This window comes from Centroberyx affinis, unplaced genomic scaffold (genome assembly GCF_046629955.1).
Source record: "Centroberyx affinis isolate AG114_WGS23_722 - 3 ecotype Tasmania unplaced genomic scaffold, CSIRO-AGI_Caff_v1 ptg002219l_1, whole genome shotgun sequence".
Classification (NCBI taxonomy): domain Eukaryota; kingdom Metazoa; phylum Chordata; class Actinopteri; order Beryciformes; family Berycidae; genus Centroberyx; species Centroberyx affinis.
In genome coordinates, this window is record NW_027280519.1 from 1 (window position 1) to 71723 (window position 71723).

The 71723-nt window shown below is 42.8% G+C and overlaps 4 protein-coding genes and 1 non-coding gene across 6 annotated transcripts in view; 1 reads left to right on the forward strand and 4 right to left on the reverse strand.

The window, feature by feature from the left end:
* Nucleotides 1–669: 669 nt before the first annotated feature.
* On the reverse strand, nt 670–11663 carry LOC139655240 (5-oxoprolinase-like; the record flags this gene model as incomplete). The annotated part of the gene is made up of 13 exons (XM_071532587.1): nt 11559–11663; nt 10556–10768; nt 9877–10068; nt 7538–7652; nt 6715–6838; nt 5788–5983; nt 4959–5124; nt 3561–3699; nt 3168–3238; nt 1940–2115; nt 1682–1822; nt 1245–1357; nt 670–840 (listed from the first exon to the last, which is right to left on the reverse strand). Coding segments are annotated over exons 2-13 (1775 nt in total), but the record flags the coding sequence as incomplete, so codon positions are not given.
* Nucleotides 11664–26528: 14865 nt separating this feature from the next.
* shrprbck1r (sharpin and rbck1 related) lies at nt 26529–38740 on the reverse strand. Its single transcript, XM_071532588.1, has 14 exons — nt 38071–38740; nt 36927–37101; nt 36005–36088; nt 34759–34900; nt 34448–34538; nt 33993–34314; nt 33452–33567; nt 33114–33284; nt 31119–31279; nt 30440–30551; nt 29997–30176; nt 29331–29429; nt 28528–28671; nt 26529–28064 (listed from the first exon to the last, which is right to left on the reverse strand). Exons 1-14 carry the CDS (start codon nt 38344–38346, stop codon nt 27984–27986), a joined length of 2154 nt encoding a protein of 717 aa, XP_071388689.1. The 5' UTR covers nt 38347–38740; the 3' UTR covers nt 26529–27983.
* Nucleotides 38741–39984: 1244 nt separating this feature from the next.
* Nucleotides 39985–40057, reverse strand: trnar-ccg (transfer RNA arginine (anticodon CCG)). Its single transcript has one exon. It is a non-coding gene; the product is annotated as a tRNA-Arg (tRNA).
* A 3787-nt stretch (nt 40058–43844) lies between these two features.
* Nucleotides 43845–45629, forward strand: prlh2 (prolactin releasing hormone 2). The gene is made up of 2 exons (XM_071532597.1): nt 43845–44004; nt 45418–45629. The coding sequence occupies exons 1-2, from the start codon at nt 43845–43847 to the stop codon at nt 45627–45629; spliced, it is 372 nt and encodes a 123-aa protein (XP_071388698.1).
* A 2945-nt stretch (nt 45630–48574) lies between these two features.
* Nucleotides 48575–71723, reverse strand: part of myripb (myosin VIIA and Rab interacting protein b) — a 105285-nt gene continuing 82136 nt past the window's right edge. The window contains exons 4-17 of one of the 2 annotated variants that reach the window (XM_071532591.1): nt 67496–67576; nt 66430–66527; nt 66035–66115; nt 64864–65025; nt 60073–60241; nt 58797–59329; nt 58491–58640; nt 57324–58130; nt 56917–56979; nt 52104–52295; nt 51322–51483; nt 50980–51075; nt 50227–50287; nt 48575–48618 (exon numbers count right to left, since the gene is read on the reverse strand). In XM_071532591.1, coding sequence (XP_071388692.1) covers nt 48575–48618; nt 50227–50287; nt 50980–51075; nt 51322–51483; nt 52104–52295; nt 56917–56979; nt 57324–58130; nt 58491–58640; nt 58797–59329; nt 60073–60241; nt 64864–65025; nt 66035–66115; nt 66430–66527; nt 67496–67576 — 2699 coding nt within the window. The remainder of the gene's footprint in view (nt 48619–50226; nt 50288–50979; nt 51076–51321; nt 51484–52103; nt 52296–56916; nt 56980–57323; nt 58131–58490; nt 58641–58796; nt 59330–60072; nt 60242–64863; nt 65026–66034; nt 66116–66429; nt 66528–67495; nt 67577–71723) is intronic. The other variant, XM_071532592.1, reaches the window with a different exon arrangement.

Sequence of the window (71723 nt, forward strand, 5' to 3'; positions counted from 1 at the left end):
AATTATATTTTCTGTCACTATTCAAGATCTTTAAATTTGACAATTTTCAAGGATTCAGTATTTGCCCCGGAATTCGTCAGGGTGGAAAAGCCTCTGAAACAAAATTTTAGACCATGGGAAACTAAAACTCCTATAAAACCCCATCCAATAATTCCTTCAGGAGGGTTGGTAACTTGTTAAAGCAGGGTGACCCAACAAACTTATTTAATGGTAGGGGAAACTCTAGAATACATTAGGCATTTAAATGACAAATGAATCTACAAAAGATATTATCGAACAATTAAGTGAATAAGTAAAATGTGCAGAGAAAATAGATTTCATCGCAGGTTTTACAGACTGTTTTTATGTAGCTGTGGTCAGGGAGCAAACTCCATCATATATGTTTACTAAAAGGCCAATGTCGGCCGTGTATATTGGCAAACCGATACATCAGTTTCACCCTAGTTTGCAGTATATACACATGTAAGTGTTGTGAGTGCTTCAATCGGTGAAAAGGTAGAGAACACCAACATACCTAGACAGGCTGTGACGCCACTCAAATGAATTTAGAATCTGTTGTAATGGAGTTTTAGTGTAGCATGAACTGATTTATCCGGTCAAAAGTCAGGGCCAGGGGACACACTAGTGTATATGAATAAAGTGTGTGTGTGCTTGTGTGTCACCCCCGACCTGGTGAAGCCGCGTGCGTGGAGTGTGTGGTGGCAGCGCTGGGACAGCAGCTCCACCCTGCGGTCCAGCTCGCTGAAGGAGCGCTGGTCGTACTGCAGGGAGCACGGCTCCTGCACCTCCTCCACCACATCAGCCAGAGCCAGGCCGTACGCCGACAGCACGCCGCTGTACCTGACACACACACACAGAGGAGTGTTTACTACAGAGAGAGACACAGACACACGACCGGACACACACTTCACTCTAGCGTACAGAACCCAAACATACTGTACATAGACAGCAAGATGCACTCCACACGTTTGCAAGTGCACATCCACTAATACTGCACTGAAGATGGTCACAAATGATGAACAGAAGCAGACAGAAAAGCATTTTGGGCTTCTGTCAAATTATTGAACCAGAGGGATGAATCATCATGTCACTAACACTCAAACATGACAGCATGAGGTCTGACTGCACCCATCAAGCACTGAGCCCCCTTTCATTGTAAGTGATTTTTTATTTTTACACCTGTCTCTCTTTCTCCAAGACTCACCCACACACACACGCACTCACATGCATACTATTGCCCTTACTTATGTATGAAGACAGTCTTCATCCCTAAGGCTCGTGCAATAGCACAGGCGTGTTGACCTCCGGCGCCACCAAAACACGCCAACACATGTTGAGATGTATCATGGCCCTTGGCCTGCAGGGAGGGAGGGAGGGAGAGAGAGAGAAACTCAGAGAGGTTGACTGTATCAAAGTCAAAGTCAACTTTATTGCCATTACAACCAAAGGTTGTTAGGAATTTGTCTTGGTGAGCCCATAAAAAGAGACACAGCTCTGTAAAAGACACATTTCAAACATTCACTACACACACATACATACTTGAACTGAATAACTCAAAATGTAATAAATAGCATAAAATTCTCCCCAAAGAGAGAGGCACAAAGAGGGGAAACACTTTAAGTTATTACTATAAAGCTTATGTTGTAGAATCAAATCAAGTTCCAATCAACACCCAAACTACCTGCGTCAGAGCTCTGATTGGCCTGCACATGGCCTCATTAGCAACACGGATGAATCCCATGGCAACCTCCTCCACACTCATCTCTGATTTGCTGCCTGGGGCTGTGCTGTTGTGTGAGTGGTCAGCCCCGTTGCTGCTAGCCTGCAAATAAACAAAAAGTCATATCATTACTAATCCCTTACGGAATTATTAAGGAAATTATCATTATATCATCTTTAAATAAGCAATGTAACATAATATCTCTGTAAATATTAGCACCAGTGATTGGTTGGAAGACAGGAAGTGGTTGATCTCCTGGGTGAGGTGACGGAAGTGCTTCATGGTCTCCTCCAGGGACAGGGGCTCGTTCTCCCCCGGCCCGAAGATCCGCGGGAAGAAGGAAGGCAACAGTCGGCCCAGGGCCAAGTTAGCATCCGTCACAGTCAGAGGCCCACCTGGGAGAATCACACAGAGACGCACCATCACTAATGCTGTTTTAGGTTCTCTTAAAGACTACAGTGTTTATACTGTAAGTACGCTTTTGTGTCAGATGCTTCACTTCACAGAGCTGCCTTTCAGAGATTAACAAGGTAGAGAGATTGAGATTGAGATTGAGATTACGAAGTTGAAACAGTAGTTTTTTGTATATTATTATAATGCAAATAGTTTACGATTTCATCATCCTGTAACCACCATGTATGTGCCTATAGATGTAAGTGTGCAAGTACAAACAAATCGCCTGATGAAGGCCTGTGTGGGTCATTTGCATCACTAAATGGCTGTTTTATCTGCAAGTAAAGGTGTACTGTTGTACAGAAAATGACAGTCAAAACACTTAACATCACTATTGCTTTTAAACTAACACTATTGCTGTTTTATGTCATATAAATGTCTAAGATGTGTGCAAGTACAACAGGGAAAGGCACGGGTGATAATGTTGGATGAAATAGAACTGACTGCTACAGGAAACTCCTATACTGAAGTCAGGGTGTAGTGCAGTGTATGAAGTACATATTACAGCTACAGTGTGGGAAGCTTGAGTTATGTCATCTGGAATTTCAGCAGGAGCCTGGACTTTTGCCAATGTTCAGCCTTTACGCAGCTAAACCGGATTATCAATCCAAAGATGGGGGAGGGAACGGGACAGCAGAACAAACAAAACCAGCTCTGGCTCTCCAGATGCTACAGGTTCATGGATTTTTGTCTGACAGCATGGAGCGCGGATTAGGTGTATATCTGAGACTGGGTGAAAACAAAGAGGGTGGAAAAGAGAAAATATGGGTGGGAGAAAGAGACAGAAGAGAGAGAGAGAGAGAGAGAGAGAGAGAGAGAGAGAGAGAGAGAGAGAGAGAGAGAGAGAGAGAGACGCAGAGGTAGTAGGAAATGTATAACCAGGATCTAGACAGGAAGAAGCAGACAAAAGCAGTGACAGGAGGGGGGGAAGAGTAATATAGAAATGAAGGGAGAGGGTGATGAAGGGTGGGGGAAAACGTGAGAGATCTGTCACCTTTTCTGTAGCAGGCCGGTCCTGGATGTGCGCCTGCAGACTCCGGCCCGACCACAAACATCCCAGACGTGCTGACAGAGTGGAAGAGGGAAGGAGTGAAAAAAGGAGCAAGAGAGAGAGAGACCATGGGACACAAAAAAGAGCAGGAATTGTATAATTAAGTAAAATAACAGCAACTGGATTCAGTCCTGTTTATGTGGAATTACAATGCGAACCTGACAACTTCCAAATCTGATTTCAAGAGCCATGTGAGCAGAATCTCACTTTTGATGCATCCAGATCTCTCACTTAACATGTCCTGGTGCGACAGGAAAAGTCTTATTGGAACAACAAGTATAACCGCAGCAGGGCCGACATCCCGGCATCGATGTGTCGATTCTGTGAGCGACTGACCTGAAGAAGAGCCTCGACCCTCCGCCTGCAGCCACAGTGTTGATATCCAGCTGAGGTGCTTGCAGCGTGACTCCGGCGGTGGTGGCCTCGAACACGTGCTCATACTGGCCCGCATACCGACTCACATCTGTGGACGTTCCTGCAGGGGAAAGACAGAAAACCAGGAATCAGGAAATAAGGAAAGTGTGTCACCTTTGGGATTTTTGATCTTCACTTGATAGATTTTTTGAAACTAATAATTATCTTTATTCGTATAGCACTTTTCAAAACACAGTTAGAAAGCACTTTACAAAGGAGTGAATAGAAACAGAAACGATAAACTCAACAGTAAATGCAAAAGGCAATGTAACCAAAGCAAGAAACATAAAAGCAAAGAAAGGAACATAAAAAGGTCACTGACACTGATCAGGCCTACGAAATGATACACATGAATTTAAGTATACAGACACCTTGATAAGAATATCTATATTAATATCAGGACTGCAGTGTTAACACGTTCTTAGCGAATCAGAGTCTCGGACAGCTCTTCAACAACACTCCAGTTTCTTCCCAAAAGCTTTGCTACCCCCTCCATCCATTCCCTATCCCCCTTTAACACCTGGATCTCAGTGCCAACTTACTGCTTCCTGCCTCTTTTCCCCTGCTATAATGCTAGTGTCAACATATCTATAACCCCGTCCCTCCTCTTTTTAGGTTGAATTGTCTCATTAGCCTTTTCCACCCCCTTCACTGTGGCCTCCCAGCCCACGCTGGACCAAAACCCCAACCCCCACTTCCTGGCTGAGAAACACAGAAATCTAGTTTCTGGTGGTTGAACAATAACAGGCTGGTTATGTTGTCAGTTGGTTAATCATAGAGTGTTGAGAAGCACTGCTCTGCCATAGTGTATATGAGATGTATGTTAGTTAAGGGTTGTTCAGCTGTAAATGAACATTGAACATCATTTTTAGCTTTCAAACAAAAAAAATCTGGAAAAAAAGGTTAGGAAAAATGCAACTATCAAATGCGACAATTGATGATGAGGATCCTCATCAAACTGTTTCATACATTATCCCTATTCCTCACCCTTAAGTTGTACATAAAAAGAATGTATATGTACAACTATTATAGTACTACTAAAATATTAGGGATGCTTACTCTTTTCATGAAGTACACTGATGAGGTGAAGCCAGGCAAAAGCCATTATGCCTTATTAATTTCCCTTATTAAACTATACAGTCACAAAGGAGGAGATGTAGATAAAGAGAAGCAGACAGGTTAGAGAAGGATTTTTAAGCTTTGAGATGACTGAGATGTGGATTGTGCAAAAGGGGCTGCAACTGAATATGAGGAAGATGTCCCTAATATTTTGTACATGCAGTGTATGTTCCAGCTGCTAACAGTGCATTCCCCCCTCACCGCCCATGTCGAAGCCGATGACGGGTTTCTTCTCCATCTGGCTGTACGAGGTGATGGCGTAACCCACCACGCCCCCCGCCGGGCCGGACAGAACGGCCCGCGAGCCACAGAACTGCTCCATGGGAGTCAGGCCGCCGTCCGACTGCATGAACAGCACATCCACATCCTGAGCAGAGAGGGAGACAGGAGGGGGAAGAGGTCATTTTTTTGGTCTTAGCAGATAAATCAGTAACATTTGAATGGCTCAGTTATATACAGTCTTCGGTGTTTGCCTGTTCTCAAACTTTCTTCCCGCTGACCACCGTACACAGTCTCTGACCGTGAGCCAATCAAATCAAGGCAAAACAATGGCTCTGTATCAGGCTGTTGATTGGCTGCCTGTTACGCTAACTCTATACAAGGCACTAGAAAGTAAACTTCTGCAAAGTTTTCCTCTGTTTCTCCGCTGCTTTTGACAGTTAACTAGCCTAATAACAGTATCATATTGAGAGTCATATTGCGATGAAAAAAGTATATTAATTAATTTGGCCAGTAACATGATTCTTGGATGTAACCATCAATGTTCTACTTTTTAAATGCTTGCTGCATTGCTACTGCACTGTTGCTCCACACCCAAGAAGAAACATCTGGAAAATCCTGCATGTATTCATGCAGGTTGGGGCAACTTTTACGACATCAACAGTGTGAATGTTGAATATAAAATTGAATGGGTGGGCATGAAAGGTGAGCACAAGTGACTAACTGTATTCTACATATGGTAACACAAAAACACAGAAACACACACACACACACACACACACACATCCACGTGAGAACACACAGCACACACCTTCAGGCCGCCCTTGAAGCCAGAGGTGAAGCCTTTCAGATACTGACGGATCTTGGGTGTGAGGTAGGCGTCGGCGCAGACGGTGTAACCCCGAGGCACCGCCCGCACCATGGGCATCACCTCGCTGGACAGAGACACCTGGCTGAAGCCCAGACGACGTGCCAGGGAGCCCACCGCTTTCTCATGCTCACACCATCTGAGAGAGAGGGAGAGAGAGAGGGGGGGGGGGGGGGGGGGGAGGTGGAATGCAAATCAAACATAAAGCTCTTATGCAACTCCACTGCTGCCTTACACAAAGTCCTGTGTATTGTGTTTTGTTATCACTTTAAAAGGCGCCCTCCCTCCTCTCTTTCCTATTGGATGGTATGTGTGTGTGTGTTCTGTCTATCGCACATGGCAGGAGGCAAGAACATCTTGAAGGTCAAGCTCTGGTTCCCTGAAAGTGTCTTTTCAATGTGATTCAATCTAGCTGCTTTGATTACTTTTACAGAGGAATAGGAGTGGATTTCAAGTAAAGACAGTTGGAGGAAAGGGCAGGGAATGATGAACTTCCACCCAGTAAGCCACATGGGTTCCACAGACATCAGAAACCAGGCAATCTGACACCAGATACTTCTGACATACATACTCACCACACCCAGAGAGAGAGAGAGAGAGAGAAAGAGAGAGAGAAAGAGAGGGAGAGAGAGAGATATGAAGAGAAAGACAGAGACGAGACAAAGAGAGCAGGAATTGCATAATTAAGTAACCGAACATCAACATAATTAAGTAGAGAAGATTACAGAAATAGACTCTTTCCCAGACATAGAGTTATTATGTGAGAAGGACAGAGAGAATCAGAGCGACAGACAGAGAGGAGTAGTGAGAACGGGAGGATGATAAAATAACATCTCTCAGCCTGAAAGTACAGATATGGGCTGTAGTTACGTGTATGAATGTAGCAGCAGGACAGCCAGGCTGGTGATGCCCCGGGACAAAACCCCTCTCAGGTCTTTCTCCACACGCTGCAGATCCAACTCCCTCCACACCTCCAGAGAGTCCCCCGTACTGCCTGAGCAACAGCATACAAGCTGAGTACATTACAATTATTTCACAGAACCTAGTGGGCTTGCCATTTTTCTGTGACTATAGCATGATCATATTAGAGTTAAGTGCTGCGAAAAGAAATAGAATGAGTACTAAGGAAATAGATAGCAGATTTTTTAGAGTGCAATTAGAGTGAGTAAGGGTGACATGAGGTACTTTTTTGAAAAGATTAGTTTTCAACCTACGATGGAAGATGGGAAGTGACTCTGCTATTCTGACTGGAGTAGGAAGGTTATTCTCTACGCATTGTCCATGCATATCATTTACATAATATCACTTAAACTAAATTTTGCATGAGTAGAAAGAAATATAGCAGCCAAACAAACCCACAAGAAAAAAGGCCTGTGATTCATTTAGGGTCTTGACTGAAAGGTTATGAGACTTTACAGCACTCAAATGTTTGTCTGTGGACAGAGTGGACTGCCCTACTAAGGTAAACAGCAGTAACTGCTTCTTGGGTTTTCCAAAGGTCAAATGCCATGACTGAAGTTTAGATTACATTTGAACAAATATTAGACCAATAGGTGCTACTAAACCATATACTGTATATTATCCACTTCTGTGCCAAGAATATTAATATATTATATCAGGACATGAGATAATGCTCTTATGCAGTTGCTGCCCTGTAGCTCTGCATGGCAGTGGACACCGGATCATTTCATACCTGTGACGACACGTTTGGGATCTTTCCTGGGCAGCTGGCAGCCATCTTGCCTGAGAACAACTCGCTCATCCACTTCTATTACCTCCTCATACAGCACTTCAGGCACTGAAACCTCCTGTTGATACCAATACATACACTGTCCTGTAAACTGGGTGCTGGGGCAGTTTTTTTTTTTCACAAAACATACATTGGTCTGGGTAAATCTGCTTTTAACTAGCGGTGCATTGACAGTGCTAGGTACAATTAGCAGGTAACGGACAAAATAATGGAAACACCACCGTTTTTGTCCTAGTTATTTCAAAACACATTCATTTGGGGATTTTTGGCACTCTATCAAAGTGAGAAGGAAAATATGGAAATTTGTGTGAAAAATATAAAATTCAAATTCCAGTTTGCATAAATTGAAATTCTCTTTGAAACTTGAAGGATTGGACTCAAAAACCAGTGATAAGGAAGCCACTTATCCTATACTGTGCCTGAGTATTCTGATGCAGAGTCCAATCTACACCCTAAAATCCCATTAAGTCCCATATTGATGCTGAACTGACCTCAGCTTTGTCAGCAAGAAAGACAGAGTTAAAACAAATTTGAAATGAAAATGTTCAATACACCTAAATACAACCTAAAGATGACCTGTCATATGAAATGTATACTTCTTTTGACTGGGCACTATTGTTTTGACACTCCATATTACTGGCTGTCTGTAATGTTTGCACTTGAGGAATTTAGTGTTTTCTACTGCTGCATTTCTTGTAGCTTGCTTTGGGTGAGAGCATCAGCTGAATGCCTAAACTGTAAACGTAAAAGCAGATGAGTAGGTTTGATAAGTGACCAACTAATGGTCACTTATCAAACTAACAACTAATGGTACACTGGGCTGGGGGCAAACTCCAAGACCCGCCTCCATTCTCTCATGAACACACATGCATAGTCAAAAAACATTTCTTTAGCTGGCTATGATGCTCCATTTGAGTGTATTGGTGTGTGTGTAGTTGTGCAGGTGTTATTATGTGTGCTCAGTGCTTCATGTATAGTGCAAAATGATACTGTACATAGCCTATAATTCCCCCTGCTAACCCTTAAACACACCTTTACCAATATAAATAAAGTATGAATGAACGAATAAATGAACGAATAAATGTGCATGTGCGTGAGTGTGTGGGTGCGAGTGTATACATGCCACAGTCAATCCTGCTCCTGGCTCTAGTTGGACCAAAGCCTCAACCTCCATTTCACATAACCAAATAATCACATATACTATTGACATAATGGACTCACAAGTTAAAAAGTTATCTTTCATATTTACCTTGCAAACAGGCTGAAACCATATCAGTCTCTGGCATCCTTTACATAATGCCCCAGTGATAAGTAATGGCACAAACCCAGCACAGTAGTACGATCGTTATCTCAACTTCTCTGTGAATGATTCCATCAAAGCATACCGGAGTAGCTGGCATACGTCAAAGCTGATGAGTTAAATACCAATAGCAAGTTGTGATTGAAGTGTTATGACACAGCTAGCCACCATTGTGCAGTGCCATAACTTCTCCAGCATTTTAGGCTTCAGCTGCTTAGTAGCCTACTGATAAACAGAGTGCAAACGTCCGCAAAAGCTGAACAATACTCTAACCTGCTTGTTACACCCAAACACATTATTCCTATCACTTATTTTTAAGTTTAATTGACTTATTGACCTGCAAACTTACTGTATAATTAGGTTTTGGAATCAAGTCTCCATCTCTGTTGTCTAATGGCAGAGCTCCCAGATCTGGATCACCACCAAAATCTAATCAATTGTTGTTTTTCCAAAGGCCTATCGGTCCACCAAATTTCATAGAAATCTGTTCATACATTTTTCAGATATCCTGCTGACAGACAGACAGACAAGCAAACCTAACTAACACAGGTGAAGACATAAAGACATAACCTCCTTGGTAGAGGTAATGAGGCTGTTGCTGCAGTACTCAGCATTGGCGTCCGTCTCCAATCCCCCACTACTTTATTTGACTTTGTTCAGAGAAACCACCTTCAGAGGAATTCTCTTCTACATGTGTCTCCTGATTAGATCATGACAGGAAAAAAAAACACTTCAACACCCAGCCTGGACAAAAGGCTTTCACATCAAGGGACTTTCATTGTTCCTTTGCCTGTCCCCTTCCCCTGTCGCCCTAATTACCCAAGTTCAACGCCAAAAGAGTCCAAATTGAGAGAGAGAGTTGAAATGGTTGGATAAACTCCCTATTCAAGGTCAAACTGGATCACATCAACTGGATTTTTACCCTTTTATTGTATGTATATATGTCTATAATCATTCATGTGGGGAAACAAACCCTACTAACCAAATCAAAGAGCTTGGGTCTGGCCTGTGTGCCAATGTGCAGCAGATCCTTGAAGCCCTTTGTGACGAGGAGGGCGGTCCTTTCTCCTTCTCTCTCCAGCAGCGCATTGGTCGCCACCGTCGTGCCCATTCTGATCCAGCCAATCAGAGAGGTGTCTACGGGCTTGTCCCGAGGAAATACCTGCCCCGTTTCCTGTCAACAAACACGCACACACACACAACACACCAACAGTGAGTCAGGATGGACGCACATGGCTGGCATACACAAATACTAGCTGTAGTACATACACACACACAGCCAAGACGCACATGAATGAAGAAAAAGATGGACAGGGGCATACACACAAACACATGTACACACTCACACAAATGCATACACACACACACACACGTACACATGTGTACTATCTGTTGTCTTGCACCATCTCCCTTACCTGCCCATTCAAAGACACACACACACACACACACAAGCTCTGGACTCATATCTTAAGATTTGTGACCTCTGTTCTCTCTTTTTATCTGTATTCATGACCTTTGTTTCTCCGACAAACAAGTGTTGGTTAAAGTTGTCTCTAAATTAATTTGACTTAACTTGACCTGGCTGGTCATTATCATGCAGATATGCTTCTCTGACCATGTTCCACCATTCCTCCCTACACCCATCCATCCGATCACGTTACCTCCTCCAGGACTCTGCGGATCCCCTCAGTGGGAGCGTCTTGGTAGTTCTGCGGGTCCCGGGACAGCAGTTTCAGGACTCTCTCCCGACCATCTGGCAAGCGGGCAAACACATCGGTGAAGGTGCCACCCCGGTCGATGGCAAAGTCGAATTTCCCTTTGGTCTCAGCCATCTTGAAAACAGAGAGAAAGGCTGCTCCTGAGGCTGTGATTAACTAGAGAGCGAGAGAGAGAGAGAGAGAGAGAGAGAGAGAGATTAACTACTACATCAAGTCCCTATAAACAATACTAATGCTCTAGAGCTAAGGGAATCAGTTGGAGACCTGTTGGAAAGGGGTTAGGGGGGCATGAGAAAATACTAATCACTCACACGATCAATACACTCAACATCGCTCTGACATGACTTTAAATGTGTTACTTTGCATACATAACATAATGTGATGTAATGGTCTGTCCATTTCGCCTTCTTTAAATTATGCTTCATAGTTGTATCTTTTCTTTCTTTTTCTTGCTCTTTCTAATAAAAGCCAAGCTAGGGGCAGGAGCTGGAAACTAGCAGCTATAATCTCTGTATGCAGAACCTCAGTTGCATCAACTTGTTTGTAACCAGACTGATAAATAAATAAATAAATAAATAAATAAATAAATACCACACTGTAAACACACTATTGAGCACCATGGAGACAAGTCCCTATAGGAATATAGAGTGGTTTTTCTTTAGGGCTATTCCAGAGACCTAAGAGACAACAAGCAATGATGAAGACTGAATAAAATCAGAGAATTGCATTGCCTTGATCAGTGCGATCGAGATCAATATGTTTATGCCTCATAACTCTACAGCCTGATCTGTCTGCTAAACAACTGAGCAGCTGGTTGCTTGCTGCACGCTCTCGCTGTAGCCGATCCACAGCTTGTGTGCATATTTCTTTATCGAACAGGCAGCGTGAAGCGTGAAGATAAGGCTTTTTACAGGCTGACAATAAGAGAGTCGACCTCTTTACTTACCTCTCCGGTGATTGCACTTGCAAGGTGTTAATCTTTGATAATCCCGTAACAGTCGATCCTCCTCCCTCACCTCTCTCCGGTCTCTCCCTGCGTCCTTCCCCCCGTCTCCTTCCTCACACAACAGGAACCACGTTGTCGGCGTCGGAGCGCTTTCTCATTCGCTGAGGCTTTTACTCCACCCCCCTGCAAGGAGCGGGTCAGTAAAATGAACTTCCCCCTCGTCGCCTGGCACCGTGGGCGTCAAGTGAAAATGGTCTAAGTTTCAAGACCACTGTTTCTTTTGCGTGGATATAAGTGGGTCCGGAGGTTTTGGGGAGCAAATGATAGTATTAAGGTGTGACCTTGCCATACCTCGGAGGTTTAGTGAATTGACGCCCCTGTGACTGGAACCAGCACCTATAATACCTGGATAATAAAAATAATACCTGTATAATTCTCTGCGCATAATGAGATACTCGGTGCACTTCAAATGAACGGGCAGGGCGTCCCCTTTCTACTTGAATTCAGTTCAGTTCAATTCAATGTGCTTTATTTAACAAAAAACATTGCCAAAGTATGTAAAAAGAAATTATTCATCAATTAACCAGAAAATGAATCCCATCCCCTCCCATCTATCACTGTGTGTGTGTGTGTGTGTGTGTGTCCACTGTCCACTTTCTGTATGTAACTTGTGTTTGTGAGGAAACATAAACATCTTTGTATGTCACAGCAACAGGAAGAGAGATTCTGTCTCGCACCTGTCCCACCCCTTCCTGCTTTACCAAGTCGCTGAAGTTCTTGTACAAATCCTTCTCAACAGCATGACAAAACTGAATTCTCACAATCAGTGTTGTCAACACACCAGGTAGAGTTTGTCTCCTTCGATCCAGTGCTTGCAGCCACGGTCGGCCTTTTCTCCTTTCCTAGAAAACTCCTTACAAGTGCGCATGTCACTAAAACTGCCTTCTCCCACCTCTGTCATGCTTCATGCTTCATGCTTCATGCCTCTGTCCCTTATTTTCTATCACTCCCTATCCGACCACTGCACCAGCTTCTCTCGCCCAGCTCCTCAGCAAACTGCAATATGTTCACACGTGACTCTCCCCACATCACATCCTACAGCAACTCCACTGGTGAGCCATCAAACACAGAATTCCCCTCAAAGCCCCACTCTTCACTTAAGTAGCACTCCATGTTGCGTTGCGTCTCCATCACTAATCGCCCCTCACTCCTCAGGCATCTCAACAGTATTTTTTGAGGGAGAGCATTGCTTATTCACTTTGCCCTGCGTTATTTTCTTCCAGGTGGTGACGTGACACTTGGAGGACTGGTGACTTTGGAGCTTTGGCGACTTTTTTGTGAAGTGTGTTTTGTAATGTTCATGTGACATTGTTTTGTACAAAAGAAAATAGTGAGGTTTGAGAAGTTACTTTGGGTAATACATACACACATACACACACACACACACACACACGCATACATGCACACAGGAATTTGACAAAGTCTGGTGATGATAGCCTATGCAGCATTACAGTAACACACAACACTACATACTCTCTGTTATTCATTCCTTGACAATAGTCTATGTAGATCCTCTAGAGAAGTGGTTCTCAACCTGGGGGTCAGGACCCCCAAGAGGGTCGTGACATAATTTTGTGGGGTTGTGAGATTATTTAGCCTATGGAATAGGAAAAAACATATTTCTACGATACAAATTTATCATCATGTCTATTTTTTCTAATTTTTCTGTAAATTATTTATTTTTTTCTTGTGAAATACTGATTCGTTTTCAGCCTCCATGCCTCCTCTGATAACTAATCAAATGAAACAACCTGGAAAGGGAAAATCATGACCTGTTCATCACTCTTCATATGCAGCCTGTGACTGGGGGCCGCAGGTAGGAATCACCTCACTTTAAGGAGTCACGAGCCAAAAAGGTTGAGAACCACTGCTCTAAAACACATTCAGATTGCATGACTGCCAGTGGGTGGAGTGAGGTGGAGGAGATTTAAATGTAGGCCTGCTTCAATTACTGTCAATGATTTGGATAGTCCAGTATTGCCACCACCCCAACCCATCAACTGTGTCACAGCAGTGTAAAACAAACTATTTACAGATACACACTGCTGACACACCCCTGGTCTGACAGTGGCCGCCAGACGCTGCACCATGTCGCCACGGGCCCAGGTGCAAGGCGCTACCTGAGGCCTACTGGCCCCGCCAGATGCTAAGGCCAGCTTTCAGGGGTCAAGGGTCACTCAAACACCCCGCAAGACGCTGAGGTGATCGAAAATAAAGAAAGGGGGGAAGGAAATCTGCCTCAACTGGCTGTATTTTATTGTTTAATTGTTTTTATTATTTTATATTATATTATACTGGTATTATATATTTTTACTTTTATTTTATATTTTTTATTTTAGACCTAACAGGGCATCAATAAAGTTTCATCTTTTAATTTAATATTTCATTTAATTTTAATGTCATCTAATTTTTAAATGTTTTGTTATGTTAAGGTGAGTATCCACAAATTAGTTATCCTTACTTTTACGGAAGTATACGTTTGAGAATGTGTAAATTAATTCGTTGATAATAATTTGATCTATATTTTACCGTACTATTTAATATAAAACTAAGATGAAACAATGTACAGATGCCCAAAGCTAGTCCAGCAGCCTAGATTAGCGCCTGGCCCTCTTACTGCAAGGCTGTGAGCATTTCGGCTCATCGCTGACATCGAGCTCGATGTCTGGCTCCTGCACTCCTCCCAGGCCAAAGGACAGTGCCTCCCACAGGCGCTGCTTGACCTTACGACCCAGCTGCAGGGTGTATGGGCGGGGCCGGCCAGAGGAGAAGTGTAGTATGGGATCCACGATCGCGTGGTAAATCTGCTGGTACTGCTCTGCAGTGCGGCCATGGATCAGTAGGGGCTCGTCTCTGATCTGCGAGCCACTGTTCAGGCACAAGTCCCGGTCTGGGGAGAAGGACCGGGGGCGAGGCCCCAGTCTGGCAGGACTGCGGCATTGCGGAGGAACCTGTCCTCCAGGGCCTCACTGAGCACCCGCAGGTTCCCCTCCTGCTCGTCCTCCCTCCTCCTCCTTTCAAGAGCCTAATAGTTGGAGGGAGAGGATGAAGGGACAGCTCAGCAGTGGTACAGAAGGTTCTGTGATACGCTGGGCAACTTTGTTTACAGCAGTGGTTCTCAACCTTCTGGCTTGTGACCCCTTAAAACAATATAATAAACCTATAGGCATCACTTTGTTTGGGGCGCAACAGGCTGCAGAGTGATGAACAGTTCACCCAAAAAATGATTTCAGGTTTTTCCATTTGATTAATTATAAGCAAAAATTAGAGAAACATCTGAAAAATTAAGACATGATAATAAATGTGTTTTTTCCCAATCCCATAAATCATCTCGCAACCCCCCAAAATGATCTTGCGACCCCCTGGGGGTTCCCGACCCCCGGGTTGAGAACCACTGGTTTACAGCAATGTTGTAAGGAAACATTTCTCAAGCATTTCAACACTCTTACTTTGCAACTTCTTGTTACTCAGAGAAAAGCTGTATGTATGATTTTAAATTGTATGTTTTTTCATTTATCAAGGATACTTTGAAATCACGTGTGAAAAATGATGAATCTATATGTATGATATGGTATATATGATATATGACATGATACGATGTGTTGTATTGCATTGTAGTGTGTTAGTGTATTGTACTGTACTGTATTGCAGTGAGTGTACCTCAGCCCTGAGGGAGGAGTCTGCCAGCTGGGGGAAGGACTGAGCAGATGCAGGTCTGGAGTCGGTCCATGAGCCGTCTCTCAGCTCTGGACCAAGAGCCTTCAGGGCCTTTCTAGGGCCAGCCAGCCTGGAGACCAGGGGCACAGTGGAGATCTGGGAGATCTGTTCTCCACTTTAATAATAACAATCATAATAATAATGACAATAATAAACTTTATCTGTATAGACCCTTTCTTAAAGAGACCTTACACAGTGCTTTGGGCAAAGGAAAGGATGAATTAAAACTATAGGCAAAGTAAAATAAAAGAAATAGTAATGAAATAGTAGAAGAATCTAAAGTCAGTTTTTAAGATAGACTTGAAAGGTGAGGCTGACTCAGCTAACCTAGTCTCTTCAGGCAGGTCAGGGCTTTGTCTCCGGGGACAAGCCTGCTTTTTGCGGTGACCCTTGACCTCTGAGGCCTTTGGCTTAGCAGTGGAGGGGGGGAGGCAGACCAGTTCTCTATGCTGCTGGTCCTCAGCTGGGAGGGAGCGAGGGGAAGCCTGCTGTGGGCCAGAGGAGCCGACAGGAGCGGCTGGAGAGGAGCGCAGAGCCTCGCTCTCCTGAGAGCAACAGCAACACCACAAACAATGACAAACAACTCTACTGCATTTTTACTTTTTATTATTACCTTTCCAGGTACCAGGAATTTTTCCTCACAATACAAGGCACGTCAAAGCCGACTTAATATGTACAATTGAGAATAAACCCTTTCCACATGTTACATTCAGTAGGAAAATACAGAGTAGAAAGTTAATTTAAATAAATTAAAATAAGTCCAAATAAAGTACAGGAAAGTACAAGTGTATAGTAAACACGAAGATACATTAACACAAGAGAGGTCAGGTCATGTAATATGATACAGGAGAGAGCAGTTGTCTTGTATATTACAGTATGTACATCATGTTTTGTGCTGTGACAGTAAAGAGTGTTAACCTCTGTCCTGCCAGCGGCCCGCGGCGCCTCGCTCCGGACAGCTTGCTGTCGCTCCTCCAGTAGCTGTGGTCCAGCAGGTGGCGGCTGCTGCTCTGCTGTAACAACAACACAGTGTACAGGCATTTCATTAACACAAGTCCAGTCATTAGTGAAAAAACCAACAGGCTTTTTCACACAGCTTCATGACACTTCCTGGAGCAATTTAAAAATAAACAGCCTACATTAATTTGAAAGAGTTGCCTGTCTGTTTTAGCTTGCATCTCAAACCAATGAATGGAAATCACGATCAAAACAAAAAATTGAATTCATGCATTGACTTAGGTAAAATCACTGATCTCCTGGTAAGTGAATGTCCACTGGCTGCAACAAGGATCCTGTCCTTGTGTGTAGGCTAGAAGTCTGTGTGTGACTTCTAGCCTACTGCCTGGTGTACAAGCCAATCATGGAACATTTGGCATCTGTCAAATTCTGCTGAAACCACCTAGGTTTAGGCTAGTTGCAGTGGGTTGCTGAGTCTCGAAACATTTTGAAGCAGTTTACCTGATTGCTAGTTTGTTTACCTGGCCTCTGTCAAAAGTCCAGCTAGTATCAACTTTTTAACAGACTGATATTTTCACGCACTGATCTCTATCAATCCATGCCATCCAGCAATGCACAGGTCTCAACGAAGTACATTCATAACTAGTAATTTTTATGTAGTACAAATGCACATGTGAACGGCACCATATTGCGGCGTAAACAGTCTATGGGCGTAAAGAGCGTGTACCGTAATTAGGCACCGCAGTGCACACTGGGCACAAACAGCCCGGATGCCTCTGAATTGAGTCCACTTGGATCCATGGAGCTAGTGGATTTTCTAATAAACCATTTTTAAACTCTTAATTACCTGTGCTATATGTGCTGCCTTGGAATGAGAGGACATTAAAGTTTACTGTTACTTTAGTGTGCCACCTTTGGCTTAGGATCTTTTAAGAACTGCCTGGGGGATGAAACCTTTCTTAGCTTTCATGTGCGGACTGGGAGAAGAGCTTCATTTTTGTAGCAAAACACTGGGATCAGGTTACTGGTAATTAACACATTAAAGAATACACAACTTTTTGGGAGCCAATATATGAAAATCATCTCTGTGTCTCTGGTGCATAAATCTACCTTGTGCGCTTGCTAACGCTTTAGCATACAATATGTTAAAGGACAACTCCAGCGTGATTTGAGTTTTTGCTAATTTTTGACATTTTACATCCCTTTAATGTTGACTGTTTTTACATGCATGTGCCACAATTAAAGATATTTTAAAATCAGTTTTGCCATACCGCTCGGGCTCATTCACTCCCATTCAATTCCAAACGGCATAGAAAACAACACTGGAAACTTAATTCAGTCAGTAAAGGTAGTCCATCACTGTGAAGGAGAGGCTGCAAGAGCTAAGACGAGACTGACTTACCACCGTTTTCTACTTGTAAACAAATATACCGCTTCCAGGTCCGACATGTCCGATTTCTGCATTTTCCACTCCAAAATAAAACTTTTAACCACTAGAACACAACAACTATAACAACTTAAACCTGGAGTCAATCGGATTTAAGTTTTGGTCGGTCGGTCGGTCGGTCGCATGCAACACGCAATGAGTCATATTTTGGGCTCAAACATATGGGAGAGTCGTACACTTTTATTTTAACAAAATACGTTCTTCAAACATAAAATGTTCTATGGTTTAGTAAAATAGCCTCTTACTGTATTGTCTGAGAGGTTGGAGAACACTTTGGGAGGGACCGTGCCTCCATGCAGAACATTTCAAGATCCTTGATATTCTTAGGTTTGTGCTTGTGGACTGCCCTCTTCAATTCAGACCGCAGATTTTCACTAGGGTTCTGGAGACAAGATGGCTATTGCAAAACATTGATTTTTTGTTCCTGCAACCATTTCTGTGATGATTTTGATGTATGTTTGGGGTCGTTGTCTGGTTGAAAGGTCCTTCCACGGCCAAGTCTCAACCTCCTGGCAGAGGCAACCAGGTTTTGGACTAAAATATCCTGATACTTAGTGGAATTCATTATGCCATCAATCTTAACAAGATCTGGACCACTAGCAATAAAACAGCCCGAAAACATCAAAGATCCTCCACCATATTTCACTGTGGGCATCCGGTGCTTTTCCTTGTATGCAGTCGTCTTTTGTCGCCAAACATGCCGATGGTTCCATTTTGGTCTCATCTGACCACAACACACAATTTCAACTGTAGTTGCTTGGCAAAGTTCAGGCGCTTCAGTTTATGGGTTGCACTCAGTAAGGGCTTCTTTCCTGCAACCCTTCCAAAGAGCTTGTTGACATGGAGGAGGATTTTGACACTTGATAACCTCAGCATTCCACTCAACTGTGCAGTTGTGAATCCTTGGGTTCTTCTTTGCCTCTCTCACCATCTTCCTCCCTGTTCATGGGGACAATATGCACATGCATCCTCTTCCTGGTGAATTTGCAACTGTTCCATATTTCTAAAACTTTTTGATTATTGCCCTGACTGTGCTTAGTGGTATTTAACTATCTGTCTCTGAGTTGAAAGCTCTTTGATTTTCCACAAAGTAATGGATGACAAATGGATTTTACATGTATGCAACCTCATATTTTGACCCCAGTGAAACAGGAAATGATGAAAGCAATACAGTTTCTGGATTCTGAGATCAATTAAAAAGAAAACAATAGAATTTTATTTATTTTATACAATACATTTTGCTCATTTTCATGAAGGGTGACAATAATTCTGGAGGTGACTGTATATGGATATTCCTGTATGATAATTTCAGAATTTTATAATGCATCAATTCACAGTAAATGAAAAAAAAATTGACTGACATGGACTGATTGCAATGCAACACTGAGTTTATTTTTTTGCCGTGGGATTTCAGTCCCTCTCAGTTTCCTTGGCTGTTTTCCTCAGTGTTTGGACCAGCCGACGGAAGAAGCGCCAGACTCTGTTCTTCTTCTTCTTGGTCTTTTTGATCTCTGAAAAATAAAAGAGGACAATGCCTCAATTCATCACCATGGAAGTAGACATGAGCTACAGTGTGAGCGGACCTGATGAAGAACTCCTACCTGATGTGGTGTCAGAGGATTGTTGCACCTCCTTCTCTTCAGGGCCAACCAGTCTGCTGGTCAAGCCTTCCTGGACTGCAGTAATGGCAAGAGCTTCAGTAGGGAGGGTCAGAGGAACCAGAGGAGCTTCAGAAAAGAGGGTCAGAGGAACCACAGGAGCTTCAGTATGGAGGCTCAGAGGAACCACAGGGGCTTCAGCAGTGAGGCTCAGAGGAACCACAGGGGCTTCAGTAGCGAGGGTCAGAGGAACCACAGGAGCTTCAGTTGGGAGGCTCAGAGGAACCAGAGGAGCTTCAGTATGGAGGCTCAGAGGAACCAGAGGAGCTTCAGTAGGGAGGCCCACAGGAACCACAGGAGCTTCAGTAGGGAGGATCAGAGGAACCAGAGGAGCTTCAGTACAGAGGCTCACAGGAACCACAGGAGCTTCAGTAGGGAGGATCAGAGGAACCACAGGAGCTTCAGTAGGGAGGACCACAGGAGTTTCAATAGGGAGGCTCACAGGAACCAGAGGAGCTTCAGCAGCGAGTATCAGAGGAACCAGAGGAGCTTCAGTAGGGAGGCTCACAGAAACCACAGGAGCTTCAGTTGGGAGGCTCAGAGGAACCAGAGGAGCTTCAGTAGGGAGGCTCAGAGGAACCAGAGGAGCTTCAGTTGCGAGGCTCACAGGAACCACAGGAGCTTCAGTAGGGAGGATCAGAGGAACCAGAGGAGCTTCAGTAGGGAGGTCCACAGGAACAACAGGAGCTTCAGTAGGGAGAATCAGAGGAACCAGAGGAGCTTCAGTAGGGAGGCTCACAGGAACGACAGGAGCTTCAGTAGGGAGGATCAGAGGAACCACAGGAGCTTCAGTTGGGAGGACCACAGGAGTTTCAATAGGGAGGCTCACAGGAACCAGAGGAGCTTCAGCAGTGAGTATCAGAGGAACCAGTGGAGCTTCAGTAGGGAGGCTCACAGAAACCACAGGAGCTTCAGTTGGGAGGCTCAGAGGAACCAGAGGAGCTTCAGTAGGGAGGCTCAGAGGAACCAGAGGAGCTTCAGTAGGGAGGCTCAGAGGAACCAGAGGAGCTTCAGTTGCGAGGCTCACAGGAACCACAGGAGCTTCAGTAGGGAGGCTCAGAGGAACCAGAGGAGCTTCAGTAGCGAGGCTCAGAGGAACTAGAGGGGCTTCAGTAGGGAGGCTCAGAGGAACCACAGGAGCTTCAGTAGGGAGGTTCAGAGGAACCAGAGGAACTTCAGTAGCGAGGCTCAGAGGAACCACAGGAGCTTCAGTATGGAGGCTCAGAGGAACCGCAGGAGCTTCAGTTGGGAGAACCACAGGAGTTTCAATAGGGAGGCTCAGAGGTACCTGAGGAGCTTCAGTAGGGAGGATCAGAGGAACCGCAGGAGCTTCAGTTGGGAGGACCACAGGAGTTTCAATAGGGAGGCTCACAGGAACCAGAGGAGCTTCAGCAGTGAGTATCAGAGGAACCAGAGGAGCTTCAGTAGGGAGGCTCACAGAAACAACAGGAGCTTCAGTTGGGAGGCTCAGAGGAACCAGAAGAGCTTCAGTAGGGAGGCTCAGAGGAACCAGAGGAGCTTCAGTAGCGAGGCTCACAGGAACCACAGGAGCTTCAGCAGGGAGGCTCACAGAAACAACAGGAGCTTCAGTTGGGAGGCTCAGAGGAACCAGAAGAGCTTCAGTAGGTAGGCTCAGAGGAACCAGAGGAGCTTCAGTAGCGAGGCTCAGAGGAACCACAGGAGCTTCAGTAGCAAGGCTCACAGGAACCACAGGAGCTTCAGTAGCGAGGGTCAGAGGAAACACAAGAGCTTCAGTAGCGAGGCTCACAGGAACCACAGGAGCTTCAGTAGCGAGGGTCAGAGGAAACACAAGAGCTTCAGTTGGGAGGCTCAGAGGAACCAGAGAAGCTTCAGTAGGGAGGCTCAGAGGAACCCCAAGAGCTTCAGTAGGGAGGCTCAAAGGAACCACAGGAGCTTCAGTTAGGAGGCTCACAGGAACCAGAGGAGCTTCAGTAGCAAGCCTCAGAGGAAACACAAGAGCTTCAGTTGGGAGGCTCAGAGGAACCAGAGAAGCTTCAGTAGGGAGGCTCAGAGGAACCAAAAGAGCTTCAGTAGGGAGGCTCAAAGGAACCACAGGAGCTTCAGTTAGGAGGCTAAGAGGAACCAGAGGAGCTTCGGTAGCGAGGCTCAGAAGAACCACAGGAGCTTCGGTAGTGAGGCACAGAGGTACCAGAGGAGCTTCAGTTGGGAGGCTCAGAAGAACCACAGGAGCTTCAGTGGGGGGGCTCAGAAGAGCTTCAGTGTGGAGGCTCCAAGGAACCACGGGAGCTTCAGTAGGGAGGCTCAGAGGAACCATAGGAGCTTCGGTAGGGAGGCTCACAGGAACCAGAGGAGCTTCAGTTGGGAGGCTCACAGGAACCACAGGAGCTTCAGTTGGGTGGTGCACAGGAACCACAAGAGCTTCAGTAGGGAGGCTCAGAGGAACCAGAGGAGCTTCAGTTGGGATGCGCACAGGAACCACAAGAGCTTCAGTAGGGAGGCTCAGAGGAACCAGAGGAGCTTCAGTAGGGAGGCTCACAGGAACCACAGGAGCTTCTGTAGCAAGGCTCAGAGGAACCACAGGAGTTTTAGTCGGGAGAGTCAGAGGAACCAGAGCAGCTGAACCAACAGCAGAGTCCATTTCTGGGCATAGTGTTGTGTTCTCTTCCAGTTCCACCTTAAGAGGGAGAGAAGCCATTTGAATTTTAGAAACATTTTTTTTTTCTTTTTTACTATACAGTATCTTCAGTATCCAGCTACTCAGTCGTACATCTGCACAGGTCTTCTTACCTCTTGGGTGGCCAGCACTTCAGACTTTTCCATGTGTTTCTGTGGCTCGAACATCACACAGATTTCCCCCACTGTGACGTCAACAATCCTGGTCAGCAGCTCTGGCCCAAAGCGCTTCAGCTCCTCCAGCAGGACGGCTGGAGTGTACTTCTCTCTGACCTTGTTCTGGATAGAAAGGACCTTCTCATCCCGGATGGAGCGGGAGAAGGAGGCCTGACGGTCCGTGAAGGTCAGAGAGGTGGACAGCTTATCCTGAACAGCCTTCGTGAGTCCGACGGCCAAGTCGCTGAGCTGCAGTGGGGGTACGGACAAGAGGATCGCCGGATTAATCCAGAAGCCCTGCAGGACTTTGGGGACAACCCGCATCACCACTTCCTGGGGGCCGAGGAGGCTGGAGCTGGGCTGCTGCTTCTCCATCAGGCTCCTGATGGCTTTGTCAGCCAGACGGATGATCTGAGGGTCTCTGTCAATGAGAGTCGCTCAAAATGAGTTGAAATACAGGTTTTCTGAAAAGACACAATTTCCCCACAGGAATCATTCGACTTTCATCTTATCTCATAACTGTGACTTACTGAAAACAAGGACTGTTGGCTTCATGTGAGTTGAGCACGATTCGGGCTAAAAACTCAATAACCATCATTTTCATACTGATGTTCACCTCCCACATCTGAAACAAGAAATGAGATGCACCATTCAGATTTGACATATTTACAGGATCAATCTAGTGTTATGTGATAATTTACTCCAAACTTTGTCTTTTCATGTTCTTGGTCTTACCAGTGTGAGGAGAGGCTGGACACTTTCATCAAAACTCTCAAGATCAAACCTCCACAATCTTCAAATAGAAAGAAAACAGAAGGTACATCTTAACTGTTGCTCTATTTTATTCTCATTAGTAACAGACTAGCTTAAAGGAATAATCCACACAAAAAATGAAAATTCAGTCACGTTTGCGCATACTCTAGCCTCGATAGGTAAACAAGAAAACAAGAGCCTTCCAAATAAAAGCACAAGATTTTAAAATATAAATACTATTTTAAAGCAATTACTTTGCATGTTTGCAAACACTGCATGTATTACACTAGATAATGTAGATAATGAGTAGATAATGACTGAATTTTCATTTTTGGGTGAACTATTCCTTTAACATGAGCAGAGTTTAAGATAGATTGAGTGGTGGACTGTCTCACCGCTCCCTGAGAGATGTCTTGCCCTGCTCCACCAGCCAGTCAGTCATGTCCTCAGCTGTCAGCTCAGATGGGACCTGCTTTTGTTGCTGACGCCTCAAAAACTGCACCATCATTTTTTTCTACAAGACAACAGAAAACATCGAATGTTCTCATGTATAATCATAGGAGACACTTTACCAGAATTTGTCAGGTGTTTTATTTTGTGTGGGCCTGAAACAAAAGTGGTTCTTACTTGTACTTCATAGTACTTCCACTCCCAGCAGAGCTGTACAGTGTCTCTGTACACCGGTACATTGAGCAATGCCTTTGAAGGAAATGCGATAATGTCACTCAAAAGCCTCTTATGCTACATTTAATTACAGCTCAAAATCTTTACAATTTAACAGCAATAAACAATCCTCACATACTTTGATGGGTCTATAGATGACCCTTTCTCCTTCAATCCAGTCCATCGATGTTTTGTTATTGGATGACAAATCAACAATGCAGAAACAACGACACAATAAAACCAACTACCAAACTCACAACTACAGCAGAGATGTAAAAGCACTCAAACACAGTTGATACTGGTGGCTGAAATGAACAGAGGGTGTTCAGGGAGAAAGTTTCTGTGTGAGACGGAATGCACTTATTGTTGAGTCACTGGGAGTAGAATTCTGCTCTTCATGACAGACAGACTCTGTTTTGGTTCAACTGTTCAGGCAGAGATGACCAGGGAAAATACATGTCAGCAAATATGATGATCAAGTTCGATCAATAAGTTGCCTTTAAATGTTTTATTTAATCACACAGGAATGTCTTTTTGCAAGGCAACACTTGAATAGATGTTAATCCTGTGTTTTGACTTGGTTAGTTGGTTGGTATTGGGAGTGTAGCCTACATTGCCCTAAAAAACGGCCAGGTGTGTCAGCACTTTTATATCCTTGATACGCACACTGTGTAACATTTTGGTCAACATTGCAGGATTACACAGCCTAAGTAGATGGATAAACACTCACATTGTCTACATGGCAGCTCCTAATGCTATGGTATTATGCTGCAAGTCTGACTTCAATTCCTGTTGACCGACACGTTGCCTTGTCATCTTCTTCAAAATGTTGCTTGTTGTATCACAAGCTTTAGGTCCAAGATGTACAAGCAACATTTTGAAGCTGTGGAGAAGGGAAGTATCGCTCACAGGGATGGGACTGGCAAGCAGGACAAAATCAATGTAACCACACTGGCTATAGGACAATAATGAAAAAATACTTACATACTTTACATTGCTTCACAACACTTCCCATGTATCATGGCCAAGGGCGTCACTTTGTGTTGAAAAGTGGTGGGGACATAAGGGCTCAGATGAAAAAACATTTTTTAAACAGTCTTCTGCGATTTTAGGGAATGTAATGGGGGGATCGGTATGAGGTCAGAGTAGATAATTATGGCGAGAAAAAAATTGCATAAAGGTGCATCAAAAGGGCATAGCCTAGGCTACTACAGAGTCGAAAATATGAAAATACTCAGCATAAAACGCACAACAACGTCGACCGCACAAGTACAGTCATCCGTATGCATCACATCCACAGCTGCAACACCATGTCAAATATTTGTTAAAGTTACTGATCGGCGCATGCACCTTTTTGGGTCATTTTAGAATCAGTAGGCTAGGGGGGATTTTTTTTGTTTTAGCTTCTGTTACTTTTTTTGGACAATGCACATTTGTTTCTTCTATATAGTTAACATTTCTTAGTGCAAGCTATTTTCAGAACATTTTTAAAAAATTATGCTTTTAAAAAATGATGAGGACAAAATTGGCCATTTCAAAAAGTGGTGGGGACATGTCCCCAGCGTCCCCAGTGTAAATGACACCTATGGTGTTGAGGCAGAATTACTCACAGCACGTGGTTAGCCTACAATCTAGCAAAGACATCCAGCTGTTTTCCTACATTTTACCTATATTTTAAGGGAATGATAGGCTAATATTTGATTTCTCTTGTAAGCTGAAATTCCTAAAGGGAGAGATAGACTTTGCATTTGTGCGCAATTGCGCACGGGTATCTGTGGGTGTTTAATTATGGCTAATAATAACTTTATAAGCATAGATCTATTAACACATATTCAATCATAATTAATAGGATTTTAGACACATTTACCCTCTATTGACATGTAGTCACATTTTCTTCTGTGCGTCCCTCTCACACAGCCTATCTGCTTCTCCGACTCATACCAGGTGTTATCTTGCTCCAACTCCAAACTATGGCTAGCAGGGGCTTTAACCTATAACCTTTAACCTAAGTGTCCGGACAGCCAAGGTCGCTGTCTGCTCACCAGGTGTAAACAAGCCGCAAGACCGACTGTCATTACCGGAGGACGTCAGCAGGACAAATTAGGCTAAATTCCAATTTTCAGTACAGTTTACATTCCAGTCTGGTAAGAATATAATTTTATCAAAACTCGTCCAATTGACTGTAATAACAGCTGATGACAAATAAAAAGATGGGTAAAATATAACCTCCAGTCTGTGATCTTCTAGCATTCATTTGTGTTTTATCCCTTATAGGACCTCATCCTCATAATTTGCATCAGTTTGATTCTTCTTCCTATTATGTATCATATTGGTTTAGGTCATGGAGATTTATATCACCCTAAACATTTGGGTAAAGTCTCTTCTGCAAATAAAAGGTGCAACCTGGATTAACCTCCACTGCATCCCTATTGGTATTAGCATGTGTTGTGCTGAAAAGTAACATCTGTGGTCTAGTAACTAGTCATATGGAGTTAAATGCAATGTCTACATCTCTTAAAATGATCATCTATGTACCCAGAAGTAGCTACACAGAAGTACAGTGATCCTGTGATGAATTTTATAAAGGATACAATAAGAATAGCAAAACAAAACTGTAAGGAATATTATAGTGATACCATAAGAGATAGAAAAACACCAAGTATGATGAGGTCACTATAGACCAAGAAGTCCTTGTAGGACTTTCTGGTTGGGGTATCCATCTATGGCCATGAAATATACAATATTAACCGCTGGCAATCCCAAATTCTTTGCCTTTTGATACATATTTGATGGTATCAGATGCTGACCAACACACACACACACACACACACACACACACACACACACACACACACACACACACACACACACACAGGAACACACAGAACTGTGAGTTTAAAGGGTATTTATTGATAATTAAGGCACAATGGTACATCAGCAGCAGAGAGCTGCTCTTTTACTCACAACAAACAGTAAACAAGAGTTAACAAGAGTCATAGCTTCTCAGGGAGCGCAGTAGTGTGGTGGAGGGTGAACTCTGGTATTTGGAGAACACCTTCCTCTTTTTGTCAGGAGAGTGCAGCTGGTGAGAACAGCAGCTCATATCCTTGTTAAGGTCACATTCAGGATAAGTTTGTTTGTATGGATCATCATATCCGGATCACAAATCCATGCATACATGAATTATAAAGTATTCCAAATGTTACTATGGAAACTGAACTTTCAGAGGCCATAAAAACAAAGGTGTTTACTATCCCAGCTATTATCCTCATTATCATTTTGAGTTTCTTATAATCAGGATATGAGCTTATCAGCGAAATGTGTTTACATGTGCTCAACTCAACTTAAACAAAATACTTCAGTATTGCAGTTAATATCAGAATATTAATTAATACAGTCTTTGACACATATTGATGGTGTCATACAATACCCATCTGGTCAGCAGTACAGTGCAGCCACCGCCTCAGTGACCTCTACACCACTGGATGAGGACAATATTGCTTGTGGACTACAGAAGCATGTGAGTGATAAATAGAACGCAGCTAGTCCAGCTGACAAATTTACACTCAAAGTCAGAGATGAGACTCAATCAGATTCAGATTTACAATCAGAAGTGTGCTCTTTTCACACATGCAATCACACAATCTCTCTCTCTCTCTCTTACACACACACACACACACACACACACACACACACACACACACACAAACTATCTCTCACACACACACACAAAACTATCTAACTCAATAGACATGTTGATCTATCTCTATGCAGATATGATATGCAAGTAGTGTCCTTGCACATCAAGGACACAACTCGAACTTGATTACGATAAGGCCACTTCAGTTTAATGCTTCCTGTTAAGTAGCAGAACAAAAACAACAAACCTGTATTGCTAAATTTGCAGTGCAATCATTTTTAAAAAGGCACAGCATGCAATGAAAGTTAATACATCACCCGCATACTTCTAGATATTCTGAGGACGGCCCGTCATCACTGGAGACGTGTGGCATTTGATTATACTAAACACTGAATTGTTAAAATCAAACAGCCCACATTTCCTTGTTTGTTTGTGAAAGTGTCAACATATAATTTCTGTTGTTCTGATTACACTGGAAAGCCAAGGAAACAGATTATTTTGTCAGCAACCGCCAGATACAACATTGCTAACAGAACATTGGGGATGTCTCCAGCTGTGACAGGTGTTTGTTATTCCACAGGGATGCATGTGCTTTCATTGTATGTAACAGTCCTGCATGGTCAGCTTTGGCTTAAATATACTTTTCTGTACTCCTCACTCGTCTTTTCTCAGTTCAGTTTCAGTTCAGTCACTCGTTCCCTCCTACAACCTGTCCATTCTCAGTGGCAGTTTTGGCATTTGGGGTGGCATTTCTGCTTGTTGACGTTGCAGCGACATCCCCCGCTGGTGTCTCCAGGACCCTTGGAAAGGACCAGAGTCAGGTAAGGGTCTTGAACATTTCACACTAAGTTTGAAACATATAGTCTCACCTTGGGACCAAATCTGGTGAATAAATCATGAAACATTCAAATAAAAACTGTTTTACTTTTACCAACATGTTTTAGCTATATGCCTTCATTAGGGTCCACCCTTCAGATTTTATTTGCATGGAGAGAAGAGTGAAATTTCAATAATGTCTTTGAAGCTTTATAGACCAATAACTTGCGGCTTTTTTGGATGTGCATTCTTTTTGAGAGTTTATCTAACCAAGGCTATTAAAACATATTGCCATTTCTGTAACATTGGGCCTCCGTAAAAGTAGACGGCAACAAAATTTGGGTCCCAAATCATAATTTACGAAGCCCGGGGGTGTACGAGATCAGATAGGCACATTTGGAAAGTTGATGCAATGATGTATTGATGAGACATAACAGGACTTCTTACCCATGGCCCCCAGCGTGGCCCTCTGGTCACCCAGCAGATCTCAGTGTGACAGACAGTGCAGCGCAACCAGTCGCATCCCTCCTTCTTCTGCACAATGATGCCACACTGGGGACAGTGCATTGCCTCCCCCGACTGCACCAGAGTCTATTTATGTGTGTGTGTGTGTGTGTGTGTGTGTGTGTAAGAAAGAGAGACAAAGAAAGTGAGTGTGGGATAGAGAAAGAACAAGAGTATGAAACGGAAAGAGGGTTGGAGATGGAGAAGATTTTGTTTGCTCAGTGAGGATGTGAAACAAAAATATACATATATATGTTGAACATCATTAATCTTTGCACTTAAGGTGACAACGCATGGTTCTTTTTCTTGATTTTGGCGACACCTGTGGTGATAAGCAGTCACTGCTGTGGTGTAGACTGCTGGTTCTCATATTTCTTCTACCTTCTTATATTTATTCCACACAAACCACAGTTGTCGCTTCCATAAATGTAAAATGCATCACTTCCTGTGCAGCAGAGGATTTTTCCCGGGAAAGGGGGACCTCCTCATAGGTGTTTAGAAAAAAGTAAAGCTTTCATGAACTGGCTATAGGTTGAATCACTATTGCATGGTGTCAATCAGCGACAGAGAGTAGCACAATGGACAATTGTTTATATGAAAAAGTTGCATGGATATGTTCTTGCATAGATATTTCCTGCTCATATTGTACATTTAATTGCATTTCCAAATACAATGTTAGACAATATGTAGCTAACACACACACACACACACACACACACACACAAATGTGTCCCATTATGGCTCACCTTGAGCAGATCCCTTGTCCTCCTGGCAGCAGAGTCATTTATTGCACGGGCCGCAAGATCATCCTGGTACTGCTTACAGTTCATTCCCTCATGGATTGCCTGAGTAGACACAGAGACAAAAAGAGAAACAGAGTGAGAGAGAGAGAGATCTGAAAAAATATTTTGTGTGTGTACATGAGTGTGTGATCCCCAACCCTCAGGGAAAGACTCAGATGCATAGAGATACGAACATCTCTGTCTTTCAACAGCAGTTTACCCTGAGGCGGCCAGAGTGCTCAACAGCTCACAGAGGTTCAGACCATGTAGAAACATGTGGCTATTCACAGCTGTGCAGTGTCATTAGTTTCTTTCAAGACACTTCTATATAGCAATCCGTGCATAGAATTATTAACTAGCTTTGTCAGACTGATTAGTGTGCACACGTGTTTGGTTTTTTGCCACTGTGCTGATGTTTGTGTAACATTGTTTCTATGTCTTTTGTTATATACAAAGTTACTAAACGTTATTATTATTTTACTGGCCTATATTATAATGGGTAAGGTATGGGGGTTATATACCTTGTTCTGTGTTTATCCTGAGCATGTCGAGGCAAATTCCTAGCAACTTTAATATGGCAATAAATTCTTAAACCTTGTATTGTGTGTATGTTCGTGAGTGTTTATGCACCTTGCAAAGCAGGCAGTTGTGCTTGCTGCAGACGGGGCAGTGGAAGACATTGACGGTGTCCTCGTACACACACCAGCCCGCACAGTCTGGGGTGGCACAGTGGTAGCTGCCCTCACAGCGAGACTCCGCCACCGACAGCCCTCTCTGCAGCCAGCGCTCATACTCCTCTGGTGACACCAGCTGTCAGGGAGAGAAGGAAAGAAAGATTATAGAAGAGGGTTAACTATGGAAAGGGCTACTACTTAAGGGTTACTATGGAAGTAAAAAAACGGTAAATACAACAGCAATTAAATAATCTGAACTCTGAAAAGGAGAGATCCTCCATTGTCCTTATTCATTTCCAGTTCAGTGACCAGATCAGTACGGTCTGCTAGCACTGTGGTTACAGCAGCATCATATTAGTTTACTGTATCAGAGCAAAGATGTGTGTTGGCGCAACTCACAGCTCTGATCTCCCTCTCCTGCAGGGTGCAGTCACAGGCATACATGTCATCTCTGTAGGGACAGGCCACCTCCGGCTCCTCACACAGCATGATCACTGAGCGCAGGCACTCTCTGCACACACACACAAACACACACACACACACACACACACACACACACACACACACACACACACACACACACACACACACACACACACACACACACACACACACACACACACACACACACACACACACACACACACACACACACACACACACACAGTGAGAATCAGCTGCATCATCCAAGTTCTTTTTACTTCTCTTTAATCTTTCAAATCAAATTCATTTAAATCAGGCTGCAAACATCTCAGCATCACTTTCCCACTCTTGTCTGTGTTGTGTTACCTGCACCGCTGCAGTAAAGACACAGACCAGGGGAAAGAGTACTTGTCCCTCCATGCATCTATTTTCCATTCTTTCAACACTTTCTCCCCTCCATTTGATCTCCTCATCTTAACTGCTGATTGCCGAATGCCAGAACTTCCTCATTCGTCCAGTCTTCTTCATTCACACAAGTACTTTCCCTTTTCCCCTCGCTTGACATGATGCCACCTCTCCTCCCTTTTCATGCATCTTAACCCTTTCCATCCTTGCTTCCTCCATTCTTCTCTTCTCACCCTCGCCTCCGTCTTACCTGCAGAAGCAGTGGAGACACTCCCTCAGCAGGACCCCCTCCCCAGGCTGTAGGTCCAGGTAGCAGATCCTACAGTCCACAGCCTCTGGGTTGGGCACCAGGTCCTGGCCGTCCAGCATCACCAGCCGGGCAAAATTCTCCCTGCGCTCCTCCTCTCTCGCCTGGGACAAGGGGCGGTGTTGTTGGGAGGGTTAAAGGTATGCTTCGGAAATTGAGCCATTACAGGTGGTATCATGGAGGAGCAAAATTAGCTTAGCAATGCACAAAATCAATTAAGTACTATAGGCTAAATAAACAATTATGCATCCATACACACATTTTTCTCTCACATATGCACAGACAGGAATGCATACATACACGTGCACACACACAAATTGTGTAAAAACATTTTATTTTGATCTGTTTGGCAGAATATATACAATTAGACAGTGCAAAATTAACAATACATTCAATTTAGTGGCAACTTCTGCATTTTAGAAGCTCATTAAACAGCCACTCCATGCTGACAGTCAACAATGACCATGAACATCCAGATGGATTATCAACACAAGAATAGAACAGTCTTTCATAGTCTCTTCACCAGCGGAGTTGGCACATTTTGGCAAAATGTGGACTCTGCAGTTTAAGTACAGTTTCTCTGCTGTACTTTCTCATAAACATGCAAAACACTGGAGCTAGGGATGCACCTATACCAATACTTGTATTGGATATTGGACCAATACTAGGCTAAAATAAGGCTAAAATGGGTTTCAGTGGTATCGATGCATCCCGAATTAGAGCTCTCTAACTTATATAGATACATGTCAACTTTGGGACAGAAATGATGGAACCATATGCTTTCAAGTCATGCAGACATACAGCATTTGTATTCAGAGTTTCAGTTGAGCTTGTGCATGATGCTATTTCTTACGGATGTAATCTAAAAGTGAGTGCCTGGTGTGTGCAATAAAATCAGTGCTAAAAGTTGCAACTGTCTGTGAATAAAATTAAAATGAACATGGAGTGTGTGTATGCCTGTGTGTGTTTAGTAGTCCTGGTCCAGGTTGTACAGGAGTGAGTTGTTTTGAGCCCCAGCACTCCTCAGCTCCTCTCTTCTCCCTTTCTCCTTCAAAAAACAAAGAGACAGAAGAGAAGAGAGTCAACCTGAGAGAGCCTCACCTAATGTCTACCACCATCCCCGTCTGTGACTGCCCCTTTAGCTCTTCTTACTATACAGCAGGTATGGGTCAGACAGCATTTGCAAATAATTTGTTGTGTTTGTTTTAACACCTCCTTGGCAAGGAAATAGGTGGAGCTTGCCACACTAGAGTGGCATGGGAGTGCCAAGATTAGACAAGCACAGGAAAGTATTTAAAAGTTAATATACTACCCGACTATTGCCCTGATGTATTATATACCACTTATCTGGCAGTCCAAATAAGTTCAAACAAATGAGGGATGGGAAACCACTTGTAATGTGAAGAACATTTATTCAAGCTTAACATTACATTAAAAAACATCGAATTAGAAAGCTGTGGAATGCTTATCACTGGCTTATGCATACTTGGCAACACGTTTTGAGTTGCTGCCTGAGGAAGAGTATTGATACAAAACGCATTGCCAGTGTTCCACAGTTTGCTTAGTATTTTGGCCAGGTTAGGAGCCCTTTGTTGTTTTTCACCTTTTTACCAAATTGACCCAGGCCTGCTATATAGTCTATATCTGATGAGCCCATCTACGTAATCTTCACCAAATGGTATGTGTGTCTCTTCATTTGTACATGAAGCAAAGTGTTTGTGTGCACGCTTTCCTCTCTTTTACCTGTGGCACATGCCAAAATAATGTTTTATGGTAAGTGTGTATGTGTGCAAGAAATTGTTAGCAAGTGTGCGTGTCCACAACTGTACTGCCTGTGTAAATGTCAGTGTTTGTATGTGCACATGCATATGGGTGTATAACTGTATGCGTGTGACTGTGTGTGTGTGATGTGCTTGTGTATGTGTGTGTTTTTCCTACCTGCTGGTACTGCCTGACAGCTTCCTTCTCCTGCTGGATCCGTCTGAGCTCCAGTGCGTCGGGCCGGTACCCTCCCGGGACGATGTAGCTCTCGGGCCGGTCTGTGCTGCAGATCTCACAGCCCGGCCGCGTCGGCTTGTTGATGTAAGTGCAGGAGGGGCACGACCAACCCTGAGACACAGATTAGTGCTTTTATTTCAGCGGCTAGTAAAATATACTGAATTATTGACAAGTTGGGTAGTGTGTGAATAGAGAGTCACTTAAAATTACTACTGAATGGTATACAACTACAATGCCACCATAACTGTGATCTGGTCCTGTTGACAGCTATCCATTACCTGGGTGGAAGTTCTGCTGGGGCTCAGTGCTTCGTTGAGTTGAGGCATCTCTAGGTTGATGAGGTCCCTGATCTCGTTGATGTTTCCCCTCTCTGACCCGCCTGAAGCATTTGGGCCTGTGGAGGGCAGTAGACAAACGCTCTGTAATCAGCAACCACTGTAAGATCTATGTGTGCGTGTGTACATCAAGCTTGCGTGTGTGAATGTATTTGTGCCTTTATGTGTTGTAACCTTTTCTACATGCATGCAAGTGCATATAAGTATCTGTGACCATGCAAATACTGCTACCCTGGAACAATTCTTCGGTTATGAGTGTATGCTTGAAGATTGTATATAATTTGTCTACACTACATATGAGGTCCTGTTAAGTTTTGTTGTGCAGCTGGTGTGTCAATCCTATATTGTGTTACTGTGTTGTAATGTTTCAGCACCAATTAACCAGGTAAAATTCCATGTACACGATCATTGGCAAATTAAATCAATTCTGATCATGCATGCATGGATGACTGTGACAAACGCACATGTGGGGGTACAGCCTCACCAGTGTTGCTGCTGGTGCTGAGTCTCAGGGGCAGGGTGGTGAAAGGCCTCCGGTCCTGAGATGAGGGGCCGTTTATAGAGGAAGGGCCAAGGGGAGGAGCGGGGAGGGAGGGAGGTGGAGGGTTGAGGAGGAGGGCACTCTCCTGGTCCTGCTGGAGGAGCTGGTGTGTCAGGCGAGCGTGGCGGGCCGACAGGAGATACAAGAAGGCTGTGTCACCGTCCTGATGAACGCCATAAGAGGCTAGAGAACGCTGGTCGGCGCACAAGCACTGGCCGATCACCCAGCGCTGCACCCGTGGGTGAAAGCCGTACTCAAGGAACATCTGAGGAGGCAGAGAAGGAAAGAGAGAAGAAGGCAGAGAGAGAGAGCGCGTTTTTTTTTAAACGACTAGGCAGAATAGTAGTGATGATCATGAGGCCATAAATGAAGAAGTGAAACACACACTTCAGACTAACCTGCTGTTTCAGTGCTGCAGTAGTCATATGTGGGAAGACTTTCACGGTGACACAACAGGAAGAGGAAGAATCCTCAACTACAACAGCCAAGCTGTTAGGAAAAATGAATCACAAGCCGTCAGCCACACAGTATATACACCGTGGTAAAGCCTACATCATCTTCCTGTATAACGTAAGACAGCAAAATATAAAACTATTTATTTTGGACCTGGATTTTTCTTTTCTCTTTTGAGTCAACAATGTGCCAATGTATAATCCACGACTGTCAATCAAGGTTTGAAGTGTTAAAATCTATTAAATCATCCTCCTACTTGATTTCAGTGTTGTCATAGTTCCTGGCAGAGGGCTGGATCTTGAGTGCGGCATGCTGATGGGCAAGAGTGGCAGCAAAGACAGAAGCAGCCTGCATGTCACCTGCCTCTATGGCTCGGGTCAGCTCAGCGCACGTTTCCTCTGTAGATTGATACATCCATACATACACAGAAAGACACAAACATACACAACACACAAGCAAACAGACACACACGCACAGGTAAACACACAGGAATGCAGAGGACGCACAAGGCAGAAAGTATAGATTCGTAGTGGTTGAGATTATATACTACTGTCTTATCTATATCTAAGAGCACTTTAAAAAAAAATATATATTCATGGCTGATATGTTAAAACTCCTACTTTTCTATTCAACATCACAGAGCAGGGTAGAGTGCCACAGTGGTTGAAAAGGACTACCGGTATAGAAATGTCCATAAAATGTCAGTCAAGTCTTAATACTAGAGTTCAGCTGCTGCTCCAACTTCCATCATCTCACTTTCCTGTATCTTCAGTTGTAGTGTCTGAATATAGCAATCACATCCAAGATACAGCGGTGATGCAATCAGTGCTAGGCACAGCAAAGTACCGTCGGCGCAGCAAAGTACAGTAAATAATCACAGTAATCACAGTAAAGAACGCACAGTAGATACCAGCAGAAATGTACTGCTTGAAACATGTTCTTCAAAGTAGTATAAATATATACAAACAAGAGTGAAAAAACAGGAAAGATTGCTGACTAGCTCCCTGGTTACCACAAGAGTTGGCATAGCAACAAATATAGCATACTGTAGCTAGCCATACTTTATGAGAATCATCAGGTTGCAAACTGTTGAAGCTACCCATTTGAGTGAATGCAAATGAATTACTGAGGGTGAACTGCACACTCTCCTTAACAAGGCAACAGTAAACACTTCTTCCCCAACAAATGATGGAGTCCCCCTTTGGGCCAATCAGTGTAATTTTAAAAATGCCAGAATGGAACATTGAGAAGCATAATTTCCCTAAGTTTCAGGGAAATCCAATCAGTGGCATCCAAGATATCATGCATGACGTACAATTAGCCTAAACAAATGTTGTAGCGCCCGCCTGAGGCCAATCAGTGTCATTTTGAAAATGCCAAAATGGAGCGTTGAAAAGTTTCATCAAAATCCGATCAGTGACGTCCAAGATTGTGTGTCAGACAGATGAACTGGGGCCCACTCCATACAATTTATAGTGGTAGGAAGATGTTAGAGTACACACCTGTTTGTTGCAAGGCCGAAGAGTTCTGAAACTGCAGAGCCTCCAGGGGGCGCTGTGTGTCATCAGCTGCAGGAGAGTCTGCCACTGTGGGATGTTGAAAGCCAATTATGGTATTTAGATACAGATGGAGGTACACATACAGATAGTAAAGACTAGAAATAGACCAGCAGGAAACATTCAGCTCTTTCACATTCTACCCAAGTCCTCTCGCTATCCAACTTCAATCATCTCACTCTTGTCTTCGGTTTTAGTGTCTGAACATAGCAATCATCATCACTGCAGACGCATGGGGACAACAAAGTTCATCTCACTGTATCTTATTTTTCTCTTCAGACAGAGGTTCAAGTAGAACAGGTGAGGCAAATGAACAAAGACCAGGGCCTATATTTACAAAGTATCTCAGAGTAATGTTTAGTGCTGATCTAGGAGGTGTTTTTGCCTTTTGGATTATGAAGAATGAGCGACAGATCAGGTTAGGATGTATTTGATTAACTAAGAGCTAACAGTAGAGTAGAGTACATGATGTAAGCAAACATTTTGGTTGAAATGTCTGAAGCCAAAACATGGAAGGAGGAGAAGCTCAGTCAGAGAGGTTGAGTTTGACGTTGGTAATGCGGTGGGAGTCTTGATGTGAGCACACACTGAGCTGAGCAGGGCAGTGAAAAGCTCCTTTGTTCCCCCCCAAAAATAAATAAATAAATAAAACGTTTTGTAAATCGAACTTAGTATGCAGTAACCCAGTTCACTACATGGCAAATTAATTCTTCGCCTTGAGAACAGATGACTTTTGTGGGTTTGAAATCGCTCACATGGCCTTGGTGCAAGTCATCCTATCTCCCATGTTTCCCATCTTTCTCCACTGGATGCTACCTAAAAGAAAAGTGATACCGTAAACTAGTATTTGACAGGAAGGACGACTGACCCCTGTGCGCTTCTCTCAGTGATGACATCACAACGGTCGCCCACTCCTGAGCCTCCTGCTCACAGCGAAAGTTGAAGCTGATGCGGTCATGTGGAGGCGCAGCCAAGCTCAGCTCATGGCACTTGGGTGACTTCACCTCGTAGTTCACCATCCTCAAGTCAAACTCAGCGATGGACTGGAAAAGAGGAAGTGAGTGAGTGAGTGAGTGAGAGAGAGAGAGAGAGAGAGAGAGAGAGAGAGAGAGAGAGAGAGAGAGAGAGAGAGAGAGAGAGAGAGGGAGAGTGAGTGAGTGAGAGCGAGAGAGAGAGAGATAGAGGAGATGAAGGAGGAAGAATTGGGGAAGGAAAATGATGACCACCAGCATTTTTATAAGTTACGTCAGATCAAAATGTGAAATATGTGTGTTACTGTGTGTGTGATTCCTGTGTTGGGCAAAATAAAAACAAAATCAATATCTCCATGTACTGTAACAAACTCAGATATAAAATAATTATTGATTTCTTGGTCGTCTGACACTATACAGTATGTTAGAAGTCAATAACCTCAATCAATAATGCAAATATTTCCATTTCGAAGTCATTGAAAACACGGTAACAACTATAACAGAAGTTTGTAAAAAACTCACTCTGCATTCATGTCCTTAATGCCATCAAATTTTTTAAATGTATTAATACTTCACTAATTCCAGTAGGAAAATTCTCTTTTTACATTCTGCCCTCCACAGTGGGGTCAGAGGTCATGGTGAGCTACAGGGAGGCAACCCTGGATCTGTCCTTGTCTTGCTCAAGGACACTTCAGCAGTGCGGATGCTTGCCAACACATGGACGTGAACCTCAGTCCTCCAGTTGTCTCTCTAACCTCTAAGGCCAGTGGTTCCCCACAAGTCCAGAGACTACCAGGGGTCCTTCAGGGGGTTCCCAGTAAAATTAGGTAAAGTTAAATTTCAGTAGCCTAGTTATTTCACTCCCCAGAAGTTAGCACCTATCATATCTAGCAACAATAATCTAATCTAAAAGTTTATCAAATGTGGGTGTGTGGTCTAATAATTATCTGTTTGAGGGTCCTGGATGTGGAAGTGTGGGACCCCCTGCACTAGACCACCCATCTAGCTAGTTGCTCGGCCCCCTTGCTGATGTTGCCTTACCACACTGCGGCCAGTCCCGTTGCTGTCCTGGAGCGACAGCCGGAATTCCCCGGATTTCCCCGGGTCCATGCTGAGTTGCAGGCGGAGTGACTCATCACCTGCCCCCGGAAGACACAGCGGCCGAATACCAGAATGGCAAACCGACACCCGGACCGACATTAGGACTGTGTGGCAGCCAAGTTGCGACTGCGAGGCCCCATAACCGGGGAGAGCGGCGGCCGGGTCCGGTGTAACGTTACCGGGGGTGTGAGTCCAACCGCCTGAACTCAACGACATTCTGCCGACGGACTCATGCAGGCTAGGAAACGTCAAGACCCACCGTGCCCGGGTTGTTTATCTCCGGTCCCGCTTTGATACTTGGCTTTGGTACGAGTGTCCCCTCAAAATAGTTGTTACATAGTTGTAGCTCGTCGATGGCTATAGCACAATAACAACAGGAAGCAAGTGCGCAGGGCTTGACAACTCTTTGGAGTGACTTCCAGAAAGTGTCTAGTCGGTGTGAGAGGTTTCACTTCTGACTACTTCCGTCTTCGCTTAAATCCCCTGATAAGCAGATTCATCGCTTATTTTTGGTTGCGAGTCGATGGTAGTTTCTTACGGACGGTCCAATACCTTACCAATGTCAAAGTTTTAGTAAGCTACTAATGGCGTTGTGAGTTCTAGAGATGTGTTTACATTAGTAGGACTATGAGTTTCGTTTTGCGCGTGCGTAGCAGGTGACGTCTGTTGGTAATTAATATTCATGAAGGTTCTTCTTGGTTGTATGAGTTATATAGAGCCTCTGTTGGCTGACTGTTTATGAATATTCTATTTTTATACGGTGTTCGGGATCTGACCAACAGGTTTTCATTTGGCTGGATTAAGATGTGAACTATCTTGATAGTGGAGGATCAGGTTTTTGGATTCAACGCAATGCACTATGATCGTTGTGGTGTATGACTGTATTCACAGTGTTTGACCACGAAGTGGCAGCAAAACATCCCATATTTAATAGTAAAAAACATCTTACCAGCACACGAAAATGGCAGACAGCTGTTTTAGTGAATAAACAAATAGATAAACAAAACACTGATCGTATAACAGGTTCTAGTTTAACTAACAATTACCCAAAACCCATACACTTATGTGACAATGCCCATCAACTAATGACTGAAAATGTAGATGTACAGCATCAGATAATGGACAGGCCAGAAGTCCAGATTGCAGCTAAATAACCTGAATACATTTCCCTCTTCTCCTTAAACATTCAATTATTTTAACTTGAGCATGAACATTTTAGGCCTGTTTCACTCTAATGTTTGCACACTATAACTTCATACATTATTCATTAAACATAAATGTCAATAAACTTTGCATAGCTCCAGTGCTCATGTTTAGCTGTCACAGGGGCCTACTGTCAGCCCTTGTCTGAAAAGGTCAGACAAATTTCAGTGTGAAAAATATATTTGGTCCAATAAATCATGAAACAAAGCTGGGGCAACAGCATTTCAGTAGGGTCTGCTATACTGCAATTACAGATTTAAAGTAGAACAGGCTGAGCACCTTCATCACCTCGAGTATTTTACTTTAAATAAAAGAGCAAGATACAGAGTGTGGAAAATACAGAGAAGAAGGCGCATCATTACTCACTTAACATGGTGGCTTTGAATTTCCACTGTTATAAATGCCATGTCCTACCTCAGGATGTCAGCAATATCAATATAACCTCAGTATCACACTGATCGGACTTTAACCTAATCAATGAAGCTGCCTTATGTTTGGCTGCAAAGTACAGTACCAAATCACCTGTGCTACAGATTCACTTAATTAGTTTACAAACAATGTGCTGTCTTGCAGTACAATGACTGGCCTTTAAGGGTCTGGTGTGTAAAGGTGTTGTGACTGTGGTTCATTATAAACCAACTGTTGATTGCACGACCCAGGTGGGACTCGAACCCACAATCCCCAGCTCCGGAGGCTGATGCCTTATCCATTAGGCCACTGGGTCCCAATGCAATATCTTAATTAAGTTTATTGAAACTATATCAAATATATCAAAACTGGAGCAGTCTTGGTTTGCTTACTACTTTTCAAACCTTTATGTCTTGATTACATCTGTGAAAAAGTAAAACATTTTCTACCCTTATAGAAATTGAGATGTATGTTTTTGATGTGTGAAACTGTCGGGGCACCAGAAAAATTACCATCTCAATACCTTTAACAATTGTGCTGAATAGGTGCCCACGTCACCAGCAAACGCCTCCACAGAAATTTGCCAACTGACCATTGAACTGTCCACAGATAAGCCTTTCTAGAAAGAGTATAAACTAAAGACGATCAATGCAGGCATCAGCCCACACACTCTGTAGACCAGGATTTATGAGGTAACTCATTAACAAAAACACCATGGCACATAAGGGGAATGATTTAGACCCCAAAGCTTAGCCAGGTCAATCTCTTAATCATCCTGCAAACAGGGTTTTCTCAATCAATACCACATTCCTCAAGGTCTTTGAGCAACAACAACAGCCCTCACATCTCCTCTCTGTCCCATATTGAACATAACACTAGACGATGAAATCATGTTGGACAAGTTTTTATGAATGAAATACCTTTACTTTGTTATTCTTGATAGATAATTTGAATATGATTCTCGCTTGTACTGTCCTGATTGAAGATTTTATTCACACAGTATCTCAGAGCAGGAGTCCAGATCTGGCCAGTTGCCTCATGCTGTGACTTGGCCAGTGATCTTCAGTGCATCTATTCATAGAAACATTAAGGACACAGGCGAGATGAAGTCATTCAATCAGACACTCCGCCATGATCTAGTGTTTGAAGAGGAGGAAGCACACGCTGCTCAGAGGCTGGATTATGATACAATGGAGCAAACTTTCAGCAAGAAAAAGTTAATAATTCTGATTTAAGGGCAGCATTTTCATCAAATGTGGTGATTTTTTGAGGGAGGCCTACATTTTCAAATACACTGGCAACTCTGAGTCCAAAATGACTACTGATGTAATGGTAAAACATACAGAACGGTGTTTTGAGGTATTAAATCCTCGGAAGGCAAGAATAACTTTGTCTTTCAAAATATTGTGGGCCACCATGTGTCATCCCCCCTCACCCTCAACACCGGAGCCCCCCAAGGCTGCGTGCTGAGCCCCCTGCTGTACTCACTGTACACATACGGCTGGCCACTTCAGACTCTAACACCATTGTCAAGTTCGCTGAGGACACAGCTGTGGTGGGCCTGATCTCCAATAACGTACAAACATGTGGACTACGTAAGGTGGAGTGTGGAAGTGTTTGTGTGCATGCATTTGTATGAGTGTGGCATAGATAGATAGATAGATAGATAGATAGATAGATAGATAGATAAAGAGAGAGAGAGAGAGAGAGATACCAAATTACATTATCAGGCCTGTAATTGGGCAAATCATTCTAAATTCTGTTTCAATGAGTATTAATTAACTTTCAGAGATAGAAAGTCTCTGAAAGTTACTCATCTGCAACACCAACAGTGGCAAATTACATTGAATATTAAACTGTATTTCTGAATATATTGCATTACAGGTATCCTCTGCATTACTGCACAGTGACAGTACCAAACGTTTACGTCTGCCTATGACTGGGCATCTGCGGAGGAAGCAAATTGCACACATTGTGTTACAAATATGAGCTGCTCATCATGAATCAATGTGCTTCTTCATTTAAGGATGTTTCCGCTCTGTGTGATTACACATCCTCAGGTAGTTATCTTCTCATTATCGCAGCCATCCTCTCTCGTTGGCCTGGCTTGTGCCTGCATCATACCATCTGATCCCACTCCAAGAGGAAAATAATGGCTGTCCTAATCTGTGGAGGAGAACCAAACTGCTTCCCCTAGGGTGAACACACACACACACACACACACACACACACACATACACACACCCCATTGCATCACACGCTAAATAGCACAATGACATCCTCCTAACATTTAATCAAATCATAGATGAGGAGAACATTAGGAATAATTAATGATAAGGAACAGATATTTCAACTGCATCATCTCTAAGATTTAAAAACGAACGATTCAAAGCATAGCCATTTAAAATACACAGCCTAAGGAAACTGCTATCAAAAATACACTCCTAAAATACACAGTATACATCTAGACATCTATACATAATATACTGTATGTCTCTGTCTGTATGAAGACATTAAGGTTTTACACTTTACAGACACCGGTGGAGACCCTGCAGGGTTTGAAACACTTGACACCTTTTGACCTTTTCCTCCGCAGGCGTGATATCAGTTCACTGGCACACACATCTGGATTAGGTCTTAATGGAAGCTTATTCCTTCTCCTCCTCAATTATAAGGAATCAGTGTGATGTAGTGGTTTTGACATCAGTGAGTGAACTTGTTCCCCCTGAAGTCGGGGCCAAGGCAGCATTACAGCTCCAATCTTTCAGCATGGCTTTGTTTATATACTGATTTAAAGGATTTAAAGGCAGGAGCATTTTCACTGTATGACCTTTTAAGGGCTGACAGCGTGCGACAGCTGAACGTGAGTTTTAGACATAATTTGAGGTTGTAAAATGTTTGCTTGCATTTCCAATGCTTGTATACACCGTGTTCAGAAAGTTTTCACCTTCAGGACAATCACTTCAAGAATATATGTCAAATTTTGCCGAAACAAATTGTTGATTGTGTCTTGGCTTGTCACTTTTAGTCAAGGTGATTGATGAAAGGCTCATCAAAAAACACCCACCACAGTTCCGGGTCACTGTCTGACAGGCCTACTTGAGGCGGGGGTCCCCCCAAGTTCACTAATTTAAAGTTGTCCACATGTCATTGACTTCTTGATGGACTGCGCTGCTGCGTGCCAGACATCAGGAAAACTCCAAAACCAAATCCTCATTAAATTACCTCTCCATTCTCTAAGGGATGAGGGGGGTTTAAAGAGAGGAGGAGGAGGCTGGAAGGGGGGGGTGGGGGGTGGGGGGTGGGGGGGGGGGGGTGATGCATCTTGTAGTCTAGGATCACTGTGTGTGACTGACTGACGCTCTTGATTCATCATCAAACAACCTCATGACCAACCGGAATATATAAGCTTGTGCACACCTGCTCCACAATAACGACTTCAGACCTCCACCACCTAACCTCAGCGTGTTACCAAAGTTCAAGGTAAGTGGTTTGCTGCTTGGGCTGTGAGGTATACACTCTTAAAATCTTACTAAGTTATTGTATTAATCTTAGAGAAATATCCTAATGAAATCTGCTTAGGCTGTTGTTTACTATGTAATTAGCAGGCAAATCTATATCCTATAATATTCTTATAGGAACTTATGGTGTGTTTGTGATGCTCAATAGTGACTTTATAGTGACACTATCCTGATTTATGATATTTTTTTACCTCCTGTGATATCACTATTAAATTCATATAATATTCTTATAATACTCCTATAGAGACTTAAAATGATTATGTGGTACTGGATCGTAAGTTTATAATTCATAGTATTTTTTTGTAGCTCCTCTAGTATCACTGTTAAATTCCTATAATATTTTTTTTTTTATAATATTGCTATAGGGACTTGTGGTGTTACTATGATACTCAATAGTGAGTTTACAGTGACTTTATCCTACTTTATGGTAATTTTTCACTCTCCTATGATATTATTACAGGATTGTCGGTGTTTCTTTTTCTCCTGAGCATCTTTTTGTTTTCCCAGTGTCCTTTTACCTCCATGATAACTGACCAGCCTTCCCCTGTTGACAGTCCGTGCAGTGCCTTGACCGTCCCCACCATGCTGCCTGGGAGAGCGGCTGTCCGGCGGTGCGTCCTGACGAGCCGCTGGCTGCCCGCCGCTCTGGCGCTCCTCCTCTTCCTCTCCTCCACCGTCACCTACGCTCACAGCACCACGGTGGAGCACGACTTCCACATCGTTCACAACGTTGACAACAGAAGTAAGTTATTATTTTTTGATTAATTTATGACCCAGGGCTTTATTTCGTTTGATTATACTAACCATGTGACTGAGATGTGAGAGAATAATGTGGCATAGATTAAAAAAAAAGAGGTGAAGATAGACCAATGTTAGAATCAACATGATATTCTTATAATATTCCCATAGGGATTTATAGTCTGTCTGTTGCACTCAATAGTGACCTTGTAGTACCTTCTGGTATTTTTTTTTTAATTTCCCCTCACTATTATATCCCTACATTATTCCTCTGAGGACTTATAATTCTGCTGTGTATAATATACACCCTTTTAAAAATCATATTGCAGTGGTTGTTTTTCGTAAAGTAGCCTATTATTGTCAATCAGATTTTGAAATATTAGTCTCTCCAAACTGCAGGAGGCCACCTACTTCACAATTCACAGCCTCTGAATATGGAATTGCATTTTAAACAGAGCTCCTCGGTTTTATTTTAGCTCCAAAAAGTGGAAACTCTTTCCTGTCCACTAATCTGTTAGATAAATACTTTGTTTATTAGTCCATTCATTTTCAGAATTATAAAGGGCTTAAAATGGTGGTAAAATTTGCATTATTATTTGAAATCTCCATTTGGATGATTTACTATCTATTACACAAAGGTTCAAAAGTGGATGTTCTGTTACTATGAAGAGATTACTTTGCAAAATGCAACTGCAATACAGACATACAGTATATTAATCTCCTTTCATCTTAACTTTGCATGCTTGTTCAAACAAAAGAACAGTGAATGACTTAAAAGAAATCCGTAACAGCAGTAGTTCAAATCATTTCAAATGAGAGTGAAAGATGAGTTATTGTGAATGTCTTGTGCACTGCAAATAGTCATTGTAGCCTAATATTGCCACATATTACACATTTACAGTGACACTAATTAAGACCAATAACTTGTTTCCATATATAGTTTCTTAAAGCATAAACCAGCTTAGAAAATAATTAATTTATGTTATACTTGTGATCACATAGATTAGTGTTCATGTACAACTCTAAATAGCCATAGAAACTTGAGCGGCTACATTGACAATAGTTGGAGCCTGACACTTTATGGACTATTACTAAACAGGTATAACCAGAAGATGTACCCATACTTAGAGAAATCATCATAGATACTGTCCTGTAGCAGTAAAGTTGGTCTTCTCAGTGATTAGAAGCTACAGGATTTCTCTGTTGAGGATGTGAGAAAGAGAGTTTTGGTTTTCTTGTTTCTAGATTTGGGAGAAACTTTTAATGCTCACAAATCTAAACCAACATCTTTCTAAGACCATAGTGAATTCTCTTTAAGGCTGGATCTCCCTTTTAAATAAATACATCCCACAAGCAGTAGAGATACAACTGTTAATGCATAACTGCTTTGACACATTTATCACTGTGTGGTCTGCAGGTCCAGAGATAGACCCGTTCTGGTACGTGGGGCGCGGGGTGAGGCCCATCGGACGCTTTGGCAAGAGGCACAGCAGCGTGGAGCGGGCGGCGCAGGGCAGCGGAGGGATGCAGCCCGTCGTCAACACGCTGGAGCTGCTGCTCAACAGCCTCAGGAACAAGCAGAACCTGGGGAAGCCGCTGGACGAGGAGGACAGAGATTGGTTACCGTGACAGCGTGCTCTCCTCCCTCCTCCCTCCTCCCTCCGTCCTCCACAACACCCACCAACAACTCTGAGTCTGTGGAAGAAGTGTCTTTATTTTTTTATTTTGATAAGGGTTATATATTCTCTTTTGTTCTGACTCTTACCTGCATTCTGTATTTCTCTCTGGTGTCTGTTATGAAGCCTTTGTTGATCGGATCCCTGACTGAAATTGCTGACCAAATGTAAAACTAGCTCTAATCTGTACATATGAAAAAATGCATTCTATATTGATTAATAAATGAGAATGTTGTGATTATGTTCTTTGATCAGCTTGTCCCATTTTTTCCAAGTTCATGATCAGGCAATGCTCTCAGGAAAACATTTTCTTAAAACGAGGAAGCTCAATTATTTTAGGTTTGCAAATTTTATTCATTTCATATTACATTTTTTTCTCAATCAGAGTAATGTGGCACATAGAGAATCTGTATTTTTTGCTTGTTAATATTTTCCCCAACATATGGTATATGGATTGCAACAAACGATTGCACATATAAGTGAATGGCCCGCCTGTGGAGTTGTGCACAGTGAACCTCACTATAGTCATTCAGGTTGGATTTACACAGGAATAAATGAATATTTATTTTTAGCTGTGTGTGAATCTGATCATTTGTGAGCCAGACATTGACACATCACCATATCTGGGACACATAGGGCAAAATATATATGTGACGCAGATACAGTGGTGTGAATAGAGTTCATGTGTGAATCCAGCCTTAGAAGTCATGACAGTTATACACAGTCTCCTGCACACAACACTGAAAGATTGGGCAACTAGGATTGGGCAATTCATACATTATTCTATATCATATCCATCTTTTCACACATATACATATATAAACAAATTCTGAGATGAGATAAAATATTTTTTTTTTTACAATAGAAAAATACAGGACATTGATGATTGGACCCCCGTGGCTGTGCTTCTCATGGGAATTTTGTACATCTATTTGATAAAACCAGAAACATGCTTTTATACATTGACACCTCTGGGAACAAGACTGACAAAGGTACAGGATCAATCTGCAAAACCAGAGATGTGACAGGCTGGGATGAAAAGGTCACTAATGGAGGGGGCAGAGCATTCAAACAGAAGATCATCACACCTTTAGTTCAAGCAGTCCATCAGGAAATTCAACCCAGAGCAAAAACTTTGATAACCTTGCAGATGACGAACTGATAGTCTAACTAATGTAGATGGTCACAAAGTACTGTTATCTCTAGTGTGGAAAATAAATCCAAAAATGAAAGGCGGCATTCTCCTATCTAGAGTCTGAGGAGTATGAATGGTCGTACTAGCCAGTCCAAAAATGCCATGGTGTTTTTAATTACCATCGTCATTAGAAGCAAAATTTCAAATGGTAAATGCAGGCATACACTGAAAGCACTTTGAGTCATAAACATAAGAGTCTGACAGGACTGAGGAGGGCTCCTTTAAGGAGAGAATAAAGCCTTTAAGTTGCAATAGTACTTGTTTCAGTGATACTGCATAAAAACTTTCAGTAAGTACAAAAATAAATTGCTTGTAACAAAATCATGGTTTCATGGCATTTGTCATAAAGTCCATCAGACTTCATTATGTATAAATCTTTACAAGATTTCTGAACGCAACACAAAAGTTCTGACGTGATACAGTGAAGGGAAAACATGAAAACATCTTTTGTCCAAATAAAAGGCCACAGAGTTTGAAACTAAATGAAGAGACAGCGAGGAAAGGGGGTGAATGGAAGAAACATGACTTTGAGATGAGGAATACTGCACAAGGGAAGGCAAGGTTTTCATTAAATGGATTCACTTTCAGACCAATCCTGAATGTCAGACCCATGGAGGTCTATGTTTAGTTCCATGTGGGTCTGGCATTCAGACTTATTCAGACCTTGTTTTGACTCATTTCGATGCAGCATCCCACAGCTTCTGCAGTAAGGCTGTGGTGTGAGTCTCCAACAATGAACAATTCTTATCAACAATTAAATAAATGGGAGAGAACTTTACTAATGAGTCATCAATACTGTTGACATTTAATTAATTGGTGAAGTTTGTTTTAGGCTGTTCACATCCTGACATGGCGAATAAGGAAATATTTCTGCGGGTCAGTGTGCTTTGTGTTCCATTATTGCCATTTAGCAATTTTGGTAGCAGGAAAGAAGGATGAAAAAATGTTTTGGCCCTGATACTTTACACATCAACACTTTTCTCTGGTAAATGAACTTCAGTTAAAATGTCACAATCATCTCCAAACCGATGATTACCATCCGACAGCTGAGTGTGAAAACTGACACAGACATTCAAAAGGCTCTGAGATTCCTCATGACATTTCATTTGGCGAGAAGAAGATGCAGTATAAAACATGGTTCAGCCTCTTTTTGGGACATTGAATCACATAAAGTTTCACATTATTTTTCCACATCTTCATTGTACATTAATTTCAAACACCTACAACACTCTTGCAAACAGATAGAAAAAAGAGATGACAGTTGTTTTTTTTCTGTACAACGACGTTAAGTTAGGTATTCTTTTTTGAGTTTGGACGGCAAGTTGTCTCGCGAGGAGTGTTTGCAGATTTTAAGGCAGAGACACCATCTGTCGAGCCATCCTTGCTTGGAGTTATGTGCATGGTGCGGAAGGGGGAAGACAGAGAGGGGAAAGTGGTAAAAGGGGGGGGAAAGAGCCAGTCCAGTCTTCGGCTAGGTTGGGCCGGGGCGAAAAAGGAAAGTGAGAGTAGTGAGGCATCTGAGAGGCATTTGACTGATTGGTGCCGTGCCTGGCTGAGTGCTGGGTGGGTCACACAGGGCAGCTGTTGGCCCCTGCTTGGCCTGGAGCTGGAGGCGGACGCTGGATCAAGGCACTGGATTAGACGGGCCCCGTCCCTGGGGGTCTGAAGCGGCCCTGAGGGACCCTTTGTGCTGCTGACTGTCACTACGGCCGAAACACTTTCACCTGCTGCTCCGGCTCCAACTTCTCTGAAACACCACAATCGCAGCACCATGTGAAGTAAAGCAGCAGATTCATTTTCTTTTAATCTATAGCCAAAAAAAACAACAATCACATATGATGTGTGAGCTATTCAGACAGAGAGACTATCAATAGCTTATGATTCAGATGAACTTTTAAAAAACATGGTCCAGTTCTATCTAAAATCTCAGGACAGTCTTCCCAACGGCTGATTGTATAAATTTGGAGCGTATGACAGACTCATATAAAGGATGCTCTAAGCTGCAATCAATGCTGTGATTACATGGCTTGGTCACTGATTTTACCCCGTTGTCCTGTGTGCTGTCTGTCTTTGGAACTGTACCAAAAAAAAAAGCCACGCTGAATCAGAGCTATTGTGTGGATGCTGGTGAAGAAAAAAAGAGACCAAAAAGAAAATAAAGAAAGGCCCAACAGTAAAAGGCCATTCACTGACATGAAAAGGAACCGACTCCTTGTTGGTTGATAAAATAGCCTTATCCTGCTGTACTCTGTGTTTCCATTTGCTTGCTTTACATCTAATGGAGCTTTTCAGTTACTTAGTCCCTCTCTAGCAGATGTATTCACTTTCACATCCATTCAGCATCCAATCTCTTTTTTCAGCACAAAGCTCAAAATGTGTGATGTTAACTAAAGACGAACAAAAGTCTTGCGCCATCTCTCTTTCTCTCTCTCCATCTGTCCCTGTCTCTCTCTCTCGCTCTCTCTCACACACACACACACACACACATATATAAGTCTGTCAAGCAGGGTTTGTGGTAATGAGAGCAGTGATTGATGAGCCGAGTGCACACATATACCAAGGAGGCGTATGTCTGTTTATTCACTACCTCGCACTATAGTAAACATATTGACACAAAGATTTTCATTCACAGAGAATAACTTCTGTCACCTTGTGATTTTCTGATCTAACCAAGGCTACAGACTTGCTTTTGCTTTATATATTGATGATCTATAAGCAGAAGAATGTGGGTAGAACATCATCAAAGCAATACAGTGTTACTTCAACAGCTTGTGTCATTTAGTCAACTAGATTATTGCAGATTGAAAAAATATAGCCTCTTTCTTCCTTTTTCAGTTCCTTTCAATATCAGGATTGAATAAATTCAGAATGTGACGTCACACGTGAGTCGTGACTGACCGCTGTATTTCTCAGTTACTTCATTCAAGACAGGATATATAGGATTTTTGAAGAAAAGTTATCAAATTTGAGGAAAATCCACTTCTTGAATTGGCATTGATATGAAATAATTGACTACACCCTTCAGAAATATTTTAGTTTTTCTTTTAGTTTCAATTTGGCACTCAATGCCAGTCAGAATGTGTTCAAACAAGCTATTAAAGGATGTATAATTTTAAAAATCTTTCCTATACACCCTCTCCCATTCACTCTTCACTCACACCAAAAATGTAAAAAATTATTCTGAAAGAATTCAATTTTTATTTCCGTTAGATTTGGAAGCAGATTATTGCCTTAGTTTAGATTCTGTTTTTCCACACCATTTATATTTTATTTATTTATACAAATACATACAAATCAGTTTTTTGTGCCTAGTTTTAGTTTTTTATGAATTAACTATAATAACTTTGCTTGGTACCTTTAAGTGGAGGGGCTGGTAGCTTTCTCCTCTGATGGCGTGATGAGTCCAGGGTTTGAGGCTGTAGGGAGAATAAGAATTAATATTAGTCTGTACGCACTTAAAGGACTACACTGACTTTTTGGGAGTTTGGCCCATCAGTCACCTTGCCCAAAATCTGACGAGAGGATTGGCACCAAAATCATCTGTGTGTCTCCAGTACATAGCTCTGGCCGGTGTGCATGCTAACGCTTTAGCATACAGTATGTTAAATAACCATTAGGCAATAGCATTATCCAAAGTATGCAGGTAGTAATCTAATACTTTTAGTAAGTAATCCAAAGTTGTTATTGGTTTTCATTCTGTGGCCTACAGATTCATAACTTCTGAAAACAAAATCTCAGTCTTCAACATCAGCAGTGCAAACAATTTACCTGTCTGGCTAACTTCACTCATTCCTGTGTAAACAAAACAAGTTACACTTGAAGTCTTGTGGGAAGAGAAATCTTCTGCCATTGAAAGTGCATTGTTTTTGTCAAATTTGATGTCTATTTTACCAATCCCCTAAACCAGCTTGGCAGGTTTAGACGAATGTCACCATCCAGCTGTCTAGACACACACACATGATTATGGTGCCAACCCTCTCATCAGATACTGGGTAAGGTGACCAATGGGCCAAACTCCCAAAAAGTCAGTGTAGTCCTTTAAAGTATGACTGTGTGTGACTTTGTGTGAAGTGGATAGGGGAACTTTAAGGTCACGTCAGGTAAATACCTTCGCCTTTGGCTTGAACTTGGAGAAACGATTGCAGGCAGTGACATTCAAGCCGGCTGTTTTCAGAGCCGATATCCTGGCCTCGATGTTTGATATCTTAAAAGGAGAAACAGACTCCATTTAACAAACACAATCCACTATAACATGTTTCACATAATGATTGTAGTAATCCATTTTTAGTCAAAAGATAACAACGTGTTTGTCATGCTGTCAATCTACAATAAGTTGTTTGAATAATAAGCAAACAACCATGCCATGAGTATGGAAGGTTAAGAGATAAAGAGACAAGTTGAGACAACTGTGGGACAGTTGAGGACAAATGGGACAAGTGTCTGGTGTTACCTGTAGTTCAGACTGCTGGACCTGAGCGGCAGCGGTGGCCACCTGGTCCTCCAGGAACGCCAGCTCTGTGTCTGTGGTGCCGCTACTGATGCTGCGGGCGCACTCCTCCAGGTCCCCCAGCGCCCCCTCCAGGCCGTACACTGCACCCGCCGCCAGGTACACCTGCACACAGAGCAGAGTTAGACCGACAGGCTCTCCCACATGAGACCCATTATTTTCCATAACCTTTTCTCATTGTGTAGAAATACAGACAAGTAACCTCTCAAGTATCTGAGGTACTCTTGATTAAACGTGCAAGACACTTGGCTCGAATAGTGGACACATCGTCTAATAATTTAGATCATTTTTATGGTAGAAATAGGATAAGATTTGAGGTTTTCAGATATTACACTTGTTTTGTTAGCACACATTATTAAAACAATCTTCCTTGTTGATTGCAGATGTTAGGGAAAATATGAGGAAAAATAGCAATCAATGCCTTGAAACAAATAACCATTAGAGTTTTTACACACATTTGAACATCTTTTGAACACTGAATGTATTTACAATTCTACAATGAATCCAGATCATTTGTGTGTGACTGTTGTACATGCCACAAATGTATATAACTTCTACTGTCTTCAATGCTAAATGTATATAACATTGCAACTTTTAATCTTTACATAGTGAGATTTGAAAACATCAGTCCTCTGAAAAATGAAAATGTCCAGATTTTAGGCTTCAAATGACCTGCCCCCACTATGTTCTTTGTTAACTCTAAGTAAAGCTGCTAGCTAGCTTACATTCTCCTCCATCTTGGTGAGCCTCTGGTCCAGCCGGCGGGTGTCGGAGCTGCTGGAGATGGGAGAGGCGCTCATGGACTCAGACGGGGTGTAGCTGTCACCTCCCGCCTCGCCGATCAGCTCCTCTGTAGCGTTCAACACCTTCAGCACCTCCGTGGTGATGCTGCAGAGAGAGGCCGCCGAGTACTTCTGCTCCACGCACACACACACACACACACACACACACACACACACAGTTCGTCAATAAAATGTCAACTGTAAACTAGGCTGCAGTCCAGTAGAAAGGTCATGGTTAAGGATGAATTCTACCAAAATTTACTTTTTGTTTGTTATTCTGCAAAAGTAGATATTCTCTTAAAGCAAGATGTAGGCTATTCCTGTTATTTATAAATTCTTAATTATGACTTCTCAACATACAGGAAAGGGCCATCATCATCAAAATGCAAAGCATCAAAGTTTTATTTCAGCACCTCAACCCCATGTGTCACGTTGCAAGTTGGGAAAGTGATTTGTAAAAAGCACATTGTGCAGGTAAAAATAGATTAACGTGAAAATTTCCCACCACCTTTTCGGTGAAACTACAGTTCTGCAGGCCAGACCTTGGCTTTCTGTCATGTCTTGAATGAGGTCCACTTGCACACGGACGAGGACAATCAGTGGAGTCCATTGACACCTAATTAGCATGATGATTTAATTGGCTGTCACTGAGAAAAGGGCAGAGGAACCACTGCCACGGTAAATTATTAAACACATTCTAATTAATGGGTGCCGATTTTGTGTGGCATCTTTTATTTAATACAAAAAGAAAAAGAACATTTCTGCATGTTGTTACAACAGAACACCTACAACATTTTAAAAATATCATGATTAACTTTAGAGGAAAGTGTCTACTTGTGCAGAATAACATCCTTCAAGTGCAGACAGTTCAGCTGTGTCCTACTGTTGTGCCAAGATGCACATCATACACAAGTTCAGAATAACACAAAGATTTATTTTTTCACAGATTCCCCTCTGAAAAACATATGAGAAATGAATGGATCTCAAGAATCCACAGAGAAATCGGTTGTTTCTCTCCCATCCCAAGGGTGACATAGCTTCAAAATGGATGAGCAAAGATTGACCCAGTTTCCTCAAGCCCAATCAGTTGCTTTGTGAACACGCACATCCATACATGCTTGGCCTGTGAAGAGCAATCAGATGGTGTAGGAAGAAGGTGGAAAATGTAAAGGAAGCGCAGGACAAAAGGACAAAAGGAAGGTTCCAGGAAGAAGACAAAGGAGCTGCTGATATTTTCTTTTGTTTTTGAGACTTTGAACGGATTAAAAGAGATGTTGCAGTGAATGTCTCTTACAGCTGTTTGTTTAATGACCTTCTCCGGCTCCATCACTCCATTTAAATTTCTAAGCTTCTGTAAAAACGGTCCATTTCAAAAAGTGATGTATGATTATCTCCACCAGTCCCAATCACAATTAATGAGGTTCAGATGTGCAGCTGGGGAATCAGGAATTAAATCAGCAATCAATTTTCAATCAAGCAGTAATACATTTTCTAATTGTTTGTAAGGTTATCCAAGATTGTTTTGAATATATCCATTATGAGCATATCCAAATATATTTTTTAAGTTTAGGACTTGCTGATGGAAAAATAATCTCTTTGGAACTTTCAGACTATACTATAAAAAAACTGGGCCATTTTGGTGAAGGATTTCCAAACAACAAACATGTAACCAAATGTCACTGATAGCTGCCACACAGTGTTTATATGTCAAGAGCTCAGCTAATTAATTTGAGAGTGGATGTACAAAGCAAGTGGTCGGGATCTTTTGGCTGTATATGAAAATGCTGTTCACAAACAAAGGAAATAATATGATTTTGATAACCACAATTTTTCATTAACAATTAAGAATTACTCAGTGTGTTTACTACCGCTCAACGTTACTGGAGCAGCTTGCTTGTCCACCAGTGCGTTTCCAAATTCAGGCCTTCACCTCCGTGGTGAAGAGGTAAAATTAAGAACTGCCATTGTTTTTTTTTTTCTTGGAATAGTTGAAAACAGAGTGAGCAAGAAAGAGAGCGAGCGGTGAAGAGAGATAGATGTAATTCAATAATGAATTAGTCACTGGCTGAAGCTTTGATCAGTAGGATCGGGGTTGCATTGATCCCTCTCAGCCAGACACACTCGCCGTGACACTCTGAAAGAGCGAGTTTGGGCTGATGACAAGAGTGGCAGGTAGGGAGGGAGGGAGGAGGGAAAAGAGGCGGGGGGGTGGCACTCTGCTCAAAGACAAGATACAATATCATGTGAGAGATAAGAGGCAACCTACCAACCCTCTTATCTCTTTCTTAACCACCACTCGACGATGATTTATAAAGAGACTGAGAAGCAAAAGATGGACGTTGTGAGATATTGACTGGGGATGGTCGATGGAGAAATGGATCTTGGGTGAGAGTCTGTCGCTCTCATCCACTCCAAAGAGCCACGACATCACCATGCAGATCAAACACACACACACACACTTCTGACTGATGTCGAGGCTGAGAGTTAAACTCAGATTTGGCTATGTGACACAAATAAAGAGTCTGGTTCCAAAGTGAGGTAAATAAAATAAAAAGGTGAGGTAAATAAAATAAAAAAATAATTTCTGGCACAAGAGTAAATCTCACTATGGAATATGAGTGGAGTTTGAGTATGAGTCTTAAAACCTCTGTCTACAAAATGGTAAAATTTTAGAGATTGTTTTTTGTGTTTTTTTTATTCTAGACACTTTTTTTTTTAACCAAAATAGGCTAATTAGATTGAAACAATTGTGTAAATTTGCTAGAAATACTAAATAAAGAATAAAGAATAGACAGGTAAAAATATCACTAACGTCATGTGTTTTGGGTTTCAAAGGAAGCTGTGAAAGCAGAAATAGCTCACACTTGCTGATGTGTCACACGTATTGTAAGAAACAAGCATGACTCATTGGCACCTTTATAATGAGCGTGGCTAATGACCGTCAAAGGCCCACACACCTTACATGTGGCACTTGTACAGCAGGTAGGGGATATGGTAGGGGCATGTCCAAACGTGTGTGTGTGTGTGTGTGTCCATCTGGCTGCCTTTCTATGTGTTGAGGCTTGTCCACATGCTTACCTGCCTATTTATATTATTTGCTCGATTCTTAGATGTTCTTATGTAATTGCATCTGCTTTTCCACAGTCCATGCTCCTGTTGTCTTAAAACTCAAAATACCTTTTTTTTTTTAACCTTTCCCTTTCATTTACGTCTCCCTTTCATGACTGGAGTGAATTTGATATGTGAAATCTATAAAGGATCATAGCTGTCACGTCAGACCTGGTCTAGTTTATGGAAAGTGGATGTGTTCCTAATATTTTGTATACCCCATGTGTGTTAAACTGAGAGAAATATGACTGAATTTTATTTATATTTATTCTGTATGGATGTCTCCTGTTACTATGATTTTATGTTTACATTTTATGTCATGTTGCTTGTTTTGGTTATGTAGTGGAATTAATCAATGTTGTAATTTACTTTTTTGGTGTATCCACTTTCTCTCAACCTGCCTTGTTTACTTCTACTTAAGTTAGTGATTTCTTACCAGAATGCCTTTCGACAACCCCCAGAGAACGGGCGTTAACTTGTTTTGTATTGTTGCATTCAGGCAACATTTATTATATAATATTTGTTAGTTTATCTGGTTTAATATCATGTGTGTTTCCCTCTGTTGTGTATTTATTGTGTATATTGTTTAGCTCATTTTAATTTTAACCCTCCTTCCCCTTTTGAGTGCCTTTCACCGGGCAACCGTTGTTCTTGTTCCTGCCCAGTAAAACATGCAGGGAAGTGAAGTGAAGCTCTGCTTGGGTTTTGTTTATAGAATTAGGTAACACTTTATAATAACCATCATTAATAAATGGTAAATTGATAGTTAATTAAACTTTAGTTAATAGTTATTTTACTGTTAACAAACAATGAAATGATCATTAATAATGTTTACTAATTATTAGTAATGCTATAATTTATGTTATTTTATCATTCGTTTGTGTAATATAAAATCATTTGTTTATAAATTATATATTGTATCATAGCTGATAAAAGACGGTAAAAAGGGTAAAAAGCTATGATACAATATATAATTTATAAACAAATGATTTTATATTACACAAACGAATGATAAAATAACATAAATTATAGCATTACTAATAATTAGTAACCATTATTAGCATCAACTTCAGTTGAAGAAAAGGAGTGTCTCTACCTTGTAAAAGCTTATATTGTCCTTTGTAAAAATGTAGTTACTCAAAAAGAAAGTCCAAGGCACTCTGCTGTTAATACAAAATCAAATCTTGAACTTGAACTTGAAAAGCTTTTATTAGGACATGGCAAGATTAAAACCAACGCCTTGCGACCACTAAGGTCTTCATCAGGGTCAGAGTTTGCACTCCTCTGTAAAAGGTTTTGCAGTAAATGGGTGATGAACCGGGACTCTGCTGTCCAGCACAGGTGACACTAAACACAGTTACACCAAAATAAAGTGTGTGATGCGGTCTTGAGAAGCCTAAGCTGCTTCAAGCATAGCAAAAAGTGTGTAGAGAAACACTTCAGCACATGCATACAAGCATGCATGTACTGTATTGTGTACCTGCATGCATGTGCATTTATGTAAATGTATGTGTCTGAAAGTATGTGTAAGGGGTTGTGTATGTGTGTTTGTGTGCACGTGTGTGTTTTGGGGTTGGGGGTCATGTGTTGTCTTCAAGCATGGCAGGCTATCCCAGAATGCCTTTGCTTTCTAGACGATGGTTCTCACCTGCTGCAAGAGAGAGGAGAGTAACTGAAGCCTCTGCTGTAGCTCCAACTCATTCTGTCCCTCCTGACACACACACACACACACACACGCACACACACACACACACACACACACACACCCACCGAACCGAAGACGGTGGGGAGGACGGAAGGAAAGGAAGGTGGGAAGGAAAAACACAAGAAGATGGAGAGAGAGAAGTACAGGATTGATTGTCACAGAAATACATGGATAAGAGAGGAAGGACAAAGATGATGAAGACAGATGTTGAGGGTGGGTAGACAGAAAAAGAAGAAAAATAAATGAGAAAAAGACATTTAGAAGCAGACAAACAGCTCAGACATTCCCCACCACTTGCAGGAGTGACCGAAGCGGAAGAAAATCAATGTAGTTTCTGTGTATCTCCTCACCTGTCCATCTGACAGCGCCCCCTCCAGGGATGAAGGGGTCATAGCAGGCGAGCTTGCGCTGGATCCACTCCTCCTTCCTCCTCCTGTCTGTCCCGCTTCCTTCTCCACATCTCTTTTTTGCTGTCTCTTACTTTGCCTGTTTCCCTCTCCTCTCTTTTGCTCCTTGTCGTCTGCTTTCTCCTCCAAACTGTTCCCCCCTCTCTCCAACCTCCTCTCCCTAACTCTCCCCTCGTCTCTCAGTGACGGACTTTCCATTACTCTCTCTCTTCTTTTCGGCTCTGGTCCATTCACTTGTTCCACCGTTTCACTTCCTTTTTCTCTTTCCTTACTGCTCGGCCTGTCTCTTAGTCTCTCGCTCGCCCTCTGCCTTTCTCTTTCCCTGTCGTTTGGTCGCGGCTTCTCTTTCTGTCTGTCACTCTCTTTATCTGTCTGTTTGTCGGTGGGCCGCTTCACGCACTCGTCCTCGGATGAGCTGCTGTCCTTGCTGTTGGCGTGGCTGACCAGCTGGTTAAGTTTGGATCGTAGTTCCTGTTCGAGAGGGTCCCCAGAGCCGGATCCGGGCCCTGAGCTGCTGGGGGAGTGCTGGGGCCTGGGGGCCAGGGACCGGGGCTGAGGGGGGCTGGGGGCCGCTGAGTTAGGGGCTACCGTGTCCAAGTCCTCCGGCTCAGGTGTCATGGTGTCTAAAGTGAAGACCTCGGGTCCGGCCGTGGCCATCGGCATAGAGACAGTAGTCACAGTGTCAGGAACTGACTGTTCCTCACTTAGACTCCTTTGCAAAAGCGCGTTGAGTAGAAAGCCACTGTTCTCCTTGGAGAGAGAGAGTGCAGGGGAGAGAGACAAAGAGAGCAAGAGGATGTGTTCATGAAAAGTGTACCTAAAAACATTATTCACTTTAAATTATTATTATTATCACAAAATAATTCACTGATTTCAAACACTCATCAATTAGTGAGAAGTACTAAAGAGATTAGGGAGCCTGAACTGCATCACCAAATAAATGTCAAGTATTTCTAAATGACAAAGGAACAGTAATTTGCTGCCCCCTAGTGGTGAAACTATAAAACAGCACAATTTCTCACTGCTTAGTAAATAGAATATATTTCATGGGACTTCTAAGTTAATCATTCTTTATCATCAATTAGTATAACTGTAGGTGTGGCATCTTACTTGTACTAATGGGTAGATGGACTGTGTGTGGCTCTGGCCTCCAGGCTTCGTCTGCTCTGTCGACGACTCTCTCTTGCTCTTCCTGCGTCTCCGTGACCTTCGGATCGGGTCGTTCTGCCTCTCCTCGGCCTCGCTGCTGTCTCCCATCACCTAGGGGTCAACAACTTTTACTATTAATTCATCAATCACTGAATTTACTTATTTTCAACCCTATGTTTTTAATGTTTTGTATGTTTTTTTCCATGTCCAGGATGGAAAATCACATGTTTTTCCTGTGTCCAAAGGTACAATGTGAAGAGAAATCACCTTAGGGTTAAAGTTCACATCAAGTGCCTCTGAGTGGAGCGGGTATGGAGGAAGGTTCTGGTGATGGTGATGGTGTTGGTGGTAGAGCAGCTGGTGCTGGGGGTGCAGGTGTGTGTCCGGCGGTCCTTTCTTCTTCAGCAGGTTGTGGGGCGGTTTGCGGGGACGCGCGGAGGGCACCGACGAGGCCTCCGAGTCCGAGTTGAGGGTCTCGGTGTTGGTGTACTGGCCCGAGGACGGCGAGGTGACCGGGAGGTGCTGGGTGTACGTCCACTCCGGGTCGTGCTGCGAGTCCGTGTAGTACGTCTCATCAGACAGCTTGCGTCGGAACTGTCGCAACGCCGCACCCCACCCGCCTTCGTCGTTCTCATCGGAGTCGGATCCCATCTCGTCGTAGGCGGAGACGACGCCGGACTCCTTTTCCAATACGCTGAACACCAGGCTCTTCCTCTTGGTCAGCAGGCCGGGCCGGGACAGCTGGGAGCTCTGTAGGGCGATCCAGTTACCGTCTGGGCTCTGCAGCACCGAGGACGCACCTGGACCAGCAGGACCAGACAGTACAAAAGTTAAAAAAAGTTAAAAAGCAAACTCTTTTTCAGCTTATCCAGCTGCATTTGTCTTCAAAAGTCTGGTGGAATTAATGAAGAATAGGTAAAACAATACATAATAACCTATTAGGGTAATAGGCTGAAGATTTGAATTCATGTCAAGATTATTTAGGAAATATGATATTTGAATTGACTGCCTTGGTAACTCTTCAGCTCTGTAATACTAATACAAAGTGAAAGGTATACAAGGCTAAAAAGAATGGCCGGAATGGCAGGAAACGGAAAATATGATCAATCCATAACCAGACTTTCCATAATCTTGATGAGAGGGATAAAGGAGTCAAATGTTGTATCAACCCTAGTGCAAGTAAATGGCCTTACCATATTGAAACCACCAAATCCAAATGGGAGAACCTCAAACATGTATATCTCCATGTGAAATAACCAAGTAAATTTATAAATGATAGATATGAGTCTCCAGTGGGCAAATTATTTAAATTTAAAAGGGACATGGTAGGTGGGCATACTGCTGTCTTCCCACATTTTGACCTAAAGTGCATAGTTGGCAAGACTCGAAGCAGGAATTTCCTTTAATTCATGCCATTATATATCTCATATTAAACCAAATGCTTACAGAAGGGACAGAAAATGTTTGCCGCAATGGCAGCTGTGCCATCAGAGGACAGCTGCTTGGCCAATAAATGCAAAAGATCTGTGAGTGTGATTCTCACTGGAGTTGTCCAGGCGGTCCACACTCTTCCAGCTGGGCAGTGAGGCGGCCTTGGCCTCCCTCTTCAGAGAGGCGTACTCCTGGAAGCCTCCGCCTGCCCTGGCACCCTCCTCCTCTGGTCCTTTCTCTGGGGAGTCGTCACTAGTTAGGGAGAACGCCGACCGTGACCGCTGCACACACATACATCGAAATACACACACACACACACACACACACACACACAGGTAGAAACACACAAACAAACATAAGCTAACAAAAAGCAAGAACAAGTGCATAGACGCACACACATGCGCGAACCTCTGCCAACAAAAAACTCACACTTACATGCAAACACACACACAAACACTGTTAACTAACATGTACAAATTTGGTCACGAAATAGTCACCACTAAATAGTTAAATTCTGTGTATTTCCATTCTGCATGGACAGCCATAAAGTGTATGTCAATGACATTCAGGCCAGTCTCTTTCCCAGACACACTGAGCCTCATTTCTAAAAAGTTCTTATGCACTTATTTTACACTTATGACCAAATCAGAGGAGAACAAATAATTTCTTTCTTTTTAAACTCATTTCAATTATCCCCATAAGGACATTTTCCTTCCATTTGGCCAAGCTCCACAGTAAGGTCAGAGGTCAGGATCAGCTACAGAACAGGGGTTGTGAGGAATCCAGCCTCTTGCTCAAGGACACTTGCTTGCTTGCCAAGTATGAGACTATAAAGTTGAAGGACTGTCTCCCTACTTACTACACCACAATGCTGCCCCGAGAATGCTTGAGATGTAATTTTCATACTTTTTATGTTCTTTGAAATGATTGCACAATTGACATGAAGGATCTAGTCAAAGAACATTTTTACAAATGTGGCCCATTGTCCACTCGGGTCTGATCTAGCCCTTCAGACAGCCTTTCAGACACAGGAGCTCCAGACAGATTAACGCTGCCTGGACAGAGGCAGCGGTGCAGAAGCCAAGAACAGTCACATATAATAATTCATCAGAGAGGACAGCACTCGACCCGTCTGGCCAGTCTACTTCCCGTCTGGGCAGGAGTGTGTGGGCTGGCGGTTGTGATTCACCATTCTCATCAGCAGATGGTGCTAGAAAACAACTAATAATGAGAGGCTGTAATGCAGTGTGTGTCTGTGTGTGTGTCAGTGTCTTTGAGTGTGTGTGTGCTCTTGTGCTCCAAATTTTAGTAGAAGGAAATGCCCTCACAAAGATAGAAAGATGAGGAAAATACTCCAAAATGAGGAATTCACATCAACGAAGGGCTGTTAGGCTTAGGACAGAGTTGCTTAGAATCAGGGTTAGATTAAACGGAAATGCCACCAATTTGAATAATTCACATGTTATTTCTGTTCCTCAGGATAGATGATGTTACTGGGCTGTAAAATCAGGGGCTGCTCCATAGACAATGACTGGGGCACTGACTTTGAGGAGCCATAACATGCTAAGTTGAAAAAGTAAGTTTATATTCAAGCATTGCTAACAAGTATGAACCAGAATATAAACCTCACTTGCAAGAAAACTCTTATGGGTCAACAAAGTCAGTGCCCCATTCATTCTCTATGGAGCAGTGCCACATTTTATCACAAATTTAAGGGTTAATTCTCCAGTTTCTAGCTTTAGGAAAGAATGGTACATGTTCAAGTAAGGTTATAGTGGTGAGATTTGAGGTTAAATGTAAATGTAGTCGGTGCTGGGGGTGCAGGTGTGTGTCCGGCGGTCCGGTCCTCACAAGTCCTGCAGTACAAAATGTGTGTGTGTGTGTGTGTGTATTTGCATGCATTACATCTCAGTGAGTGTGTTTGCAGAGAGCTGATAAAGAGAGCCCGTCCCATGGCGGGTCAGGCAGTTGAGGAGAATCCCTGTGTATTTCGCAGCACTTTGATCTCGGCTGAGTGAAACAGACAGTGGGAAACAGAATGGAGGGGGGGCCGGGGAACGCAGCTTTGATGCTGCGCTCACACATGGGATGATGACAAATCTCCACACTGGTCCCTGCTGACTGCCAATGTGAAACATTGCCAGGTGTGTGTATATTGCTGATGCGTGTGAATGTGTCACTGTGCTTGTGTGTATAGCTCTGTGTGCTTCTCACAAATCCAATTACTGAAACAACTCTGTTATGTGTCAGGCCTGCCTCTCAAAACCAGAGTAGGTAATTTTTCACATTTAATGAGGATGATGTACAGGTAATATTTCTTCTTATGCGTTTCTTCTGACCCAACTCTAAAGTTTACAGTGACAATGGATTTGGACCTGGGTCAAATCACATTTGCAATACTTTTCATGGTTTGCTTTAGCTTACTTAAAGGGAAAATCCACCTTAAAACACTGCTGCTTTTTGACACTGTCAAAAAGCAGGTGATGAACCTTGCATTTCTGGGCCCATTTTGTTGTTTGGTGGAGTGTTTTCCTTATTCTAGTAGATGACATGATGTCATGTTTTCAGTATTGCTACAATGAAGTTTGAGAAATATGTTCAACAGCAACAACTTTCAACAATCTTTCAACAAACTTTCAAGCAAACATCAATGATAAACATCAGGTTTTGGTGTCAGATAAAGGGCGAGAGACCTCAGTAACTATTTCTCAATGGTTTCAACAGACCATAATGCAATGCAGCCGCAGCTTGTATCTTTACGGATCTGTCGACAGTAGTGTGTGAAATACAAGGCTCTCATTGACATCTTTTTTGATATTTGAACAACCAGACACAGCACCAAAGCAAAGTTCTCTCTCCACTCTCACTCAACTGGAAAACATTACTATGTCATTCTGGGAAATGAAGGAAATCACAAAACTCCTGGAATGCACTGAACATGACAAACTGATGATATCAGTGTAGTGGGTTTGCCACATCGGACTGGAAAGTTTGGACAATCACAGGAGATTATTTGAAAGTCACTGAAGTTTATTCTTATGTGGTTGACAATGTACTTGTCAAAAAACTAAAAATAAAATGCATAAATTTACCACGGCTGTGAATACTGTGACAGAACCACATTACTGCAGTGTGATCCTCAGCTGTAGTCCGGGTGACAGCCAATCAAAACCAACATCTTAATTAACCTTTACATCTTTTACGCCTTGTCCACGCCTGTGTGTCAGTGCAATGGACCGCACAGACAATCAGAACGGCAGACATCCACACTCATCCCAATCTCGTAACTAGTTTGTTCTTAGAGTTGTGACTACGACCGCCCAAAAGCAGGGGGCGCTATGAGTTAATTCATACAAAGACGCTGCAACGGTTTTATTGATGGAATTTGGTGTACTTTGCAAGTTTTAGCCGGTCAATAACTCAATGTGAATCCAGAACAACTAATACATATAAAAAACACACAAACCTAACAACCTGTTGAGATCCACATAAGCAAACAAGTCACCAGGGATCTAAGGTTCATGCGGTGTCAGAGGTAGTAGGAGGTCTTGAATCGCACGTGATTCCCCATGAGGCGACTAAAGGTTGTGTGAGTGATAATCAATCCGATTTCATCGATTTTCTCAGTCCACTCTGGGCTTCTAAATCTGTCTGGGAAGGCCATGTTCCTGATTCATCAGGTGTATAAAACACACAAATGAACAACTGAACCCTTAACCCCCAAATCACTTCCACTATCGCAGCTAGCAGTGTGTAATGTGGGGGCGTGTGTACATGTATGTGCATGTGTCTACGTTTTTTGGCTGGCAAAAATGTTACAAATCCTGAAGATTCACAGTTTTTAACAGACAAATATGAAATGTAGAAGGTTTAAATCCTTTTAGAAATACAAGCCAAAAGAAAGCTGTAGCCCAAATAATGCCTCTTACATTATCAGATGTGTGCCGCAATTAATGGAATGTAGACTAAAACGTTCCTGTCTGAATGCGATGTTTTCTAAATGTTATATTTTACACACAGTGGCCAACAAACGCTAAACAACCCTGAAACAAACTAGTGTGTGTGTGTGTGTGTGTGTGTGTGGATGTGTTTGTTGATCTTGCAACTTGGGCAGCCCCTCGCTCCTTTATGAGCTGAAAGGAAAAATGCAAGTTCAGCAGTAGGGGTAAAGTAATAAGCAGGAAAAAAAACATCTAGTATTTCCTATCCAAACCACGTATTTTTACATCATCGGTGAACCAAAACGAAACAACTATTTATTTATTTTTTGCTAGTGTCATTGTGTTCGCCAAGTTGACTTTGACAAATTTGGCTGCTCTGCTCTGACAGACAGACTGTGATAACTTTGAAATGGAATAAAGACAGGAATAAAGACTGACTGATAGCATTTTATTCTAGGTTCTGACTGCACAACTTTTAGCCTGATTTTAAGCCGACATGGGGGACTCTCATCCGTGGCCGGCATAGCTAATCCTGTCGTGTGTGAGAGAGAAAAGTCTCTTGCCTCCCGATCAAGTTGCCGACAGTATTTCAAACTTGTTTGATTTCCAAGACTGAAATCTGGACGCATGTGGATCAAGTCCTGTGGTGTGAGACGAAGAGCGACACAAATCTCTGACAGCAAGAGAATGAAAACAGGGAGAATGAGCCAGAAAATAATATGAACAGCAAGTGAGAGTAGCTGTCTCTCCGTGTTTGCTGTTCTCTCTTATGATAACATGTCGGCAAGGTCTGAGGATGAACTCCAATCAAGTTTGTGCATCTTGAAAATTTGCTCGGCTTTTGTTGTGTGATTTGCTTCTATTTTCACAGTCTATATAGCCTGTTAGGATTTTAAAAGTCTGTAGGTGGCATTAGCTCTACCCCACAAGTATCCAGATGTCCTGTGTGCATATAGACTGACCCAGAGGGAGTAGGAGGACTTGAGGGGGTCGTGCGGTCCCAGGGAGGAGGCCTGGGGCTGGGAGGGGGAGGGCAGCTCGCTGGGCTGGATCAGAGGCTGAGGCTGAGGCCACACAAAGTCATACTCTGTCTGCATCTCTGAACGCTTCCTCCTCTGGATGATCTGAGAGGGAAAGATAGGGACGGAAAGAGGGAAATGAAGGGAGAGAAAATGAGGGAGAGAGGGGAGAAAGGTAGGAAGGAAGAATGAGACAAAGACAGAGAGAGGTGAGAAGTATAAAATCAGATGACATGGTGGTGGTATAACCTGTTTAGTATGGGAGCGCATAGTATGCTTTATTCCAATGCTAATAAAGCTAAATGCAAAGAGAGAGAAAATTAAAATGCAGTCTCACAAAAGCGCTTATTTTCTCCACTTAGGCATGCATAATTTATGCCATAATGAAATTTTAAATCCAATAATCCAGTTTCCACTTTGAGTTTTCATGTAATAGTAGGCACATTTTCTGGCAACCTTAAAGTGGAGAAGAGAAAGCCATTTTCATTTCATTTTCAAAGACTTGCCCCGCTTTATGGTTAACATAATAATATTCAAATGTTAATTCTAATTTAAAAATTGAAAAGCAATCAAATAATTACAACCTATTTTTACTTTTATGCAGCATTTAAGTCATAATAAATAAAAACTTTATGCAATTTGCATTTGACTTTTCCCGTACTGTTATGAACATTCTCTGACAAACTGAAAATGAAAAAGCTGTTTTACAATTTATTTTCAAAGACTTGCCCTATTTTATGGCTAACAATATTCAAATTGTACTGTAATTCAAATTTGAAAAAGAAAAAAGCATTGCACCCATTTGCAATTACATTTCCGCTTTGCATTCTGATTATCACAGTCTGCCGATCTGTCAGTCATTCTCTCAAGGTGGGGATACGGGTGAGACTTCGGCTAGCTTTATTGCATTTTCATTTTCCAATTTACTTTGACATTTGAATAAACCCACTGAGCAAAAGACATGATTTCAACGTCGCCTAGACGGCTATGGGCCATTTAGACGTGTTTTAAACGTCTAATCAACGTAAGATTGTTCAGCGGGAAGTTAACTATGTGCTTCGATAGTAAGGGGAAAATAAACATGCAAAAATAAAATACTGGTTACTCAACCTACTTTTTGTACAATGGTTGTGGCAAGTTCCTCTATAAGCTCCTCTTTGTGGTCCCGCAGATATCGAGCCTCATTCTGCTTCTCCTGCACACACACACACACACACACACACACACACACACACACACACACACGTCAAAGCCTGTTCAAAGCGGCTGTGAATTACCAAGAGGTTCTGTGCAGGCGTTTCAGCCAAAAACCATGACTGCATCCCGCTGATACTGAGACCAAAGAGGGAGGGGAGGAGAGGAGAAGTAAGAGGACATGAAAGAGAGAGAGAGAGAGAGAGAGGGGGAAAGAAAGAGAGGCATGATGAGTAGAGAGCAAAAGAAAAAGCAAAAAAAATAGAAAAGAGAAGACAGAGAGAGAGGGAGAAGATGAAGAGAGGAATGCCTCACCAAGCTGTCGCTGAACTCCTCTGCCTTGGCGATGGCCTCCTCTATAGCCTCCTCAGCAACACGCAGGGCAACTGTGAGGGTCTCTGCCATGCTGTGTCCTGGGAGCACACACACACACACACACACACACACACACACACACACACACACACACACACACACATTAAGCACACACATATTACATGTGCATGGCAATCTATAGACTTCCCTTTATCCCCTAACCCACATGCCTCCCCTTAACTTTTGACCCTCACCCTAACCTAAATGTAATTCTTATCCTAACCCTAACCAATAAGCCTAACCCTTTTTATCATTGTGGAGCACTTGAATGTCGCAGTCTAAAAGCATAAATCCCACACACACACACACACAAAGAGAGTGTTTGTTTGCGGCCCTCTCAAGAGCTGTCATTATCTAAATGGCAGATCTTAATCATTGCACAAACAACTCATAATCATTGGCAAACAAATGAAATTAGCTTTATCGTTGGAGTGGGGCTATTTGGTTGTTTGTGTGTTTATTTGTGCATGAATGTGAGTGCATGTGCATGTCTGCGCATAAGCATGTCTCTGTGTGTGTGTCCGGAAAGTTGTGTGTGTGTGTGTGAAGGCATGTCCTTGTTCCTTGTTAGTATTTATCCACTGCATTTATGTATGTGTGTGTCAGTGCAATCAAAAAGAGGACTGTGTGTGTGTGTGTGTGTGTGTGTTTGTGTGTAGGGCCGTGCAATGTGTATTGCCCATGATGAATTCAATTTCAGTGCTGTGTAGAGCTGAAGTGATTCACAGTCTGAAGCACCCCACTTAGGCACACACACATGCACTTTACAGAATGTTCTCTATTTGTTAAGGCAACAATAAATGGGCAATAACAATAAAACAACAACAAATGGGCAACCTTTTAAGGAAATGGAAAGGAGTAAATGGTGAAAAAAAAATCAATCTGACTAATACAGCAGGCTTTAAGAAATAAATGTAAAGTGGAAAAGATGTCATTTATAATCGTGGGCAAAATGACCCATCTGCATCGCCTCAAAATGTTGGATGTTTATCACAGCCTCTCTTACCTTCACTCTGTTTGTAGAAGGCCGAGTCACTGCCACAGATGCTGCCATCGTTGTCGTTACTTCCCTCGTGAACACTGCTTTCTGAGAGAGAGAGAGAGAGAGAGAGAGAGAGAGAGAGAGAGAGAGAGAGAGAGAGAGAGAGAGAGAGAGATAGAGAGAGAGAGAGACAGACAGACAGAGAGAGAGAGAGAGTCAATTAAAGCCTTCAGATAAAAGCTGTCAAACTGAAGCCTTCAAAAGAATGAGATTTCGCTGTCACAGAATACAAATATTGAGCTCATATCACACCATATAATAACACAGCTGTATGCCTTGCTTTGCAGTGTTGCCACATGAAAGTACACTGTAAACTCCATTTTCTAATCTCGTCAATTAGAGTCTTTTGGTCCCCCTCCTTGCTGCATTTCCCTAATTTGCACTTAGTTAATTTGAATACTATCGCCACTGTATCTCCATGATATAGCACACATTGTTGGGCTTCAGTTGCTCAACTTATGTGCTCATTGGGGACAGTGATAGCCTAAATGTTAAAAAGGCAGGCTTGTCATTAAGAGGGTTGCTGGTTTGAATCCCTAAAATAACTGGAAAAATCTGGCCAGGGAAAGTGAGCCCACAGTACTAAAGGCCTATTGTTACTGCATATATGCAGCACATACTACATTTCTGTATATATTCTTTTCAACACATTCAGGCCAAGTCTCTTGTGACTTACGTGCTGCTACATTTCTGTAACCACCTCCACCGACTCCAAAATCTACAGTAACAGCAAAGGGACATTCATGTGGCCCAAAATGGAAATTTTGTGATTACAATTCTTAGACAGGGCTACCTTAGAAGCAAAGGGAGTAGAGAATAGGAGTAAAGTAGAGACAGTGAATGCGTATAGATGGTGAAGCGGTTACAAGGGCCCCTGCCTTCAGAACCACATATTCCCTTGTTGGCCCATTAAATTCTTCCAGAAGCCTCTCGTGCAGTTCCCATTCATGTTGTCCTTCTCATCCATCCTACTGTCAAAATAAAGAGAGTATACATGGCCATGTATCGACCTATTAAAAAAAGACAGGAGAGGAGATGGATTTGCCAGACCACCAGGGTAGAACAGAATACCACTGGAGTAAGAGAAGAGAAGAACAAGTCCTGTGACCGACCGAGCTCCAGCCCCATTTCCAGCTTGTTCCCTGACCACAGCCTGCATCCCTAGCCCAGACGCAGCTCCAGACAAAACACAGGGACACCCAGGCTCCAGCTGCAGCCTCAGCCTCACTTCAGCTCATTCCCCGTCCTTAGCCTCGTACTAACGGCTCCAGCCCCTGCTGCTGAGAAAACACAAGTGCACCCAAACTCCGTTGCCATCCTCTGTCCCTTTCCTCAGCCATTAGCCTTAATTCCAGACATAACACCACTCCTCCTGAGCTAACATTGTCTGTCTCTGCTCCTGTTGGTGAGGCTGCAGTTTCAGGCTGAGTGCACAGAGGCAGTCAGACGCTCCCAGTGGTTTGGTGTGAGTCTGACTTCAAGGAGCCGGAGCCACTTACTGATCTGTGCCCGTAATGAACAGCCACACAGCCAGGAGGACATGCTAACACCGCCAGCCATTACACACCCGTCAACCGGCACCATGGTGTTGCTGTTGGATGAAAACTTTGCATCTCCCAAAAGTCAACAACTCAAAAAAATATAGATATCTTGAGATTAACAGCCATGCATTTTAGAAAAAATAAAGTTATTTGTGAATGAATTTAATGAGCCCAGGTTGCCCGACCCATGAAAACGCAAAGTCAACCTTTAAAAAAAGCAAAAACATCGAACTGTTGGTGTTATAAGTTTTTCACACGACAGCAGCGGTAGCACAGTCAGCTGTCAGACACACTACCCCAGCTTCACTACAAGTTTCACCGCCGTTTGTCAAAGCGCTGTGAAGTCTTAGTGCCGAGCCTGTAAGAGATAGTACAGCCAGCAATAACAAACTCTTATATTGCTTCACTGAAACCTGCAATGACATACTGTAACTCAACCAGAAGTGACAATCTCTAATGTGAACATCACCCTCTCTCTCTACCTACCTACAGGCAATAGCTACCTTAACAGCAGCCCAGCTTCACTTTAAAGGGGTGTGTGTGTGTGTGTGTGTGTGTGTGTGTGTGTGCCCACTGCTCCTTGTCACAGCATATAGCAGTGACCCAACCATCACACACTTGCTTCACTTTCAGGAGTGTGTACATCTATATTTCCCAGTGGCTAGGGCTGGGCAATATATCAATATTATATCAATATCGTGATATGAGACTAGATATCGTCTTAGATTTTGGATATTGTAATATTGTGATATGGCATAAGTGTTGTCTTTTCCTGGTTTTAAAGGCTGCATTACAGTAAAGTGATGTAATTTTCTGAACTTACCAGACTGTTCTAGCTGTTCTATTATTTCCCTTTACCCACTTAGTCATTATATCCACATTACTGATGATTATTTATCAAAAATCTCATTGTGTAAATATTTTGTGAAAGCACCGATAGTCATCCCTGCGATATCGATATCGAGGTATTTGGTCAAAAATACGTGATATTTGATTTTATCCATATCGCCCAGCCCTACTAGAAAATACCGAGATATATATCGTGTATCGCCATTCAGCCTAAAAATACCGAGATATGATTTTTGGTCCATATCGACCAGCCCTACCAGTGGCTCAGTGCTCCCAGTCACAGCACAGTGTAACAAGTCGCCAAACCCTCAGACAATTACACATTCCACTGCTGCTGTGTGCTTCACACCGAGTGAAGCCGGCCAAGCCTTGTTCAACAGAGACGTACTGTTCTCGCTTGCTTCTCGCCTAAATTATAGTTTCTGGGAGCGTGGAAAAGAAGAATGGGTGAAGAAATTACCTGCAGCGGCTCAGGACAATGTGGATGTTACAGTCTTTTAGGAAACTGCAAATGACCTGGAATCTGTGACAGTGAGACGAGAATCACACATAGACAGACAGGCAAGCTGACACATATACAGACTGACCGACACTCTGAGGTACGGGTATCATGATCACCCAGCACACACTGACCCCAGACACACAACACACAGGTCTCTACTGTTTACATATCAACGTCAACCTCTCCCATGATGGTCTGTCATCACCTGACCGTCAACAAGAGATATCCATAGAGAATAAGCCATTGCTGTCATCTGTCAATCATGTGGATGCAGCCAGCAGCAAGCCCTCCCCCTCCCCTCTGCCCCGACTGTGTTTATTTACTGAGTTTGTTTATTTACTTTACTGTGAATCTCACTTGGTGTGTGTGATTGTCTGTTGGGACTATGTGGATCGGTCTCCTTCCATTCATTCATTTGTTTGTTTGTTGGTTCGTCTGTCCGTCAGAGTCTCAGACACTCCTGATCGTATTCTGACAAAACCTGCAGGAATGATGCATCCCACCACTGCATTTTGACATTTTTAAAATAACTCTGATTGGCCCAACGGGAGCGCTGCAATTACAGGTCAAAACAAGGTGATTTGCTGCTGATTGGCCCAGAAGAGGAGTTGCCTTGTCGTTACTGAGGTGATGGAAGGTCAGCGCAGTATATTCCTCCTCATGTTCCACTTCCTTATTTCCTGTCCGTGACCACCGTCTCACCTTTTTTCCTCACCACTCGCCGCTCCGCCGCTCGGGGGAGTGGGGGAGGAAATCACTCGATATCACCATGGCAACCGTGCAGACGACAGCGGTGGTCTGTATCTGCAAGTGTGTCTGAGTGAGTGTGCGTGTGTGTGTTTCATTTGTACGTGAGAGAGAGAAAGTACATGATATGTGTTTGTATGTGTCTGTGCCTGTGTGTCAGTAAGAGCAACTGAGAGAGAGAGAGAGAGAGAGAGAGAGAGAGAGAGAGAGAGAGAGAGAGAGAGTGTGTACAAGTGAAAATAGGAAAGTGAAAGAGACATAAGGTAATGTTCATGTTTGTGTGGGTTTCAGCACATACATTATTATTGTGACCAAAAATGCTTGATTTTTTGCAGTAAAAATTTAGGAAAAATGGAAGTCAAGGGAAAATGGTACTTAAAGGTGCATTAAATAATTTCTGATTTTTATTGACCTCTATCAGCCACCGAGGAATTACAACGACATTGTCAGGTCTCTAGCACAGCTTACAGTAGCCTGTAACAAAAATAATAAAAGTCACATTTTCACAACAGAAAGAGTAAGCTAGTGAATTGGGACAGAGTTCCAGCAGAAA

What these genes read in the sequence shown, in the direction of transcription:
- shrprbck1r (XM_071532588.1), bottom strand. Translation starts at nt 38,346, where the DNA reads ATGTCGTTGAGTTCAGGCGGTTGGACTCACACCCCCGGTAACGTTACA. An exon ending in CCAGCAGAACTTCCACCCAG is followed by an intron (nt 33,285 to 33,451) that starts GTAATGGATAGC and finishes TCTGTGTCTCAG; the next exon opens with GGTTGGTCGTGCCCCTCCTG. An exon ending in CTGTCAGGCAGTACCAGCAG is followed by an intron (nt 31,280 to 33,113) that starts GTAGGAAAAACA and finishes CCCTTGTCCCAG; the next exon opens with GCGAGAGAGGAGGAGCGCAG.
- prlh2 (XM_071532597.1), top strand. Translation starts at nt 43,845, where the DNA reads ATGCTGCCTGGGAGAGCGGCTGTCCGGCGGTGCGTCCTGACGAGCCGC. An exon ending in TCACAACGTTGACAACAGAA is followed by an intron (nt 44,005 to 45,417) that starts GTAAGTTATTAT and finishes TGTGGTCTGCAG; the next exon opens with GTCCAGAGATAGACCCGTTC.